General features: G+C 36.9%; 2 protein-coding genes across 2 annotated transcripts in view; both read left to right on the forward strand.

Annotated features, from left to right (window-relative positions):
- Positions 1-1,216: 1,216 nt before the first annotated feature.
- LOC142056024 (keratocan) lies at positions 1,217-38,619 on the forward strand. Its single transcript, XM_075090201.1, has 5 exons — positions 1,217-1,492; positions 4,545-5,441; positions 11,840-11,990; positions 26,486-27,378; positions 32,784-38,619. The coding sequence occupies exons 2-5, from the start codon at positions 4,565-4,567 to the stop codon at positions 32,954-32,956; spliced, it is 2,094 nt and encodes a 697-aa protein (XP_074946302.1). The 5' UTR covers positions 1,217-1,492; positions 4,545-4,564; the 3' UTR covers positions 32,957-38,619.
- Positions 38,620-57,095: 18,476 nt separating this feature from the next.
- Positions 57,096-72,089, forward strand: part of EPYC (epiphycan) — a 23,952-nt gene continuing 8,958 nt past the window's right edge. Inside the window, exons 1-2 of the mRNA XM_075104459.1 lie at positions 57,096-57,163; positions 59,210-59,390. Of these exons, the coding sequence (XP_074960560.1) occupies positions 59,223-59,390 (168 nt within the window). The 5' untranslated portion in view covers positions 57,096-57,163; positions 59,210-59,222. The remainder of the gene's footprint in view (positions 57,164-59,209; positions 59,391-72,089) is intronic.

Consider the following 72,089-nt stretch of genomic DNA (forward strand, 5'->3'; position numbering starts at 1 on the left):
GGGACAGGCCTGATGTTAGAACATCAGAAGATTAACATTTGCTCCCTATGGGCTGCACTGGCACTTGGCACTCTGTCTTGAGCAAATTTGTTTGCTAATTGCATTATTGCAGAAGCACAGAGGTCTGTAACCATTTGGCATCTTTCCTGTTCGTGGTGAAAGGCCTTTCTGTGCTCCCAGTAACCTGCACTGGCATGGAGGCCCAGATACATCAGCAGCAGACTTCGGGGGAAGCCCACATCCAGGCTCCTCTTCTTCAGGAAGCTGTTAGGGTTCGCCAGCCCAGCCACATCCTGTACCATGACTTTTCATAAAGATAGGCGGTTGATAACAGACAAGAAACTTGATCTGTACCCACAATAATTACAGTTAAATACACAAGACACTTTAAAAGAGCTTGTGCGTGCTTTCTATATGCACATTTCACATTTGTCCCCATCCTACTTTATAAGAAAGAGCTTGAGCCCCACAAAAAGGGAAGACATCCACCATTTACAGATAAGAGAAGGTTTTTATGAAAACATTAAGACCCACTTTAAACAGTTACTGTCTTAGTGCATTATTTTTTGGCATTGCCTGGTGAAAATAACATCTCATCCAAGCCTTAAGATGCATTCTTGAACTACATCCATGGAATAAGAAACAGACAACGTAAAGCTGAGTAGTTCCAGATTCTGAAAAGCAGGAGAAAGCTCTAAGTACAAAAATGAACAAATGAATAAAGTGAGTTTACAGTAACTGCTGAAAAAAAGTTCCTGGGATGTGTTTTTATTAAACAAACACGCATTCAATTACCAAAGTAAACCTCCAGATCAAGTAAATTCCAATACTTTGCAGAAGCAACTTTGAACTCAGTATTTAATGCTGTGGAAAAGGCTATAATTCAAAGATAATCCTGCATCTTTTGTTCTGATCCTCAGGCTAAAACTTTTACTAAGGATATTTTACTGTGGACATAAGATAGTTAAAGAAAAAGGCAGAAAAATGAATGAGTCATTTGGCTGAAGAAGCACAGCAGCATTGAGGTCTGAGCACTATTTGTTAGCTCATGGCTAGCACTATAAAATAAGTTGGAAAACAAAAGTCTGTTTGTAATTTGTTTTATAATCTGAAATGTTTTCCCTCTAAAATAGAAAAAATTTCTTGTATAAGGCTATCGTTAGTGGTCTAAACTTTCTCAGGTTTGTGAAACACTGATCATTCTCTCATCCCACAGGAATAACAGATGGGTTGTCCTTGCACAAAATATGGTATCCACCTGCACTTCATTAGAGAGCTGCATTTTTCTACATGCCACACCACAAGATCACCATGATGACATAGCAGCTTCAGAGAACAGCGTGACTAGGGCTTTTTTTTTTTCTTCCCTCTTGTAACACAGAGGATCTGGCAGGCTTTTACCTCCTGACACTGTTTACAGCATATATTGGTCGATACAGTCCCTTATTGCATCTGCTCTGGGAATTAAGGAAAGCAGCTTCAAGGCAGTAAGGTAAGTGCTGCTGCATGTTTTAACCGTAATGTTCAGCTATTTAAAAGTAGCTGTAATGGGAATGTGAAAACATGTGAGGATAGGTTTGCCAATTTGTAAATTGAACACAAATCAACAGTTGCTTAGTGGATTCACTTTCTCAGTTTCCTTAAAACAGCCTCACATATTTTGGGCATCAGTGTTGCACTTTTTTACAGCATGTTTTGTTCTACTTCAAAGGAAGAGTTGACGTACAGTACAAAGAAATTTGTAAGACTACTCATTGTTTACTTATTCATTCATAATCTATTAATAAGAGTTCCACAGACTCCATTTGTTAAAAAATTTTGCTTCATTTTACAAAAAGACAAGGTATCCTGATACTTAAAGAATTAATCAAGTAAACAATGAGAGGAAAATTATGGGCATTTTGAAATTTTTAGTTAATTTTAAAGCACATTTGTAATATAGTATTGAAACTTCTTAGAATTAAACCTTTTGCAAGCTGTGTAAGATGTTATGCTGCAGCATTAAGGTATATTTAGTTTAAGGCTGAGTGAATGATAAACTTATATTCATTTTGTTTCACAAGAACTTTAGAATTAAGGTAGTATAGACTAGCTCCAAAATAGTTTGAATAGTCTGTCTACTCTACTGTAGTAAACATTTTTCCAAAATTGTGGATTTGCCATTTAGTATGTTTTGGCAAATTGCCTGAGCAACTTCACAAATATTTTCACAGGTATTTTACAATATAACTGCTTAGAACATACACAGCCAATTAGTTCAAGCATGCTTATGTTAAGAATCCATTCTGATATTATCTTTTGGATTCATATAGTTCAGTGCAACAAACAAGCATGTGTACACAATCTATTTACCTTTTATGCTTCTGACAGAGAAACATTTAAATACATGAACAAGAAATCCATTAATAAAACAAATTAACTACACTACTTATGTACTTTACTGTGGTATTTGATGTCACACACATGCTCATATGTCCTTGGACTATGGAATTGTCACCTACATTTTAAAATGTTGGTAAAATAATTCAAAACTATCTAACTTTTTTAATTACTTCCAGGGTTCTGCAGAACAGTTAAACATTGTACACTATTTAAAAGAACTGTCAGGCTATGATGTCAATAATAAAATTTGATACTAGAAGAACAATAAAAATTGAATTTAAAATAGGATGTTTATGCTACTTTATCAGTAAGACTGTAAAATGATACAGATGTGTAAAAATGTCACTGCAAGGCCAAAGACTGTAGTCCAAGAAGTTCATTACACTCTGTCTTATACTTCAAATACAGAGGCAGTTAGTCCCCCATTCTTAATGTTTAGTACCTAAATAGGACCAAATTTTGAGCTGAATTTTGTCACTGTAGTGTCTTTGCTTTCAGAGAAGCTGTACTTATTTATACCAGCAGGGGACTGAAGGTTGAGTTTGCATGTTCTCATGTAGTAATGAAGAACAGTCAAAGGAAATTACACTGATAACTCATATTTCAATGATTGCTCTATCCTATGGTTTGTAATTAGATAAATGTGATGGGACCAACACCGTGGAAAAGATATGCCGTCGTCCTCCTTATTCAGGGGACAGCAGCTTAAAATCTGGCAGAGGGACTTTGTGGGTGATTGACTGTAGATAACATGAGAACATTTTTAAAAAAATCTTCATACTGTACTGCATGAGATCAATAGGCCCTGCTTAGAGGTACTTTAGTTGAGATTATTAGCTGACAGGAATGTGGTGTGGCTTTTATCAAGTCAATTAAAGCAAGAAAATTTAGAATTAGGGAAGACTTTCTAGCTATGGCCCTGCATTTTAACACTAGTCTGTGTAACATTAAACAATGCCAACAGCAAACTAACTTACTCTGCTGGAGGACTGCCCAAATATGAAATCAACATCTGGTGGTCTGTTTACAGGCTTCACATACTTTCTGAAATTACTTGAGGCCAAGAACGTTCTAAGGATTTTCTTAATTGTTCTACTCTCTGTACAGTAGTTGAGTACACTGAGCCTTGACTTTTGCTGGTGAAAATCAAAGTAAGCTCACTGACTTTAGTGATGCTAGACCCACTTTTCCAATACAACACCTATCTAGGTAGTAAGAAATAAAGCAAGATATTAATCTTCACATATTAGCATCTTGTGGAGTATCTGATGAGGAAGGTATGCCCTTAAAAAGTAAGGTGAGACCACTCATATTGGACACTGAATGTCCTTTTACTGTATGTGAACTAGAAGACCAGTTACTGAAGCCAGTGTTTTATTATTCTATTGTTTTAGAATGGTCATACAATGTAATCAACACAATTATTATCGTATATAAAATTTGCAAGAACATTTGCAGTACCTGAAATTCAGTCATTTCAGATCCACTGTAGATCCATATTAGACAGAGTATACTTGTGCACACATATGCAGTGCTGGTTGTTTGACATGTCCAGGAAAATATGCTATATATTTCTATTAGCTTGTTCTCTAGGTGAATATGAAAGTTAGTGGATCATGCTTTACTGGACATGATGCATGAGAAGAAGATATTTCAATCTACAGGCATCTTAACAACACACTATACAGCAGATCATTACCCTCAGTTTGTAACTTCCTTGGCTTTTTCAAACTTAAGTGAAATTGCCACATGTTACATATGTATGTGGCAATTGTTATGTATGTATAAGGCGATTGAGTATATTAGGAATGCTTGATAGAATTTAAATGGCAGAACTGCCTCTGAACATGGCCTTTGGACTTTATCATTGTTCTTGTGACATAATGAATGCATGCAGGAAGAGATAATGTTTTACTTACAACAGCAGAATGGCCTACAGTTTTGCATTACAAAGGCAGATTATAACAAGACAGGGACTGTAATTTTATAGTAGTAGCAATGTAATAATAACAAACTAATATATTTTTTCTTAATAAATATCTTTAAACAGGAAGACTAAATGAATTAGTTTTTAATTGTAATCTTTCTGTAGTATAATTTCAAATATTGTTGAAAGAGAAAAAATTAAAGTTATAACTTTTTTATTCCCTTTCACCATACAGGGACAAGACACATTGCAAAGATGACTTTAAACTCCCTACCTGTCTTTCTGTTACTGATTAGTGGCATTTTTTGCCAATATTATGAGGGTCTTGTAGATGATTACGGTTATGATCCTTTTGGGCCATCCTCAGCAGTCTGTGCCCCAGAATGTAATTGTCCCTTAAGCTACCCTACTGCCATGTATTGTGACAATCTTAAACTGAAAACCATTCCAATTGTACCAAGTGGAATAAAATACCTTTATCTTCGAAACAATATGATTGAGGGCATTGAAGAGAACACGTTTGATAATGTAACAGACCTACAGTGGCTCATCCTAGATCACAACCATTTGGAAAACTCAAAAATTAAGGGAAGAGTCTTCTCTAAACTAAAGAATCTGAAGAAACTTCACATTAACTACAACAATTTGACTGAAGCTGTTGGACCGCTCCCCAAAACTCTGGATGACCTGCAACTAAGTCACAACAAGATCACAAAAGTCAATCCTGGTGCGCTTGAGGGGCTGGTGAATCTGACTGTCATTCACCTCCAGAACAATCAGCTGAAAGCAGATTCTATTTCTGGGGCTTTTAAAGGCCTGAATTCACTTTTGTATCTTGACTTAAGCTTCAATCGTCTTACAAAGCTACCAACAGGACTGCCTCACTCTTTACTCATGCTGTATTTTGATAATAACCAGATCTCCAATGTTCCCGATGAGTACTTCCAAGGTTTTAAAACCCTGCAATATTTACGTTTATCCCACAATAAATTAACAGATTCTGGAATACCAGGCAATGTCTTCAATATCACATCACTAGTTGAGTTGGATCTCTCCTTCAATCAGCTGAAGAGCATTCCAACTGTCAGTGAGAACCTCGAAAACTTCTACCTCCAAGTCAACAAAATTAGCAGTGAGTTGAATTTGCCTATTTTCAATATTATTTACCACAGTCTGGACACTGATGGTCAATGCAAGTACCTGAAGGGGTAGATCAACCAGTCTTGAAAAATCGTACTGGTTAGACTGTTAGCAAACTGCCATTCCTCTGAGTGTTGTCCACATTAATGTTAAAAGACAAACATTTATCTGATAACTACTCAAGTTAACCTTAAAGACAGAAATTTATGCTTTCATACTAATGTGGGTATTATTGGCCAAATTCTCATCTCATGTAAGTTGGAGTAATTCCATAAAAGCCAATGGAATTGACTTATACAACTGAAAAAAACAGTGGGAAAATTTTAATCAGTGTAGAAGATGTTCAGAATTTGTAAGTCAGCAAATAGAGAGAGATATCAGCTGCTCTAACTCTGGTATGTGCAATCTTTCAGAAGGGTAGTAGCGAAAGTGCTGGAGGGAGGAGAGAGGGAGAATACAACCAATTCATAAGGTATTAGGCACAAGGCACAATGAAAAAGATACAACAAATTAACAGCATTTTTCTCTTTCCTCCCTTCTGTCATGCAATATCTTTCCAAACCCATCTTGACTTCAAAAGGACTGCCCCTGTTGTTTCTTCTTTTCATTCCCATTTCCCACACTGCATGATCAGGTGGCAAGCTCATTTCCATTCAAGTATGATTTGAAAAAATGTTCTTTCTGAAGTCAATAAATGTCACAGTTTGCATGAGATCATGGAGGTTTGTACTGGGGCAGGGCTTTTACGAGGCTTCTTAATCCTTGAGGGGGAAGGAGGTGTTGGAGAGCTGCAGAGGCCTCACCATCACATCAGAAGCTCTCCAGCTGCACCTCTGCCAGCGGTGGTCCCTGAGGGAGAGGCAGATCTGTCAAACATAACAGTGTTTCTTCAGGAGGACTTACATCTGTCTAGCTGGCATAAAATAAGCCACAAACCACTCTCTTCTGTTTGTTTGCTTGTATCCATCAGAGGTTTAGGTTATCAGTGTTAGCTATTCCATACACAGCTAACTCCATACAGACATAGCCAAATATTTTAGTGCTGATTTTACCAGACACAGGGCAAGACCTTTGGAAAAGTTTTGCACTTACTATGCTTCACATTTTCCTCAACATTATGATTTTTTTTCCTATTACATCTCAGTTCCTTGTTTTGATGAGGGAAAACAATGAGTTAATGCTTCCTACCTGAGGCACTACATACAGTGACCTGTAGAGCTCTATCAGATACTCTCCCTCTCCTAAAAGAGCTAACAGTGATGATGTTTAATTTCTCATGAGATATACAAGGCAATTTTCCCTGCTTAGAATGGTTGTTTTGAGCCTTCTGCAAGATACTCAGGTACCAAGTTTGCTTGCAATTCACATTTGCAAGAACTTCTGAGCAATATTGGCAACAATTTAATTTTGCAATGAAAGCTGTATTTCCAGAGTAATGGTCAGCAGCAGAGGGGGATGGTGTGAGGAGTGGGTGTCCGCCAGCTACTGCTGCACTGTCATTGCTACCCTATGGACTGGTGAAAGAGAACTCTGATTTACTGTTTTTTGCTTCACCATAAAATCTAGCAGGCTTCAATAACAAATTTTCATTACTATATAAATTCACAGGCATAATATTGTGTTTCCTAGGATGCTAACTGACAAAGTGGGACAAAATTTAGTCAGCAGTAAGCATTTCAGTTTAATGAACTATGAGATACAGGGTGATCAAAGCCTTTGCAGTTCACTGTTCATTACACCTGACCTACAGCTATGAGTGCTTAGTCTTTCTAAAAATTGAGTTGATTGACCTTTGAGTATTTCAGCCTCAAACAAATGACCAGTATCTTTTCATAATAGCTATTGTCATTTGCCAGACATTTGTGTAAGGATAACTGTAAACAAGGCAAGCTTCCCTTCCATACTGTGGTACACATATGCTGTGAGAGGAAAACCTCTGTAAAGATAATTTGTCCTAAAATGTGCAAAAGGTGTAATATTTCAGATTATGCTTACATAGCTTAAAGTTTTCACTTATACTTAAAACTAACATGAATATATTTCTCCAGAGCTCTTAATTTGCTACTGTCTCCCTTTGTCTCAAGTACCTTTAGTCTATCAAGTAACATTTATATTTGTCTAAGGAAGAATAGTCTGGTTCCAACCCTTTTGATATTACCACAGAGAAAGGAAATATTTCTCTAAATTATTGTCCATGAGTTTCGTCCTAGGCTTGCTACAGTTGTTATGCGTTGCCATACCTAAAAAATTACCTGTTTGGGAAATATCCTCGCTTGAGTGACTGAGCTTTTTGAACAAAAGTTGATGAATATACATAAAAAAATATTTGTAGCAGAATTGGCTTCACTTCAGTATGTTCTGCCTTCATCTGTGATGTGAAGAGTAGTGGGCAAAGTGGATAGCAAACTGCAATGAAGGCAAATCCAAAGTCCTCTGATCTCTACCTAATAAATTGAAGCACATCCATTATATTGAATATAAGTTAGGTATCAGCTGTATACTCCATCAACTGTACTTGATGCTAGTTGCATGTCCAAGCTGACATAGGACCATGGAAGGTTTAAAAAAGCTTTTGCTTTCTCCATACCTCAAACCTAAACTGTAAGTTCTAAACTAAAACTTATTTTAAAAATATTTTTATTAGTAGTAATTTAAGGGTAGAATTTTCTGTTTAATAGCAAGTGGTTTGCTACCATGCTTTAAGATGTCATTAGGATATATATACACAAACACACACACATATATTCTTGTTTAACAGACTCCTCAAGGCAAAAAGAAACTCTTCAGTATGGAAAAAAGTACAGGAATCAAAGAGGTTCAGTGATACAAAAAGAGTCCAAAAGCAGACTTCTCCATATTCGATTTATACTTGTAAATGATTAAGGAGAGAGTTGTTTCCATATGAAACCCCAGCAAGAAAATAACCATGTGAATGGAATACAACAAGGAGGAATTTGAAAATGTTCCAGGGGACAGTTAATGGGCTACATATTCGCTCCAGTCCATCAGTTGGATCAGTATCTGTACCGTAACTCTACTTATTCTAAACAGAGTTAGTTGTGGAGGTGCTTTATGGTCTTTTATCTAGCTCACTCAAACTATTCCCAGAGGATTTTTTGATAAAGGCTTGTGCAGAAACAACTCAGATATGATTACTGTGGGACCACAGACCAGCAACGATGACTATGGGACTTCAATTCCCATTAGGATTGCCAACTGTATTCATGCCCGAACAAGGAATCTTTGAACAGTGAATCTTCCTGTCAGCTAAAGGCTGTCTACACTCTTTACGTACAAGGGATATACTCTCACCTAGCATATAGTAAAACAATAACTCTGTCTAAAAAATTTGTGTTTCTATACTCCCATTTTGCTCTATAGGTATTGGAAAGGAGAGGCGAGGCGAGGCGAGGCGAGGCGAGGCGAGGCGAGGAGAGGAGAGGAGAGGAGATGCCTGTTCTTGACTTTTTTTTCTCCCCCAGATATTTCAAATATTCAGGTAGTTTGTTAGAATATCAGAGTTTCTATGTTGACAGACACTTTTAGTGAGAAAATACTTGTTCAGCTGAAAACTTAATTTTCATCCAATCCTTATTCTTTCAGTGTCTAGTTCATGCAGAAATTCTGTGTTGGAAAAATAAGAATGCCACATTAGCGGCAAAATTCCAAGTACCTGAATATCATAAATTCAGGAAGACTTTTTAACACCTGCAACACTAATAAGTGTAATAAAGAGGGAAGTAAGCTACTGACATATTTTATGCAACAGTGTTCTAGTATCACTGATTGCAGTTCCTATAGAGATCATATAGGTAACAGCACATCAAGTGCATTCAGAAGAACCACTTATCTTATTTTCTGCCACTGGAGACTGCAATTAGAAAACAAATATGTTTAATCTGCTTCTAAGAACTGGCAATTATATGAACTGTATAAAAAATGAATATCCAAATGCAAGCAGTGTGCACCAAATATTGGAGCTAAATCCCACTGAAGTCCATGACAGAGTTCCTTTGACTTCTGTGAGGACTAGATCTACATCCACTTCCAATGTGGTTTCAGCCTCATAAATAGTCAGCACAGCTGAGTATTTTGGTAACACAGATAAATTTTGTGGTTTACATGCATGAAGTTTACATCCTTTGAGTAGTTAAGCATCTACCCAACTTGTATAAGCATACCAGCTTTTGCAACCAAATGTTAGTATTTATTCTCAAAAGGAACAATAAAGAAGAAATGAAAAAGTAGATTTAGAAAGTTTTTAGAAGCCTGCCTTCCACAAAAATACACTTACCATGTCATTCCTGAATTATAAGAAAATGGAAAAAAAATCTATGTTAGAATTCATATTTATTTTAATCTTTACAAATTACACCCAAACTATCTGCAGAAAACTGGACCTAAATAGTTAATGGTATAGCCTGTAAGTCAAGCAAATCAGTTCAGTCTCAGGAACTTATGTTTTCATTTAGCAAAATTCGACACAGATCTAATCCTATAAACATCACTCAGATTTTAAGATCCTAACTCACAAGAATCATCAATTCACTTCAGCTGATACATTCTGAATCGGAGAAGTATCAGAATTGGTCTCCAAGCTTAAAATTATGCTATATTGCAATATGGACTGCCCAATAAATGTGCCATTAAGGATGCATTTTATCTCTCACCCTGCCAAAACAAGACTGTGCAATATACAAAATCTAGGAAACTGTTTTGATTTGCTTTAATCAAATCAGTGACCAAGATCTAAAATTTGAAATACATTTCCTTAATCCCTACTCAAAACAACTTATTTTGTGAAAGATACAAAATCTTCACCCATTCTTCAACTTTATAGCTCTGACTCCAAAAAAATTACCTAAGCTGTCATGCTTCAAAGAGATGCCTGAACAGATGTGTATACATTTATACTTAGTTTACACAGCCATGTTTCATCAATGATAGCAGATTAATGTAATGCCAGTTCTGAAAGAATCCAATTGAAGTTAAAGTGGAGATATGAAATATACTCCCTCCACTTCCTTTACTACTACAACATGATATAGGTTATCACATTTTCTTAGATGAGTTAAATAGTCATGCAGAAAAAAAATATAAGGTGGTGTTTTCAAAAGTCCATGAATGGCCTTTGACTGGCAGTTAAAATGGCATCTGGTTTTGAGAACAGTACCTTGATTTCTCAGAAATTTGAGAGCTAGTCATTTTCAACATAAAAGCAACTGAAGATATGAAATTTGTCTGCATACTGGTGAATGAGTTTGTTGAAAGAGTCCCTTTAAACCCTTCTTTGTGAATTCAATTGATGTCAATGGCCCAAAGAAGAACAAGCCTTTTGGACTACTTCTTTAGTAGTGATGGAGCTTTTCAGTTGACTCTGTCTGACTCAAAGGAAACATGGGTGAGAATGAAGGACTGTCTTGTAGAATTAATTACACAATGTAGTATGCAGGGGATATCAGGTTTATTCACGTACATTCTCTGTTGAGGATAGGACTTCTCTGCATTACAGAGGTGTATAATATGTATATGTGTGTGCTTATGTATAGTAAGCACATAATTTCTCTGCTTCATGTAATTACTAGCTTACAGTTAATACTACTTATAAGATACAAGGCATAGTTTTCCTTTCAAGACCTCTCTGATGTTATGTGAACCAAATAATACTTCAACTGAATAGAGTCTATATTCATATTATGGTACATAAATTACAATAAATAGAAATATTTTAATGAATGTTTTTTACGTTTATACTCACCTTCTAATCCTGCTGTTCTGGAAAGGTTCAACTATACAATTTAAATGTAAAACTCTTCCTCATCCACAGCCCCAAATTTCATTTTGAAACTAGTAAATCAAAACAACGTATCCAAAATAGCATTTGACACATACACCCATTCAACTGCCTGTTCTTAAGGGTAAGGCTGTATCATGGTTTCAGTTTCTCCAGAAACTTTTAACTTCCTTTGATATCTTATGTAGCACAGTTTTACCCTTCCATCATAATGTACCCAGCATGATTGATTCCTCCCTCTGCATCTCCAGATGTAGTGGAGATTCATTTTTCTCTTTTTTTCATAAATAGCAGATTAGACCTCTATATAAAATCTGGAGTCTTAAAAAAATCAAATACTGGGAGCACATAGCACTTGAAAAACTCAGTCTTTAAATCCTGAACCTCTCACAACTAATGGAAAGAACCTCTCCTGACACAAGCCCCTGTACACCTATGGGGAATTACATCAGTGGACAAGCAAAACATTGAAAAATAGTAGAATAAATGCAAGGTCACAATTTGCAAATAAAATTTTAAAAGCAGAAAAATAATGGTTTTGTCTTATTTATCCTAATTATTCATGCTTTCTCTTATTCATGTTTCCTTTGTTTTAGAGTTCCCATTGAGCAGCTTCTGTAAGGTTGTTGGGCCGATGACGTATTCCAAGATCACACATTTGCGCCTGGATGGAAACAATCTCACTCGAGCTGACCTGCCACAGGAGATGTACAACTGCCTCCGGGTGGCTGCTGAGATTTCACTGGAGTGAGATACCTGGGAGCATACGGTTCCCTTCTAGGGGCAGTAACTACAGGAATTACATCATGATAGCTCTTTAAAATTAAGATATGCCTTAAAAAAACTGTCAATCCGCATATTATCCATTCTGTTTGTTAATATTTAGCATGCACTTGGCAACCTTAAGGGAACGTGTGCATATTTATACAAATGGTTGTATTTAGAAGCACAAGAATGACCAAAAGCAGTGCAAAATGTGCCTTCATCTGGCTAGGTAAGTGGATGAAAAGCATTCAACTTCATAGAAGTCTATGTCAATGCATGCAATACATGCCCACAGGTACCAGACTTCCGTGTAAGTCAGGTGGGTTTCATCAGAGTGCTGAGCAGTATGGGCTAGCCTGTGTAAATACAAGATTCCTCTCCAACCAGTCCAACTTCCTTAGTTACTCATGCCTTTTTCATATGGTTATCAATTACAAAGGAAAAATGATTTAACGATCTAAGAACAATTTAAAATATATGAAAATATGTGTTCAGACCACATGATGTTATTAAATTAACGGAATATGTGAAAGATAACAGGGAAACAAACATTTTTCAGGTTAAAAATTTTTACTCTTCTTTTTGTCATACTTTCATTTAAACTTTCATGGTAAGATTTTTATCCATTGCTGGTATAATTTTTATTTCAAAATAAGACATGTATACAAGCATTTTTATTCAATTACTTGCATGCTACTTTTAACCAGATTGTAGAAAATAAAACATAGCAAATAGTATTTTTGTGTCCATATCATTGTCAACTATGTTTCAGTCTTTTATAAATTGAAAAAAAAATCAGGTTAAAACAAGATAATCTAAGCTATTCTATTATTTTTAAAATTTATTGTAAGGTTAAATAAACTGTTTTCTCTACTTTCAAGTTTCAATATGTTTGTAAACATATAGTTTACCATACTCCACTGTGCTTGTGTCGGCCATTAAGTTGATGCCTCATGGAGTCTGCAGTATGGGAGTCATAGCACTATGAAATAGTGCAAATTAATTTCTCAGCATTTTCAAAAGAACAATGAAAACTCTCAGAAGCCACAGACAATAAGTAAAATGCAGCTCTAGCTACTCATGATAGAGGGATGGTAGTATATTCTATCTGGGAATGAATAGTCCAAATATTGTCAGCATCCTGGAACACACAGTAAAATAAATAAGTTAGTGAATTAGAGGCATAAATGGCTTGGTTGGAAACACAGATCATCCCATGGGTACTATTTTCTTTTCAACTACTATACTATTAAACACTTAAACAGAAACTCTTCCAGTATCTATAGCAAAAGTTGAAACTATCATCGCTGAAAAAAAGAAAAACCACACCAAACCATTCAGTCAGTACATTGCCAATTCCAGATGTTCAGAATCAACACACAGTTCACAAAGATACCTGGGACCAAAACAAAAGGAGACATGCAGGAGACAATAGAAATATTTCCCTCCTAATTTTTGTCATTTTGGAATTCATTGGTGTTATTGCTTTTTTTATCCACATACATGACGGCTTGAAAGTAACCTTTGTTACAAGTAAGCTAGAATTTTCATAGAAGAATGAAGTCTAAAGCTGGGGCTTTCTGAATACATCAGAGTGGAAACCACTATGGTATAGCACCTAGGCATTATAAAACAAGAGAGGAAGAAATAAGTGCATGCAAAAAATCCCCAAAGAATGGAAGAAGATATGGAAACAGTATTCAACCTTTTCCACAGGGATTTTAACCCAGATGTCCCCTCCGCAGGAAAATACACTAAACCCTAAGACCTCTAGAGCACAAACTGATACTAAGACATGTCACCACATATCTGTGATCTAGCAAACAGGATAGAAATGTAAGAGAAAATGGCATTTGACAGTATGTTTTTATCTTGAATACTTCTTTCCTGTGGTTCAGAAATTCCCAGTTAGTTGGAGGGAGATAACATTGCACAGCTTGCTCTTCACACTATCTGAAAAAAACTACAATATTAGGTCCTTCTGCTAAAGAAGAAACGGGACACTGTATCTGTTTGCTTCCATACTGTGAGACACAGAAGCACAGGTATCTGCTTCTGCATTAATGAATTGGTCTAAATCATTATAAAGACTTTTTGAGTTCCCAATATTTACATATCTTGCAGAAACAGGCAACAATATACATGTATCTTAGGTCTCAGTTTATGAAAGCTACATGAATTTTCTAGGCACTAGGCAGAAATGTAGGTGTTTGGGAATACTTAACAGAGCTAGAGACTTGGAAACTGCTTCACTGTAACTTGCAATTTCATAGAATCATAGAATGGTTTAGGTTGGAAGGGACCTTTAGAGGTCATCTAGTCTGACCCCCCTGTAGTGAGCAGGGACATCTCCAACTAGATCAGGTTGCTCAGAGTCCTGTCCAACCTGACCTTGAATGTTTCTAGGGATGGGGCATCTACCACCTCTCTGGGCAACTTCTTCCAGTGTTTCACCACCTTCATTGTAAAAAAATTTTTCCTTATATGCAGTCTAATTCTATCCTCCTTTAGTTTAAAACCACTACCCCTTGTCCTGTCACAACAGGCCTTGCTAAAGAGGTTGCCCCCATCTTTCCTATAGTCCCCCTTCAAGTACTGGGAGGCTGCAATAAAGTCTCCCTGCAGCCTTCTCTTCTCCAGGCTGAACAACTCCAACTTTCTCAGCCTGACAATTTCTGCCCTTCCTGGAAGAGAAGGTAATGGATCTTGGCTTTAAAGCCCTCAGCATTCTGGATACTGAAAAATATGATGCATACACCCCTGTTCCCACCTAACCTGATGATAATATAAACTACATATGTGTACAGGTAAAACATGTTACTTAAAATTAGGCAGACATGAACAGATAATAACAGCTGCTGTAGCATGGAGAAAGCAGAGTCAGTATATTAGCCTGACCTAAATTCCTTTAAGGGTTACATAATATGGAGCCTATAGTATATCTATACAATTTACTTACGTGTCCCTCCTTTTTTCAGGTCAAAAAGGGTAAATTTGTCATGACACTTTCATATGAAGTTTCATATAGAAGAATTTTAAAATATCGAGATCTTTTGGAAAGACATGAATTTGAGCAGACATAAAAAGGAAAGTTTCCTACTAATGTCACAAAAAGCAGTATTGCGACAATATACAAAATCAGTAGACAAAAAGTTTACCCATGAAATTTCAGGAACTGGTCTGCAAGTATGATGCACAGCATGCACAAAGATAGAGTCACCTATATGTATAAAAGACATTTTTTAATATTAAATTAAATTACCGAAGTTCCCTATAAAGAACAGGCAGTGATTCACATGAATTTCTGGACATAACCCGGAAACATAAATCCTACATGCCTTCTACTGCTTTACAGAGTCCAACACAGTTAAATGGATCAAGAAAAGACTGAGCAGTGGTTGATTACAGCTGTTCTTCTAGTGCAAGGAACCTGGCAGGGTCCCATCCCTACTCAGAAACGTTCAGTTTTACTGAAAGGGAATAAATAGGTAGTTGCTTAGCATAAACTAAATTATTTTGAAAACTGGGAACAAGGTGGCAAGACATCATTAAGAAAGGCAGTCTGAATAGTTATAGACACATCTGCAACAAGCATAGACTGACGATGGTAGAGACTGTGAGGTTTTAAAGCAAAATGAAGTTCAGTAACGAGCCACTAAGATGGAAGGCTGCGAAGAGAACTTCCCTCAGCCTTCTCCTTTCCAGGCTGTGCCAAATCACTTCCCTTAGGCTCTCTGAATATTACATATGCCCCAGTCCCATGATTTATTGCAGTCTTCCACTGCCTAAAAGAGCAAGATAGAAAAAAGGGCCAGATTCAGAGGTGCACAATCAAGGGACAAGAAGGCAAAGGAGAAGTTCCAAAATGAGAAATTCAGGCTGGGCATACAAAGAAATCCTTCACAATGAGCGTGTAAAGCTCTGATGCAGATTGCCCAAGGAGGCTGTGGGCTCTCCATCCTTGGAGATTTTCAGAACTTGCATGGGCAGTGCCCTGAGGAACTGTTCTGGATTTGAAGTTAGCCTTATTTTTAGAAGGAGGTTGATCTAAACTACCTTCAGATGTTCCTTCAAACTTATTTATAATTTCTGTGAATCTGTGGTTCTAAGAATACTAGTAACCAATGGGGGACAATATAAATTTAAATAACCAGCTCTACAGCTGAAGAGTTTTGCATTAAATTCACGTGGAAAATTTATTGTTTCAGGTTCCAGTCCATAATTCAGACTCCCATGATACTCACAAAATCATAACTCAGCTAACATTTGGATATAGATTCCACAGGTAAGAACTGTGGAAACTTTCCTTCGATGCCCAGATGTCTGCAGCTGACTTGTGTAAATCTGCTCCCATTTTGACACTTGTGAGCTACTGAGTGCTGGCAGTCAAGTCAGAGATCCATCCCACCTAACTCTCCCATGTGGGTCAGCATTGGCAAACGTGCTTAGAAGTCTATGCAAAATAAGGGAAACAGTCTATGAGCTACCATCCCAGTGGACAGAGTGCTTATGGAATACATTTTTGTGCTGAACTTTTTTGCAGATTTAGATATTGGATAAAAGACCCTCAGTCTGTAAGAAAGTAACTTAATCGGTAGGCTATACATAGCTTTCATGGATAAATATCTCTTAAATCTTTTCTACTTAATGCGAACAGTTCAACATTAGCACAGGGAAAGAAAAGGAGTGCTAACTCTGTTCTTCAGAACACTCACCTTGAATGTAGGAATGTCAGGTTCAGGTGCCTGGGAAAATTATCACTTCATTATGCAAAACAAATCAGCCTTAAAAGAAGAGGCTGAAACACTTTTAATCACACTATACTCTGTGGCATCTGAGATAAAATTGTGGTTGTGGGCTAAAAAGGAAATAATTGTGCCCATATCTCCACATGCTGAACCACAAGAAGGATTCCACCAGTCCTTTCTGAGATGTGACCTGCCTGATGTGCCCATCTGGAACGAGTTCAGAGGTGAGACTGAATTGCTCAAGGTTGTGCTCACTGAATAACATAAACATTTTGCCCTGAAGATTTCAGTTAGGATACTTTAAGTTGTCTTCAGTTTGATAGCTTTTGTGGACTCCTAAGGTTTTAGCTAGGTTTTTTTTTCTGTTTGTGGGTGTGGTTTTGTGATTTTGGTTTTTTTTTTGGTCAGCATCTATATTCCTCCATCAATGTATAGGAAGGTAAAGGCATATAATCAGGAGCTGAGGATTTCATTGGGTAGCAGCATATCTGAAAAATTACATATTGTTACTCTTTGGTGTTATAAACCATGATTCTCTGTGGATGTAACCCCATCTACATGGTTTTTTTTCAGGGGAGTTATCCTTCTTTTCAGAATTTGAACTCTTAATCTGCAGATCAGAAAACACAGAATTTATAACAAGTCTTGAATACCTGAATAATTTTTATTTAAGTATAATCCCCCTTATGTACTACCTCTGCGGTACAACATACCTTTTAATTCTGAAATTGTTAGAGAAAAGCAAAATTTAAAGGGTCTTAATTAGAAGGCAGTGAAGAAATGAGGCAAATACATGAAAGGAGAAATGTTAGTTATAGTCCAGATGACAGTGTGGAAGCACAGGGATTTGGTGAAATGCACCTGACTTCTGAACAAGAGGAAAGCTTTATTTTGGAAAAAGTACTACTGTTCTGGCAGAAGCAGACAAACCAAATCCACCTCATAAGGAAATATATAAAGGATCATGGAGCTTTTTATTCTCTCCAAGAAAGCAATCTTCAGTGACATTTTGAACAACAGTGTCTGAATCCATTGTTATGAGATGTTTAAAGATATTTTTAAATGTTCATGAAAAAAATCCCACATTATTTTAAGTGGTGTATAAGTGCTGCCTACACCTTCTGTCAGATCTGGTTGAAACAATTAAACCACCATAAGATCATACTGATTAGCTTATAGGCCATGTTTTCATAGTTGCAGACAGATCTCTATTATAGTATCTCAGCAGCAGAGGTGGGAAAAATCATCCAAATATTTTCTCAGAATCAGACCCTGCAAGTGGGTTTTTTTGTTTCCCAAGGGACCAGCATGAATGTCGGTGAGAGAAAGCAAATCAGGTGTGGGATACCAATATGAATTGTAGCACATTTCTTTTCCAGAAAAAATAATAATATAAAATTTGCTGACTTTAGGCTTCTGTCCTTCATCAGACATGCAAAGTCTCACACATCTCATATGTCTTGAGAAACTGCTTGCTAGGTCCACCTCTGGACATAGCTGCACTGCCTGCAAGGCTGGTAATATGGATTTTCTTGACAGACAGATGGAATCCTTGCTGAGGTTGATGCACCAGCACTCAGCAGAGAAAGATACTGTTATAACACTGACCTGGAGAGCTTCCATGCCAGGAGTTCCATGCTAGTATGGAGGTTGCTGCCCTGTTATCTTTTTTACTGCAGTTCAATCAGTTCTTGTATTGCTCATTTAGCACAAGGGTTTACAGCTATGGAAGTAACTGAGTTATGCAGCCTTTGCACCCGCAAAGAGAATCGGTGAGATTTAACTATATAGGTAGCTACACTGTGTAAAAGAACATTTTTGTCTTTACCCCTTGTCTCCTAGCGTGGGGTAAAGGTGCAAGACAGCAAGTCTGGTCAACCTGACTAGAGCAGATATTCCAAAAATTACAAAGACACTTTGGAATATATTGAATAATATATGTAAAAATATATTTCTGCTGAAGATAATGCTGTTATTGATATATGCATAAGATTTCAAAGAGAAGTACTGGGAATTTTTAGGGACTCTGTACCTTGTAAACCAATTTAATAATGAGCTGTCTTCAAGCTAAACAAGGCCAAGTACTGCCTTTCAAAATTCCTGTTTTCATGAGCTTTCCAGTATCTCATTGTGTGCATCTGCAATCCATCTAGTTCTGTAGACTGGTTTCCAAACTAGATAAGCAAATGTTTCCTGAACTTCACATTTAGACTTTGTCATTATGACCCTTTTACTGCCAAAAAAAAAAAAGAGTAAGACTAATAAATTCTCAAAATTATGTGTACCATCACATTGATTCCACGAAGAATTTGGGATTCTGTGTGTAAAAATGAGATGTTTTTATTCAGGTTCTTAAGTTTGGAAGAAACTAAGAAAAGTCATCCCCCTGCAGTATTTTCATTCCTACCCTAGATTAAAAATTACACGTATGTTGTTCTTAATGAAAACCACAGCCCTGATATGAGGTGTATATTATACACAGACTGCAGAAAAGAACTAGACCTTTACCTCTGGGAGTCCCAGCAGCCACTGTGATGAGCAGGGAATCACCTAAGTTAAGAGTAGGCAATGCTGGAGGACAGCCCTGACTGTTAAGGGCCTCTGGAGTGCTGCACAGTGCTTGAATAGGGATGAATTCTCTCTGGAGCTGGGTTCCAGAGCTGTCTTCAGAGAAAAAGGTAGTGTCAGTTGGCACCGAAGTGCTGGGTGTTGAGGATTTTCATCTGCAGTATAAAGACTCAGTTTCAACATGTTGCATCTGAAAGGATAATTAGTGACGGGAGTACTTGTGGTGAGGGAGACACTAGCATCAAGGCAGGAAGCACCTTAGTGCTTTGGAAAACGCCAGTTCTAGAAAATTATGACCAACATGAAAGTTTAAGAAAAAACCCCACATATTCTAATGTTTAAGTTCAGTATTTCCCAAGAGTATCTGCATTAAAAATTAGACAAAAAAACCAAACCTACAATTAATGGAAAATAAAAGAAGTGCTGGGTTTTCATATAGCTTATGTCATTTGGCTTTTCTTTTTAAATAATAAAAAAAGCACCCGAACCTTGAATTTCTCATCTGGCAGAACCACTATAGCAAAGCTTTATTATACGGGGACTAAATATTTTTTTAAATTAAAATGTGGGAGTGCTCTTTTATTAAACTCTTGTCATTTATTTTAGGGGACAGATCTTTCTATAAGTCTAAGCTTCTTGGAATTCATCATCCTATTGTGGGAATCTAAAGTGAAGAAAAATTCAAATATTTTTGGACTTCTTTAACAACAGAACAAAATAAGAGAACAAAAGTAACACTAACACCTCACAGTCTGTTTTTACTATCTTAATGGTGTCTTAGAATATTTAATGCATGATGGTTTACTTTTGAAAAATGCACATATACAGAATGGCCATCAGGTGACTAATTCATGTTTTAATTTACTATTTGTTGCCTGGAAAATATAAATCATCTAAATAGCCACATGCAGGCCCAGAACCTAAGGTATGTGTGTAATTGATAAATGCACATTAGATATTTAAAGTACATTTATCATATATATTGGTACATCTAGCATTTTAAAAATTGGGTCCTTGGGTAGGATAGATTTGTTTCAGTGTTGGAATAGTTGAAAGCAAGAAAACAAATTAAGGTAACAAACTGACAGCCACATTTACATAGTAGGTAAACTAAACCTAGCTAGCCAAGATAAATACCAGATCTTGGCACTGTGTCGTGGAACCTTTGGGGTGTCACTGCAGTATAGAGCCCAAAACAGAGAGGGAAAGGGAACAGACAGCCAAAAATTTTCTTAATGAAGCATACTCAGGAGAGCACTATATTTCCCATAAAACTGAGCCCTTTTGCATAGTTATTCTCTTCTGAAATGTGTTGCTCTGCAAGGATCTCCTTAAGCTGAGCTACTCATTTCTCACTGTGGTTTTTAGAAGGGAGTGAAAGTGTGCAGAAAGTAAACTGCTAGAATTTTGTTTCTGGGTTTTTAGAACAGGAGCCCATCCTCCCAAATCTTATATAAACAAGGTGTCAGCTGACATTTACATTTCACAAATTAAGCTGGCCCAACCATTTTCCAGGATTCCCTTACAGAATATCTCCTAATCTAATCTGAAAACTCCCCAGGTAAACTCCCTATACTTTAGCTGCCTGCGTATGAACAGAAATGTCTATTTAAACGAGATGCAACTTCTCCCGCTGAGATATCTAGGCAGGCAATCTGAGGCTTCTTAGGAGAGGTGCAGAGTTCCTGCTCCTGTCTGTTTTGGTTTTACTTTTTCACCAGGAATTATGTGGAGTAAAAGGCATCTGTAGGAGCAGAGGATCTGGAACATCTGTGCTGGCCCCTTTGATCTGTCTGCACTGTCCCTTGTGCTAGCCTGAAGGGTTCACTCATCTGCTTTATTTTGGACTCTTTGGTCTTGCCGAACTTTTGTGGCTCCTTTTTAAAAGGAGTAGCAGATATTAATTGGGATATATCCCTGTCCGGTGATCAGGGAACTGTTGGGAAATAGGTTTGTCTTTCTGACTCCAAGTAAAACTCAGAGCTTCCTACTCTCTATTTCAAGCAGCAACGCAAAAAAAGAGAGAGAATCACCACTACATGCCAATCTTCAGAACTTAAAGAGGCAGACTGAACCCTGAGTAAATGTAAACACCTGCCTTAAGTGGTCTGCATGGCTGCCTGAGCTACCAGTAGAGTATATAGAGAAGGGTACATAAACTAGAGTTACTCTTTTCTATAGGTTTTGAAGCATCACCTTTCTCTAGTCATCATGAACAGAATTTAAGAGGGTGTTTCAGAAAAACTGCCCTTTGGAGCAAGACATCTTGTATTTTAGTAAAGCAGTACTCAAATTAGGCACACTGGATTGCAGCCTTTGTTAAATGGAGCAATCCACAGGGCTGGTGAGTTAGCTCTGCTTGCAGTATACTCCTGGGTTTGCTGGTGATGAACTATACACATGCTTGATGTTTAACAGACCTTGCTTCGTATTAAATCTGAGACATATGGCAGCCATTACTGAAAGAAAGTGATTCATTTTTTTCACCGTCAGCAACTTCGATGCTGAAACATAAAAACAGCTCTTACAGCACACCCAGTTGTCCATATCTCCTCCCAATGGGTCTTTCTAGTCTATGTTTTTAGCCCTTCTAGTCTTTCTTAAGCTTGTGGACTGTTCTAGTCTCAAGTATGTACATCACTCTGCTCAAGGAGATGTTACCACCCTCTGCAGTTGTTGGTTCTCCTCACTTTTTGATTTTTTTTAATACAGATTCTCTTATTACATTGATTAACAATGTGGTTTGCCAGGAGACATATGGAGCAAAAATCCTGTAATAACTTGAGACATCTTCCTCAAACTAGAATACTCCCAACAGTATCTTTTAAAAGGTTTCCAAAATTCAGGGAGTGGGCATTCACAGTATTTTTACTGTAATAACTTTTCCACTTCCTTTTATTGTCATGCAAATACCTTGCGTACTGTTACGTTTTGGTAGATTGTTTGTGTTTCATTAATATTTGCCTCTGATTGCTCAGCTTCACGAGTTAAAAATTGCCTCATTAACACAAAATTCTGAGCCCGCTCTTACTGAAAATAAGGCTCTGGAAAGTGTCTCAGGTTGGATACTCAAAACAAAAAGCCTCCCAAACCATTAGTCATTTTTTAAAATCTTGGCTGTGGTCTTTTATTAGTCTGTAAAACTTTATCACCATATATTGCACCCTTTAAATAATAAATAGTAACACCAGATGATGGAATACTGAACAAAACAAACGTATGACAGAGAATATGTGTGTAATCTTGAAGGTTTCATGGAAAGCAGGCCTTTCTGCAAAGTCTGCTTGGGCACCCAAGCCATCACTGCAAAGATCTTTGCAAAATTTTGAGTGCACGTGAGAATATATATTACAGTTATCACACCTGTTCTTCCAGATTTTGATGACATTTTCTGTCATTTTTTTCTGTTCTTTGTTTGCATCAGAAGAAATGAAAATTCACGTTATTGAGAAAGTCTTAGCAAATGTTTTTGGTGTTTTCTTGTCCTAGTGGAGAACTGCTTCTTTGAATGGGATGGCAGTGTATGTGTTTGATAAGGATCAAATACTTGGCCTCCAAAGCCACAAAGGGCAGACTGTGACATGCTTCTCCCTTGCTGAACAGTAGTTCATACTGCCTGTCACAAGGTAACCAGCAAGTCCTTCTGCCAGTGCCTTCTATGATAACATAATGAACATCTGTACATGATTAGCAGGTTAAAGGGTAAATTCAGACCCCTGTAAAGCACGCGATAAATCAATCTTCCTTTTTTTTTTTTTTGTTAAATGTGCAACTTCCGGCAATTTGCATTTAAGTGTGTCACAACAGATATCTGCCACCAGGACTCCCTATTTTAAACCCTCAGTATAACAGTCTTTAATGGTGAACAGACCTCAGTGCCTCCACATTCCATCTACACACTCTGCAGAGATTTAGCACAAATGCAAACCAGTTTTAAGTTGCACTGCCTGGATTTTACAAGAATCATAGATGCACTTTTAATGGTGATGCCTCTTTAAATTACTCACAACTGAACACACAACCTTCATACAGTGGTGCCTTTGTCTCTCCCCAGCTCTCTTCCATGGACTCCAGCTGACAAGCCTCCTCATCATTAATGTGTGGTACCTCATCTGCTGCAGGAGTTCAAAGGAAAAATTTTAAGGCCTAGGTGTTTAAAGTGACACTCATAAAGAAAAGTTTAAGACATTACATCTAATTTTTGTGCTTATAAATAGTGCATCTGTTTAAAGATAGGAGCTTTATTTTTAGGTATAGATGTAAATTTTTTTTAATTAACTTTTGAAATATTCAGCTTAGTATGCATGAGGGAATATATTTTTTACCTGGCTTATAAGAAAGCCCTAATAATCTCTAAAAGATATTGAAGGGTCTGGAGTTCTAGCAGAGAGAAACACTTAGGCATTTGTTTTGTTTTTAAGCACATACTTAAGCCATATAAAAATTACTGGTAGTAAGGATGTATTTTTTCCTAAACAAAAACCAAAGTAGTACAAACATATGAAAAAATTTTATGACGTGTTTAAAATTATTCTTGCTGAAGTCACTGGAAGCTGCCTGTGTACTTAGGGGTTGCTTTCCTTTTCTTTTTTTTTGATTACTTATCTTTTTGTCTGTTCTACTTCTAAACTTCTTTTGAGACATTCTTAGTTTAGGAAGCGAAGTATTAAAGTTTATGAAATAAATTTGTAGAGGATTTATTGTTAAAATAAACAAGATGATATTGAATTAAAATAATTATATAAATAAGTTTCAAAACTAATAAAAACTCCTAAAAGGTACCAGGATATATTTATGTTTCCTTAAAATACTTATGTCATTGTTCTGGCTTTGAACGTGGGTAGTTTTCCTGATATTAAGTTGTTACTTTAAGTTTGGACGGAAAAAGAAAACAAAAATCCTCCAAAATATTTAATGTGAGAAATATGTGTCTATGTCTTGGATAGCAAATTGGCTGGAAAGAGTTTACTTGAGATCAATAATAAAACAAGATAATTAATTGGTGCCTTGATAATTAAAACCAGACCTCTCTACAGTAGGCACTGGAAAGTATGATAACTGTAGAAATATATGCAAATATCTCTCTGAACAAAAAGGAAAATGTATGATTTAATCTTTAAAGGAATGAAAATGTTATTAAAAAATTCTTAGCAAAAGCTTTTGCTATCTTCTTCTCCTAATCAAGAATTTTGTCTTTAAATAGCATGGCAGCATCTGCATTTAATAAAAATCAAATAAAATATTTCCATGGAAACAGATGGCACTGTTTTTAATTCTTTGTGGCCAGTTCAGGTATTATGAAGATGAATTATGATGTAAGCGAGCTTTTCGTGTAAAGTATCTTCTGACAAAAATTTTGAATAAAGGTACATTTTGTGTTACCTGTTTCATCTAGACCAGTTCATCTCATCTGTTAAAATGTAAAAATCAAATGCGTTCAGCTCACTGGCTGTTTGATATTAAAGTCAGGATTTCCTGTCTTTTCCCGCCTAGGTGCTGAGGTGCCTTAGTTATTTTAGGGGTTAAAAGCTGTAGCCACTGATGCGTATATATTAGGCTGTATTCATAGAACACGGCTTGTAGCCTGACTCAAGCTATTACAGTCTAACAACAGTGACCAATAGAAAGAGAAGAAGATCCAAGAAAGCTGAGGTAAGCCTAAACTCTGAAGCAATGTCAAATTAGAAACAATAGCTAATAAGGTGTGTATGGTAATACATCTGGGAATACTAGCATGTACTTCAAGTTTTATATGCTATTAATTCTTAGGAGGACAGGAAGCAAACACAGTGGTTAGGAGCCAAAGGCTGTGAATTTAAAGTGATTTCTAACTGGCTTCAGATAGCTCCAGGAACTTGACTAACAAGGTAAATTACTTTATATTTCTTTTTTAAAATGTTATTAAGGTTACGAATATTTACACAGTAAGAAGGTACCATTTCACTGTGTAAATTAGAGATGTTATTCTTTAAAAAGATTTTATTTGTCCTTTCTTGGAATGCTTCCAGATAGCAGTTTATGAGGCTGGAAGATCTGTAGGATACTGCACTTGTTACTGGTAACAACAATGTTGAAAACTATTAAATGACTACTTATATGCAGCAACTTAACTGAGTTCTTAACTTTACTGGTGCATTAACCCTATGAGAGAGTTTACTTTTTATTTAAATATTATTTTTGCCAAAACTAACCTCCTAATTTTGAACAGACGTTTCAGCTGTCAGTCTCTTGCCTCTGCACTGCAAAATGCTTGCTAATCTTCATCAGGAAGCAAGCAAGATAACAGAGGTTGTGAAGCACTGGTTTTGTGCTACATGAATATTTCATTTTGGAGTAAATTATCATTTATAATTTTGTTCCTTGTTTAATGGTGGAAGAGGCTAAACAAAGCAAATAAGTAAGTAAAACAGAGACAAGATGCATGAGTGTAGATGATATAATTTGCTTAAGACTTACTTTTTGTGTCATTTAGATCAGGCACTTGCTTTAGCTGTTTGCTTTAGAGAAGGAAATTTATAATTTTGGACATGAGAGAGTGAATGAGGGAGGGAAATGGATTACTCAACCATATTCCCTCCAAGCTTTTTAAGAACATGCCCAACAAACAGCTGTTAAAACACTCTTTGATCTTCCACTTTTCTGTGATGAGAAAAGACCCTGGAAAATCTGATCCAGATGCCATTATAATTTAAGAGAGAGGAAAACAGAAAAGAGGGTATGATTAATTTTAAAAGGAGGAACACTGTGTTCAATAGTATTTATATCATCATGGTATTGATAGTTTTAGTGAAGATGGTACATATATAAAGTAGTTTGTAGCTCTGTATAGGAAAACCTGTTTTTATAAGTTTATAAGAAGCACTGATTTAATGTCAGAAAAATGATCCATGTTTTCAGGTTCTTTAAAATGACACTTGTATGAACATCAGTTAAACTGGTAGCCAATGTGGAGTTTAACTGAATCAGGAAAATGTTCTTCAAAGCACTGACTTGTTTGTAACTCTTATATTACTGTTCAGTTTTTCCTTAACGTGCCACAGAGGACAGAATTTGGCTGCAATAAAGGAAATTCTGTTTTCTATGTAATACTGCTTTGTTAATCTAATATGCTGTTAGAGTGTTCTGTTGAGAGACAGCTAATTGTTTTTCTCCCCTTCCAAGGCAAACCATGACTCTAAAAGTCTATACAAGCCTTTTGCTCTTATTCTTGGTCAATTCCGTGTGGACTCGAACTGTGAGACAAGTTTATGATGAGCTGGATCCTGAGCATTGGTCTCACTACACTTTTGAGTGTCCACAAGAGTGCTTTTGTCCTCCTAGTTTCCCCAATGCATTATACTGTGATAACAAAGGACTTAAAGAAATACCTGCAATCCCAGCAAGAATTTGGTACCTCTATCTTCAAAATAATCTAATTGAAACTGTTTCTGAGAAGCCTTTTGTGAATGCCACTCATCTGAGATGGATAAACCTGAACAAGAATAAGATCACCAACCGTGGAATTGAGAGTGGTGTGCTGAGCAAGCTGAAAAGGCTGCTTTACTTATTTCTTGAAGATAACGAATTGGAAGAGGTGCCTGCCCCATTACCAGTGGGCCTGGAACAGCTAAGACTGGCTAGAAACAAAATCTCCAGAATCCCAGAAGGGGTATTCAGCAACTTGGAAAACCTTACTATGTTAGATCTGCACCAGAACAGTTTGTTGGACAGCGCTCTTCAAAGTGACACCTTCCAAGGACTCAACAATCTTATGCAACTCAATATAGCAAAAAACTCACTCAAGAAAATGCCTTTAAGCATTCCAGCTAACACACTGCAGCTGTTTTTGGACAACAACTCCATTGAAGTGATACCAGAGAACTACTTCAGTGCAATACCCAAAGTGACTTTCCTCAGGCTGAACTACAATAAATTATCTGATGATGGTATTCCCCCAAATGGGTTTAATGTTTCATCTATTCTAGATCTACAGCTGTCTCACAACCAGCTCACTAAAATTCCACCGATCAATGCTCATCTCGAGCACCTTCACCTTGATCACAACAGAATCAAAAGTAAGTGTGTATTGTCAGTGTGGGATCCTACCGAGACATAATTATTTTAAAATGTGTAATTAATTACAAAAAATGCTCTTTGAAATAAAGAGATTAAAAATGTGCTGTAGATTATAGGGCAATGAACAAGAGGACCTCCCACAGGCGAGTTTTCAAGCCAGGTCTAAAATATGACAACCAAATATGTGCATGGAAGTAATACCACATGTGAAAAATGTTCATATGCATACAGAGAAACCACTTTGCAAGCAGATCAGAAATATGAGTGGATTAAGGAGGATTTGTGCATTCATGTTTTGCTATATACATGCCAGCAACCATTTTGTGGGAACAAATTAAGTTTCCCACAAAAAGGCTAGGAGTAAATAAGCAAGAAACAACAATAAAAAAGTGGGTGCAACAAGTTAGGTTATTCAATCCACATCTGTGTGACTCCTAGATTTTCAAAGTTCCTGAGCATCCTAGGGACTCGACTAAACTAATAGAATTGTTCTATGCTCAGTTCTTCTGAGTATGTCTCTGCCCACCTAAATTATGTAGTAGGAGCTTAAGGTGAGGCACCCTTAAAACAGAATAAAATATTGGCTGTACTGAATACAATCTATTTCAAATATGATTAAATAGAATGTGGATATTGAACATTTGAAGCTTGAATAACCTTACCATCTCTTGTTTACTATGCACAAAATGCTGACACTCTGGTTTAGTCTTCATGAAAAATCTTTTCACTGACTTTACAGCTTTGTCCTACTAAAGTTTATCTCCTCAAATGTCTTCTAACATTGTCGCTTTGCATAAATGAGACAAACTTTTGTAACCAAGGCACCAGAAGCCTGTTGTCATATCATAGCTCTGCTTCTAGCACTGCTTCCAGATTCATCCAGGTACAGTGGGGAATGTGGTGGTTAGGGACACTGGGTAAAGTATCTGCTCAGTAAGTCCTACAGACCTTAAATCCTTTGATTCATACCAAAAGCCAAAATCAAAGTGATGACTTTCTATTTATCTCCACACAGAAGGTAACCAAGTCTTTACATTTGTCTTCCAGTCATGGTGATTTAATTGAATAAATAGTTCCTCGCTCCTGTTATATGTCCCTGTAGTTCACAAATATACTAAAAATAATGGTTTGGCTTCTGTATGAAACAAGGACATACCAAAGGTAGATACGTATTAAAGTTAATTTGCTCAATTTTGCAAAACAAATGCATGACACCTTGTAAAGAAAAATCAACCTTGTACAACTGGCACATATTTAAGTGACCTGCAAGGAGTCTAACAGTTAAGTAGAGGTAGGGCTTATGACATATGTTGTTACTGAACATATTTCATTGCCCTCTGGTTACAAAATTTTAATTGCTTCACTGCAGGGCCTTAGGTGCAGACTTTATCTCCTGTCACCTTAACTGGACACTAAATTGAAATCAATGGAATGTAAACTGTCCAGTTTAAGAAGTGTTTTGTGTCTAGGTAGTATTTAAAGAGCTGCCAAATTGTTTTCCTTTCCTAAATAAGTTTAAAAAAGGTTAAAACCATGAAAATCAACCTGTATAATATGTGTAAACACAAATGCCATTTTCCAGTCACACATGGGTACCCATGAGCCTAAAACACAATAGTTTTCCACAGGCCCTATATTTCTTAATGCCTTTACCACTTTTCAAAATTCATTACTAATTTAATCACAAGACAGCTCTTAATCTAAAAAAAAATTTTTATTCTGAGTAACTACATATTAAATAGTCAAAAAATATTTAAGAAGGCAACCTGACACTTTAAATGAAAGGCAGGTATTATGTAAGGCACATCCTACCACACAGCATAATTGTTCAAGATGTAGGGGATAAGGACATAGTCTAGACAATATCTCAAAAGGCTTTTAGGATCACAAACAAGGAATATAATTCCATCAAGCAGGAGTAATAAGATATGGCATTAATTCTGCAGATTGTTTTTCTCTTCTTAAACCAGGAAGTTAATGACCAGTCATTACTTTAAGATAACCAATACAAAAGATTTGAAAAATAAAAAAAGTAATTCTAACAGCCTGGATCTGGTTTCTCCACAAAAGTGTCCTCCTGAAGGTTTACTTTACGTGTGCAGTACAAGCCCTTTTTATAATATTAATTCTCAGATAGCCCTGCGCACCTGCCAATTGCTGCTTCATTTCTCTTGGTGGTTCATAGTTACACTGCTGGCCTTGCAGACATCAAAACTTCTACATATATACCATTTGCCTACATTCTATTGTATGTTATTTTATAACACTAGTTCTTCATATAAGTCCAAGGCCTTATTTCTCCAGAGACCATTTATGAAGATAAAAGACAATATCCTGAAGCCCAGCGAAGTCAATGATAACCTCAACATTGGTCTCAGAGAAACCAGGATTTCACCTGTGGTCCTTTCCCCAAGGACCTCAAGATACAGAGGAAAAAAAGTACTTGAAAATTGGAAGCAAAATCAACATAAAACCAAAATTAATTATGGTGACATCAGATACACACACTTGCTCCATGGCATTTTAAAACACACTTGTTTAAATATTTATTTATGAGAGACACATGCAAGGCTCTGGGGAGATGTCAAATGATGGAAAATGGAGTTTTAGAGGAAGCAATAAGAGGAGGAGCACAAAACGGTGATGTAGTGAGTGAGCAAGGGAAAGCAGGTGGTATTACAGTGTTATCAAAGGAGCAATAAAAGGGAGTAAATGGTAAGTTCCCCTAGAGAAACACCAGGAGTTTGGGATAACTCGTCTGAGCTAATATTCTGCATGTAGAGAAAGGTAGAAGTCCTTGGGCCAAGTAGCAATGCCAGTCTAATAGAATCTATTATATGTTATTTGGAAAGGAATGGTTGAAGTTACAGGTCCAGTCTTATTGTCAGACCCCTGCGCTATAGCTGGCATGGCCTTCTTTGCTGGAAGAGCCCAGGAAGGTACAGATTTCCAGACTGATCCATGGCTGCTGCAGTTACATATTCTATGAATAAGAGAAAGGGAGTCCAACTGTTTGAGCTGGACTACAGTGAGTGCAGCTAGAGGTTACAAGAATACAACAGAAATACCCTCACACTCATATATGTCAGAACACATCTATCTTCTAGATCAGCTTACTTTCTGGATGCTTCTAAATGATGATTTTTACTGGAAAACAAACAAGATCATCTGCAGTTCTTTAACAACAGCCATACAGGATTAGTCATTAATGAGAACCTCTTCTGCAGTTTCCCCTGACAGCAGCTCCAGAGTATCATTCTTAAATATTACACCTTTTAACAGTACTGCTGACAACAAGTGGAATTCATTTTATTTGGATTAACCATCCTAGATTTTTGCATCTAGTTTGGATTAGTCATACAGACCACCTACTCAGTTAATGCAAAGATACACAAAACTGCAGAGGGAAAATCATCCCATTTTAAGGAGCTGTGAATCACCTTTTGGAAATGTTCATCTCCTTCCAGAGTTTATAAAAAGAGTCTAAATATTTTACATAGACTGACACACCCTCTACATGGATCAGTTTAGGTAGGGTGAATTGGACCTCTGTAGATGGATTGCCCTGCCCCTCCTGCTTAAAAAAATTCAGCAATATACCCATGAATAGGATTGCAAGAGAAAAGGAGAGAGAGAGGCTTTTACTCCTCTGGTAGTTTGGGTAGGATTTACTGTTCATGAGAAGAGAACAATAAAAACCAAAAACACTTCATACCGCACATCATCAGGAAATAACTTCTTCATAGGTGGCCTGTGGTTAGTTAACTGCTGCCTCAATTTGAGGTTAGAGTAATTAACCCAGTGAAAACTAGCGCAGTGAGACAATTCTGTGTCAGAGAACACAGAGATTTAGAACACACTTCCAGCTGTTTTGTCTCCTAAAGACAGTAGTGTTGACCCAAAAAGGCAGATATTTTCTGCTACATAATGTTGATTTACTTCTACAACTTTTAATAAATGCTTTCATACTGAAACCTCACTCTTATACTTCCTGCTTTGTAGCTTCACACATAAAAATAAGTTGTAGCTCGTTTTTTCCAAGTATATCAAATACTTGACAAACATTAATCAAATTTCACAACATGGGCAAAGACATTTTGATATCATGGATATGATAAAAGTTTTAGGCATTGGCCAACTGAATGTATTTATGTAGTTTCCACGACAAAGATAACATCCGTTTCCAAGATATTGCAAACAGCTGGGCAGTTTTTCAGAACAGAATGTTTTTTTTTTCTTTTGGGGAAAAAAAAAAGATCATGTTTTGTTTTTTCATTGTAACTTTCAATCAGTTTAGGAGATTGTAATCAAAAGATGTGTGCATATTATCATTGCTAAATATAAGGGGAGAAAAAATTTGGTAGAAAGCTTTTCCTATTTCTGGGCTGCTTAATATCTGCTAAAAAAAAATCTGTTACCCACATATTCTCCATTCAACCACTTTTTGAAGATGGTCTGGGGCCAACAAGATCCTCAAGCAGTCAAACCAATCATTAAATAACATAATTTGGCCAAAGGAATTGACATCTTTGATTAAAAAACACATCTTCAGTGTTTTCTAGAGTAAGGCCATCTTGAGGATTAAACCGGGCAGCGAAGCCTCACTATTCAACAACTGAAGACAAAATATGAAAAGCAGTTTAGCCAAGTAACAGTGCAGAGGTAACTTAGGGGAAACAATGTAAAGAACCCAATCTATTTCACTCTTACAAAAATGGGTAAAAATTCAAGTCATAGTTTCAAGTTTTGTCTGAACTTAAACAAGCTATGTGTGATTTGTAAAGAATTTTAAGGACTTGTTGGCTTTCATATTAGGGAGAAAAATATCCCATTGCACAATTTATATTCTTGCAATTAAAACCAACTGTACTGAAGAATTTGAGATAACACGAAAGTACAGATGTTAGAAGTTACAGACACATACAGAAAACTCCTCTGATTCAATACTGTTATCATTTGAAATGCAGGATCTTCATTGTGGACTATTATCAGCTAAAACTAATGCACTGTCAGTGCAGTAAGATGTTCAAAATCCCACAGCATTAACCTTGTTCTACTCTCTCTCTGAGGGCAGAATGTTATCTCTCAATGAATAGTTACCCGGTAGTTGTCTAAATAGTTTCCTCTCTGTCCAAGGTAAAATTATGCAACTAGTGACCTTTATTCATAACTGCAGCACATTAAATATGTGATTGACTGATCTAGATTACGGTATGTTAAGATGTGGTTTTGCTTGATCAAAAAAGCAGTTAATTGTTAATTTGGCGTTTTCCAGTTCTGATAGGAGCAAGTGTCTCTCATACAAATATCAGTGGAAGCCTGTTTTATTTGTCTTCTAAATGAATTTTATCTTCATGAACCTTTCCCATGGAAATTACCTAACATGTTGATCTACATTTTTCAGGTGTCAATGGTACTCAGATATGCCCAGTCTCAATTGCTGTAGCAGAAGACTATGGTTTTTATGGCAACACGCCTCGCCTCCGATACCTTCGCCTGGATGGAAACGAAATTCAACCTCCAATCCCGTTAGACATCATGATATGTTTCCGACTACTCCAAGCTGTTGTCATATAAAGATATTGCAGTGTCACTCTTGTGCTGTGAGAGTGTTAAGATACAAGTTTTGCTGGAATGAAACTTGTTCTAACTCATAAATCAAGAAGTAACAGCTTTATTTTTACTTTGATTTTTTTTTCTTTGCTTGCATCTTTTCTACAGCTGAAAAGATTGTTCTTCTTTCAGAAGAGATTTTGGATGGACATAAAACATGTGCTTAACACTTTGTCTAAGAATTCCTAACACTAATATGTTGAAAATCATCTGTGTAAGAACCCAAATATTCCTAAGCAAATTCTTGTCTACTCCGTCTTTCTTGTCAAATGCTACAATGTCTATCCTGTTAACATCATTGCTACAGACAAATTACATTTCCTTATTTTTTTTTTTACATAGTAGCTAACACAATGAATTTGGGTACACTTGGGTAAATATATATGCTAGAAAAATCATGGGTTGCATGACTACTAGTTATCAGAACCACCTCTGTCTTTTTTAAGATAGTGACTAATGGTGAACAACCACTTAACGTATAAATAACTCATAAATTGCTGTCATCCTTTGAAGACTGATACTTTTAAGGCATGAACTATATAAGGCCTAGAGTCCAAAGCAATATGCTGAATATATATAGTTGGATGGATTAATTCAGTGTATGATTTTAGAACTGGAATACACCAATCCAAATCAAATCCAGGGACAAGGCAACATGAGATGAAATCTTGGTCTATAAAAGTACCAATTTTCTGCTGTTACATTCTTCAGTATTCCGTTTCTAGTTTTGACACTCTTTCTTTCTGTAGCTTTGGGATAGTCATTGAATATTTGGTTTATTTTAGTTTCTGAAAAGGTAAAACCAATTACAATAATGATTACAATATCTCATAGACCAGGTACTTCACAAAAAATGGAATGGCTAGTTATTATAATGGTGAAAAAGAGAAAATTAAGAAATTAAGGGATACATCCCCTCCCAATTATATACTGAACTAGCCAAATATTTGCATAGGAATTGTATCAGTTCAAGCAAATACAATCAACTCAGAGCAGTATTTAGCTATCTGCTGGCTCATATACATGCATGTAATAGCACTGGATTTTAGAGAAGTCCAGGTATTTAGAAAGGACCATTCACAATTCACGAACAAGCGAGATATCAGTGGGCATCTTATGAAATCTGGCTGGGTTTTTTTTCTATTTTTATGAATTATATTGGGATTTCAATACACAACTTGACTATTACAGTCAACTCTTCATTGGGAATGTATGACATTTTTATTTCTGATAGCCAGCACAACAGACTATCCAGCAGTCATATTATTTTAGTCTTCTTGTATTTGTAGATAGAAGCAATTAGTTGCTCTTTGATAGCTTGCATCTATTTCTAACATTTTAAGTCTGGCCTCAGTAACAAGCATTTAAAGACTATGCATGTGGTATAATTTTTTCTTTGAAGATGAAGCATTTCCCTGAAAGTAGATTTTTAAAATGGTTGAGGACTTCATTTTCTAACATTCAATCTTTTCTATCTGACAATCAGGCCTTATTCTGCTCCAGTGCACTTGTGGAAATAACCTAGTCTAGAAATGCAGCATAGAAATAACCCATGCAGAAACCCTATCACAAAAACATTTATTTTTGCAGTTCTTTTTATTTGATTGCTGAGAAACTCCTGCCCTTCTAGCAAAATATTTTCTGTACCTCTGTGTTCACCCTATATGAAGAAATACAAATTTAAAAAGTCTCTACAATATGTATGCATGATTACCTATGTTCTTTACTCAATAGTAGCATAGTAATTTATTTTTTTGAAAAAAAAAGAATTATGTGACAATACTACTAATTAAATTATAACAATAATGATGTGCTTGTACTTGGAAATTAATTTCTATTTTAAACAAAGAACAAATATACATACTCCAAAGTGAATATTCACAGGCATATTTGCATATTATTAACATTATTTACAGTTTGAACTAATCATACAACAAAGTTTCAGCCAAAAAATATGACCCTTTTAGGCACTATATACATATTAAAATAAAAAAAGACTAACCCTTCCCCAAACAGATGCCAAGCTTATATGTGGGAAGGGATGATAGATAAAATCACATAGGGACACTGAATCATCAAGGTACTCAATTTTCTGACGGGGCATTATGTGATGAAATCAGGGCCATGTAATCTGCTGAAATCTCTTTCAGCAGTTATTTTCCACCAGCCGGCCTGATATTAATGGATTTTTCCAATGCACAGTAGGGTGGAAAGCCTTATAAATTAGTTCTTCAAAGGTCAGTAGTATCTTATGGAACAATCTTTGGACACAGGCAGATTAATGCTCAAGACTTGTCCCTGTCAAATCCCAATTAATCTGAGTGAAGAAAAAAAACATGCCACATCCTTGAACAAACTTTCACTGGGCTGAAGAGCAGATGCTGCTGCCCAGTGCTCTGTGTTGTACACCTTTGATGCAACCTGCTGACTCCACATCTGGCAACTTTTTAATAAAGAGAAAATCCTAAGTATCCTCATCTAGGCTAATTTGTCCCATCTTGATTCCCTCTCCCAGAACGAGCAGTATGAAGTAGAATGAAAAATAGTTACGTTGCTGCAGTGACCTTCACAAGATACATTAACCCTGTCTGGGGTTTGAGCTGCTTTACTGCATGCATGTCTCTATTTGAAACAGTCCTAATGTTTTTAAACATTCTGGGAAATTTGGTGAGATTTCCCCTCAGATTACCATAGCAGGCCTAAATTGCTTTATTTTGAGGAACTAAACAATGTAGGCTTTCAGCCACACCTCATTAAATCCATTTGTTTTGCCAGAAGACTATAAAGGAAAATGTAAAACACAATGCCCTTTTCCCTATGAAGAGGGTCCCTAAAACAATGTAAAAAGCATGACTGTGCTTGAAGGTCTGATGTTAACTCTTCCTAATCCGACATTGGTCTAAGACTCCCCATTGATATTTCCTGGTTCAGAAAAAATTGCAGTCTCTTCCACTGCAAGGAGGGAGGAACAGACTTAGCTGTTCTGTCTGAACCCACAGCTGCCTTCATAAAGCCAACATTTGTTTCACTTAATTGTCAGAGCACATCACAGTTTTGAATGGAATATCATGTACATAAACAAAGACATCTGCAAGTATGAGAAGTTGAGAACAAAGCAGGTCACCTTAGGCACACTGCAGTTGTGGTCAATCACTAACCAAACCACAAACACCTAGTGCTTTGCCAGAAATGCGTATTACATATGAGTTAATTTTGAAATTATAGTGGTTAACACAGATGTGCTATCACCTCAGCCCAGGGTACAGACAGTTCCTTTGTAAAGAAAGGCGTTAAAGCGAAGTGAGAGGCTCAAGAACTGAGAAATACCCGGACATTTCTGACATGCCTGCCAGCTTGACTGGAGGCTGGATGCTGGATCTATCAAAACACTGTGTGCTTTTATGACACAGCTGGCTCTGCAGGAAGAAAAGTACTTTATAGATGCTGCCAGCATAGTCAGAAATTCAGCCATATGCATGAATCTCCCCGCTCCATACTCTGCTCTGGCATTTTCTGTTTCTTTCTGAATATTCTAAACAGTTTGCAACCACTTTCTTGTTCAACATTTTTAACGAAAAACACCACCACAACAATCATCTGCAGAGATATCAGTGACCACAGCAACTTCTATGACACCTGAAGAAAGAAACACAAACACTAAGATGTAGAAGTTTGGAAGATAACTAGAAAGCCAATTTGCATGTTGTAACTACTAACTCCAACACATATCCTATGTCACTGAAGGGATTTTCATTCACCCTTGCTGCACCCAATGGTTTCCAATGTTTACCACAAATACTTGCTGGCATTTTTTCCAGCGTAGAAAAATTATTTGCTGATATTGTATTGCAGCTAGTTTTGTTATCTATCTGGAATCAGATTACTCTAACACCTAAATCACTGTGTTGGTTGTTGAACAGCTAATATTCCACTTCTGCCATATGTGGCAGAGAATCTTTGGCATTGTTGAAGTCAGCAAGTAAACATCCTCCTCTTGACTGAAAGTGTCCTCCATATTGTATTTTTTTCCCCAGAATTGCTTACCCAGTTAAACATAAAGGGTAGCTTTACAAGGCACCACACCATTTAATGATACTCCGTAGTACTAACCACTTCAGGTCAAGCACATGAAACAATATATGTCATTTGCATTGTGTTCTGCCTTAGCTAATTTACTTCTCCCTGAGTAGAGGTAACATTGCTTCTGAGTCTTGTGCTTGCTCTGTCAGTGCTCAGTTCAAACAAATCTATACCGTAATGAATTTGAAACCTTTCCTTTCCCAATACAGTTGTTTCTTACATCCTCTGCAATGTTGCCGACAGCCTGGGTATTCTTACTGTTTTTGTCTTGGTTTCTGTAGCATATGCCTTTGACCAACCTATCTGCCTATCTGCTTGATTTAGTTTTGTTTCTTCAGTGGTTTTTAGCTTAAGCATGTTTATGCGTGCTGTGCTAATGGATGTTCTGATTTCATTTCCTGGCAGTTCAGCTGCATCTGGGTTTCTCTAGGGGAAGCACGCTCACGTACCGCAGCAGAACAGCATGGCCTGCTGCTCACAGCATTCACACCTCCTCCTACACACGTGCATGACACTGGCTGATGTTGTCATGTAGATAGGCTATGTCTGGAAATCTCTTTTGTAGGAAAATTAGTGAAGAAACTGTAATCACATCTTCTACAAACAAAAGATTTCTTAATTAGGGGCTGGGGCAATGAAAGCTACATGTGGAATCAGCTGCTCTCGGTGAAGCTGGGCTTTTTCAATAAATCATTTATTCATTAAAATGCTCTATCACAGGTTTTCTGAATTACTAGTAAATTCAGTAAAACAATATGCAAATAGTTTCAGCCACAGGAAACAACAAATAAAATTTAAAACAGTATTCATGCTTCTTATTTAATAATTTTGTTGCTAAGACATCCATGTAGCATGATATGCCCTTCTCCAGGCAATGAAACACTGGAATTTGTCTGAAATTGTATTCCTACTACTAGGAAGGCTATTTCAAGGAGGGTAATCTCCTTGTGATGCTCTGCTTTGTTTCAGGTCTTAAAATAATCCACTGATTCTCTGCACTGGCAGTGAGGATAGGATATTATAGGATCTAGGCTCAAATCCTTGTCTGAATCAGAAGCAGAGTGAATTGGAGTGTAGATTTCTTTTCTCCAAGGAGGCTGTTTTGAGCACCAGACTACAGGTTCACTCTGTTTTGTGAATCCTAAAATTTGTTACTTTTAATTACTGGAACTGCTTCAGACAAAAACGACTGATAGCAACCCTTCCCACACTGCTTAGCAGCCGAATAGGCAGGAGCTACTCTGCTGAAGCGACACTTAAAATGCCTTCTCTGAGAAAGCTGCCAGCACAGGGCCCCTAGATTCCCTGCCTCTGAATTACTGCCCAAATAGAGAAATGAAAGCTGTTGGTGCAGGTTTTCTCTGAAGGTCATGGTGTTTTGGATCTTTTAAGAAGTTAGTCATCTATGTGTTTGTTTGGGCTTGATGTAAGTTCTTTAACATTGAATTAAGAATACAACATAAAAACATGGTGTGAGGTTTATTTTCCATTTCAATAAGGAAAGATGAAAATATTTGTTTCTTTGTCAAATAAACGTAAATATTTTACAGTGGTCTGAACATCAAACAAACAAACAGAAAAGCCGATTTTCTGTTCTCGAGCCAAGATTTCTATGCTTTCCTTTTTTCCTCTATTGTTCTTTTTTTTACATTTGCATTCTGTCTGCGATGATGTAACAGACTTATCAGGTAGTGACAAACATTGAGGATGATTTCAGCTACAATAATATGCATGCTTCTTATTCTTCTCGAAGTCTTATTAAGACTTGTGCCTGTACTTTCCTACTTTTGCAAGCTTTGCATACAGGCCCCCTTTTTTGTGCTATTTCAACCACAAATGTCAATGTTTCTGCAAGATGCCTGTGCAGGAAATACAGCGCTCTCAGGAATTCAAAGCTTTGTATGGCCCCTGCTTTCTGCATATTTAGACATCCACTGCCTACCTCCTGAAGCTCTTGTGGGACTTATTCCTGGTGGTTTAATACTACCTTGATACTGAGATTTTTCCCAGTGTTGGTACTGTGTTGCTGCTGGGCTGCTTTTAACACTGGTCATCTGGGCTGATGGAAGAATGACAGCCTGTGGCCCTTGTGTCTGAGGAGCTGATGCAGGTAACCAGCAGCTCAGGGTTATGAAGAGGTTGAATTGAGTGGGAGGAGTCAAGGCAAGAAGGGTTCAACAGCTAAATGCTGTCTGTTTTATGACAAACATGCAGAGCAGAAAATTAGCCATCTAAGACAGACAGAGATGAAGATGTAATTGGGGCAAATTTTCAGACTTACAAGTACATGCAATTACTTGTATAGGCAAGAAACACGGAAAGAGGCATCAATTAGCTCTGTCTGGCTGAGGATCAAGGACAATTAAATAATAAAAACCAATAGTTTTTTATTTTGTTTCAAGGTCTAGCAGCTTGGAGGATCCTAATACTGACTGAAGTCCAAAATCCCACCTGATGCATTCAGCTTGGCACATTAGACCCCTATAATTCTTCTATCAAAATAAAGGAAAAAAAAATAATTCCTAAATCTTTGGTATATAAGCCATGCTTTTTGTCAGCAGTTATATAGAACTGCTCCCTGAAATACATTTTCTTTTATGGTAGACCTTAACCTTAAATGTATCAAGTAGAAGAAATTAAGAAACAAGTGCACAACCTCATCTATAGAAATGTCAGAAAACAGTCCCCTTTGCGTGGGAGCTGCTTGAACTCTGAAGGACAAATATACTTCTGAAGTAATTGCCTCACTACTTTTCATGTTCCCTTCACACAGCCATTCATACAGAATTGAACTATCTGAATGTCCATGAACTACATGGAGAAAAGACACCCCAGTTCTTGCTCTTCCATTCCCACAAGGGATTCTGGAGGCTCAGTGAGGGCCAAGGGAAGAAAGGATCCTTGTCTGGCTGGAGAAATTTCCATGGCAGTCCCTGATGAACGGAGACATGAGCCAGGACTCTCAGATCAGGATTTCTAAACAAAAGGTTAAAAAAAAAAAAGCAACATAAAAATAAGGAATTCTTCTTAATTGCCATTTGGATTTTAAGCATTCATACAGTTTATAAAACCATGTTTTATCCCTGTGTAACAGGACAAAAAGTTTCACTGTTTTTTAACAAAAGCTGAAATTCTCTATGATCAGTGACTTGAGGAACAGAACTTTTAACATCGTCACTACCTCAGCCTCACCTGGTTCAGTGCCATTTGCCACAGAGTCCGCTTAATGATCTCCTGCAACCTCCTCTTGAGTCATGCCAGTAGTGCAGATAGGAGAAATATCTTTGAAAACCTATGCATGAAGCTTGGGCAGTTCACTGCTGAGGCACAAAATCAGAGGAACTTCAAGAAGAAGAAACAGTAGAAAGCTGTGAATGCAGATATGGACACTTGCTTTTATATTGCATTGACTGATTTGATTTTTGAAGGGTTTTCTGATAATGTGTAATGATTTGTCCTTTATTGTTTATGTTTTCAGAGGTAAACAGTAGGCTGGTGACACGAATCAGTTTGTGGCACTGATTTTTTTCATATTGACCATTGTGATTGGGTCTAAACAGTCATCAGTCAACTCTTCCAAGTCCCCAGAAAGGATTTAAACATAACATAACATAGCATAACATAACAGTTCAAGCACAGCCCAGCAGTTAAAAGTGCTGCTGAAAGCTCATGTAAACATATCCTTTGCTTAAAAAAAAAAAAGAGAAAAAAGAAAAAAAAAAGGTGCTTCTCCTTTGAAAGCTGTTACTGTTTTCAGGGAAAATATGTCAAATACGCCTACAGTTTCCACTACCTTTTTCATTATTTCAGAAAACATTTCCATAACAGTTCTGATGAATTTGTGCACCTTATTTAAATGAAAATAAACTTTGAACAAGCATATCCTGTCATTAGCAGACAATTTAAACTGTTTTAGATAAATCTTTCCACGTTGATCTGCTAGAAGCCACATTTCGTACTGAATATTTACATCCTCTTAAGATGAAAGCATCTATAATTTCTAAATTGTCCCTGCTTTGTGTGTGTGTAGAGACACATATTTCAATTTTAAGAGTCTTTTGAATTCAGCAAAATGCCTGAAGAACTGGAAATCACCTGAGCTGGGGACTGCTGTCTACTTGTTTGCTGGGAATGAAATTCCTGTTCTTTCAAGAGAATAAGCCCTCAGACCAAAACCTCTTAACTCATCTAAAGGTGAGTGGGATATGCTGAAGTCCTGTGCTTTCTACAGCTAAAAAAAGTTGAAAGCCCTGCAAGTTACTTAGCTCATAGAGCCCTTGACCAGGTGGTGCTTCCCCCTCTGCATCACAAGATCATGGAGTTATGTTGTTAGCTGCCGCTGAACTGTGAGCAGATACCAACAGCGTGGAAAGGGAACTGGTGTTATAAAGCCCATTTATATGTGATATGATCATACAGACAAATGGGACACAGGTCAATATATTACAGCCAAAATGGTTGTGGATGGTATTCTTTACTTAGAAAGGTATATTAACCTTTGCCATATTGATGTTCTTTGCCACTTGAAAAAAATAAAAAAACAAAGCCCTTTTACAGTATTTTAATTGTGGGGAAAACTGCCTGCTTAGGGAGAATTCTTAAAGATCTCAAAAACCTGTGCAGGATCTTCAGCTGTAGTTGTTATCAGTTTTATGCAGTACCGTCAGGTATACGAAAAGGCTTTTGTTGCGGCCATTATTTGGCCAAGTAACAAAACAACTGTATTTGTCATTTGTCGTGTCACCAATATAACCAACCACAATTTGATAAGGAAAGAGGCAAAGGAAGTAAAATACTAGAAGGGAGGGGATGAGAGATGCAAAAAAGAAGACTAGGGAGGGAAAAGAAGAGAAGGAGTTTGGGATGGGGCTATAAAAGAAGACGAAGGAAAATAAGACTAATTTGGAAAAGAAGGAAGCTTGAGAGATGTCTTTTTGGGCATCCCTTTGCATGAGAGTAAAAGGAGGGGGAAGGAAACACAAATTGCTCAGATGTTTTGCTCAGATTGCTCTCAGAAAAATGAGAGCTTGGAAACTACCAGTCCACAATATTTCTTGTAACACTGCTGTGGTCTTTCCTAAAACTGAGACTTATAACACCTCAGCTTAGTCTAGCATTACTTCTTTGGGGAACTGGCAGGACAGCAACAACTAATAGTAAGTGCTTAATATTTGTAATGCTGTCTGAAGTGCTGTGATTAATATATAATCCAACATTTGATCCCCATCCAAACACAAAAACACTGTGCCGATGTGAAAATAACACCCATGGGCTTTCTTCAGATCATGCATTACTATATTTTGTGCACTGTTTCATGCTGATGTGGAGTTGTGTTTGAGAATGAATTCCAGAAGGAATATGGTAATATGCCTCAACCATGAATTTCGTTAAAGATTTGTTGGAAACCACATGAAGAGACAATGTCAGCTGGCAAATCAACTCTGCAGTGTTCTTGGGCTTAACCTTTATCCTGTAAACCATCTGCTTCTCCACATGCTTAGTTTTATCAGCTAATGTTTCAGGCACTGTCTGATCTAATATCCATTGTCTACTAATTTTCAGTGGTCCTCTAACTTGCTGGGCTTTTCAGAAGTGCTATGGCCCCTTAAATACTTTCAGGTGCTGAATCATGGCTCACAAGTTCAAAAGCAAAGTTTTGCTTCTAGCTAGCCTCCACTTCACATCATGCAATGAGAAAGTCCTTATTGTTTCTTGGAACACCAGAAAAAAAGATGGTGCATGCTGAAGGAGAAAAGTCAACATTAAATGGTTACAGACACAATGTTTAAAGATGTTCTAAATACAGTCCCAACACTGGTTAATCATAAAATCTTTGACATCTCTACTCTAGTTAATGGGGTGGCTTTGTAAGTTCATCTTATTCATGACAGGTAGACAACTGGATACTTAATGTTGGTGAATATTAAACAAATTAAAATTTAAATTCAGATTGCAGAACAACAGAAATCGGACTCACAGAATTTTTTCACTGGAGAACAGGTTACCTTTCCAGATAAACATTTTTCAGGCTTTTTTTTTTTTTTTTAAATGACAGATAAAGATCTGATCTTACATCCGTTGCAGTTCCAGGAATTTAAGAGTGAATCGCTTACATGGATATATTGGGTTACTTTGGTCCCAGACGGATTCTGGTCAACAAATGGACAGTTAAAACAGCAGCACTGTTTTGAAACAGCCATGACAGCAATAGCAACAAAATTCAGCTGTTCCCTCACCCTGGACTATGAAGTCAGTGAAGGAGTCGTTCCCAGACACTGAGAGTGACCTTATGGGCTCCTATTAAAAAATGAAGGGAAAAGAATGGGGTAAAGGGAAAATTGCGTGAATTTCCCTAAGTCCTTTTCTACTTTAGCAATATCTAGACCAGCGCAAAAAGAGATGAACTTTGAGGGCTGAACTTCAGTGACAAACAGGGGGAAAAGATGAGAAGCAAGGACTTAATAACTCTTGTATCAAACCCCTCTACCCACAGTATTACTTTTTGGATCTTTTTTTGGAGCATTTTTATTTCAATACATAATCTAGTTAAGGAAAAAAGAAATATCGTTCTGGATCGTGCATTCCCTCTCCACATCTACACATTTCCTTGCCAGAATCCCACTGTGGTAGGGTTGTTCTTTGTGTCAATAGCACATGATTGAGTGATACATATACTAATTTCAGTATGTTGTTTTCCAATTAAATGTATTTGTAGCACACAAAAGAAACATACTGCATACACAGAAGACACAGAATAGAGGCAGAGGCACAAGGCTGAATAAAAGGTATTATTAAATGAAGACTTTCATGAAACTGGTTTTACTTAAAGGAAAATGAAGTTTTTAACCATAATCAATGCTTCCAGCTATTCCGGAAATAATCCAAAAGAAATGAAATGAGATGAGGTACATGAAAGCTTCTGGGTTTGTAATAGTAACAGCTGTGTCTAGAGAATCTAGGCAAGGGGGTTTGTTATTAAAATATGTCTGTTTTAAATAGCATTTTCAATTCAAGCATACACCTCTGTTCAGAAAAAAAATTTAAAAACAAAAATCCAGGCTAAGCAGACAGAACAAACACCATATGACCTTCAATAAACAGCCTTATAATCAAACACCATGTAATTAGTGCAAGAAGTGAATGCCAAAAATATGTTGTGATTCCATGAAATGTACCCTTCAGGATTTGTGAAAAAGAATAGATATTCTAGGACCTGTGCCCATTTATCCTGTTCTGTTCCACATGAAAGAAATTATATTAAATCAACTGAATATCTGGAAAGAATTAAATCATCATCTCTCATTGGCAAGCCTAAAGGAAAAATTCACAAGAAAGCACAGTTTTATATAATAAAAGTTCTCATGTTTCATGGAGTAAAAGGGAAAAAAATAACTGCCAAAGGGAAAGTTTTTGTTGCCTTTGGTTATGCTGCTTCTTAGAAAAAATACTAGGGAGTTTTTTCCTGCTCCCTTTTATTCTCTTTAGTCAATGATCTAAAGTTGCAGACATAGTACCCAGAGTTATTTAAACGAAATAATTTCAAACTCTATCGCAGAAAGTCCTACAGGAACAAACTTTTCTCTCTAGCAGCTGATACAGTGACAGTCATTGGCACTATACAGTAGCAACCAAAACAGACTGGTGCCCTCAGCAGGATTCTTTTTAATGATAGGAATGTCTGACTTTTTTCCTGCCCTCGAGTTCTGTTTAAAGTAGCATGTGGGCCAAAATCCGCCTTTGTTAATGGTGTTTCAGAAGTGTAAATTAAAGCAAGGACTTTCTCCAGCAGACCAAGCTCACCATGGGCTCCAAATGATTTACCTCAGAGATGGCTTTAGTTCAGTAATGGAGTTTTACAAGTCAGGCTGCACTGTTCTTTAATTTATATTTAGTTTTGCCACATCATACTTGTGTATTAGTTGTCATTAAACCATCATAAAATGTTCAGGACTCATCTTTAATTTAATCTGCACTCTGATGTGAAAATATGATGATTTTCACCAGCTGAGGCTGTGTCCCTCAGGCTTTACTAAGGGGAAGACATAATCTATGAATACTAACGGTTACATAAGAGGCACACTTACATGTCTGCATAAGAGTTAAACTGAGATTTCTATTTCCCTTCCAGAAAAGGATTGTGTGATCAACTGGTCGTTCAGCATCTTCTTTATGGGTTTAGAAGCAACATGGGTTCCTGGGTGTCCTCTTACACCTCAGGCCATTCTTCAGTAGGTCTTAGTCCTTCCCTTGCTCTCTTCCATGCCTTGCTGTTCTGCCATTGCTCATTTTCCTTAGACAAGTCCATTTATTCACGCTACTCGATCTTCAACTTCTCTGGTGAGGATTCACCAATCTTCTGCTGAAGGCTATCTTAAAGAAACTAGAATTTGGAATGGGAAAACATGGAGATTACTCTTTTTCTTCTGTAATTCTCCCCATTGCTATCTATGTGTCTTCCTTACTGCTATTAATTTCTCCCTGACTCTTCTTTTGGACCCCTCCTTTTTCCTGCTGTGGTTTGAATTTTGTCACTACATGCTATACTATTTCCTATGCCTGAATTATTATTCCCATGCATGGCATTTGTCATTATTTTTATACAGCTCAGTTATTAGAATCTCTTACTTCTGTCCTCTGGTACAGCAGTTCTTACTCCCTTTCCCCAGCTGATGAAATTCAAGCTCCGATCTTCCTGTAGGACTTGTGCATTTGGAGCAAAAATCTCAGTTATTTGCTACCACATAATCCAATTCATACATTTCTGTGATTTTACAATAAAACTACCAAATGCTTTTCATAGTTGCTGGACAGTTGCTCCAGAATCTATTGCTCTTACAGTTAGAAAACTTTTAAGTTTCCACCTGAAATATGTGGCTGACATAGGTCCTTTTACTGTGGCGCCAGCAGATTTTTTTCTTGCAGAGAACCAACTGACTAACAAAAGGAATCAGCAAAATAACTGTGGGCCTCTGGGCAAACAGAACTGTAATCACCACATTGCTCATTAAAGGACAGAAACAGAAAGAAAGCACCATTTATACACTGAAATTTAACACTGTTCCCTTGTGCTTGGATGGAGAATTTTCATCTGCACCAGAGCTGGAGTAATTCCCTCAGTCTAAAGCAGGACACATCTGGATTAATCTGGGTTTTCTGGCTTCAGGAAACTTGCACAAGCTCAAACCTCTCCATGAATGAGTCCTTCACACATTCATCGGCACAGTTTTGTGTGAAAACAGGACATTAGCAATCTTGAAATAACACTGAGACATACTACATCTGCAGTTACTTGAACCCTAAAACTTTCCTTTTCGATTCCACGTCTCATCCAGTGCTTCTGTATTTTCCCAGCACTTGCTTAGATCTGGTGCTTAAATATTCGTTTGTCTCTTCTGGACAATATACAGTAGAGAAATTCCACTCAACAAAGAATTTTACCTGTATTTTAGCTATATTGACTGTGTTAGATGAAAGGTCTTTCATGAGCTGTCTCTGATCCTGTTTCTGTTAATGGCAACACAGAGATGACAGAGCTCACAGAATGGAGACCACATGGTAACTTGTTGCAGATGGTGAGCTGAGCAAATGCTGATTGCAGTTTAATTTTAAGCAGTAAGAGTCGATGACACGTTGTACAGGCAGTGAAGCAAAGAAAACAAACAAAAACCCTTGAAAGACAATCCTGCAAATCAGTTTTAAGGCCATTTGATTACACTGTCTTGAGGTTTTGTGAAGCTACCAGGATCTGTCTGTGTGAGCCTGTATGTGTATGTGCATAAATTAGAAAAACACTTTTGGAAAATGCTTCGTACATTTCAAACAGAAACGGAAAAGCAAAGTTTTAATACTTCAGTTCAACCCAAACCAATCACAAAGTATTAATTTAGGTATTTTTCTTGGAGATATGCCTTTAAATACATAACTAATATCTGACCTTTAAAATGGTAGAGAAATTCATATGGTGCTCTTCAGCCAATTATATTTTCCTTTATTGTCATGCTAATAGCAATCTGCACTTTTGCTGAACTGCTATCTGGACTGGTATTTTCTGCAAGCTGGGGTTTTTTTAAAGATGTTTTCCAAATTTTTAACTGATAGAAATGGAGGTCAGGCTAACATTGTACTTCATTATTGTTTACTGCCACATTATTTTATAGATAATTGATAAATCACCATAATAATTCTAACAGCTAAAGAAAATTAATATTTTTCCTTAAAGCCTATGAGAAAAATCTAGATTCTCACATTCTTTGTGCATTAGTGTCTCAAAGGACATGTTCCCAAGTCTACTCAGAAATTAAATAGTTTAAAGCAGAAATTCAAAACAAATAAACAGAAATATTGGCTGAAGGGTGGTGTGTCTCTTATTTACAGTGCCAGAGGTCCTGGAGTCAGGCTGTGGTTAGCCGTGGCACAGACCAGCTGTCTGTCTCACTCTGTGCAACTGGCTCAAGCACTTCTGCTGACCACTGTGTTCCTGACCACAGTATCCACCTCCTACTCTCTCCACTAAGCACCACGGTTCCTCCTGTACCTCTCAACTGTGCCAGTCGAAGCCGGGTAGCTGATGTCAGCTGGAACCAGGCACCCAAAAGCTGGAGTGAGCTTGAAATGCTGTGCTATAGTCAGGGTTAGATCATCTAACAGGACCCACACTGTCTCAGAAGCTCTACTGGGAAATACATCTTTGGTTTTAGCCTGGTTGGTCCCACACCAGATGACCTAGTGCTGGTGTGGGTATAGCCATTGTATCACTCAAGCCATGTGCATGCATCTGTGAAGCAGGATAGTCTTTCCCCTGTCACATGAACTAACCTGTGAATGCTGTCTTTTGCTAGATGGAGCAGTAAGGAGGGCTACTAAAGCTGGTGTACCTTCTCCCTTCCACATTTTCCCACTTCCTGGCACCATGAGTGAAGCTGCTCCACTCCTCTACAGCTTGTCTAAAACTCTTGGAGCTATTCCTGCTACTGCAGAGCAATGCTGGGCCATGGCGTGGCTTTTTTTCTAATCAAATATTTCAAAGTCAGAAACTGCTAGCTAACAGAAAACGTCACATAAAGTGGAGACTGTTATGGAAAAAAAAAAACTTTTGCTAAAAAACCCACAACAACTTTCTCTATGAAAACATACGTAATTTCAAAATAGAATTTCCATGTTATTAGAGTAATGGGAGAAAAATTGTAGACAGTCAGTTGGGCTGGCAATAGCAATCCAGCTGAAGCTTACCTCAGCTGTGGATATAGTGACAGATCTATTTTGCTACAAGCACTTTCAACTATCACCCGCAGCTCTTTTTTACAATGTATATACTTCAATTAAATTAATTAGGAAAAAAAAATATCTGCCTTGCAGGCCAGCATATCTTAAAGACCCTACAAGTAGGGTTACATTTTTAACAGTTTATAAGACCATACAAAATATATTCCAATACTATATACATTTTATTCCTGGCTTTTGGTATGTAATAAAAATAATTTAAAAATAATGTTAAAATAACTTTTAAGATGAAAATCCGTTATTTTTGTTTGAAAAAAGGTCTGTAAAGACGGATGGTGGAGGAAAAAGGGAACTAGCTGTTTTATTGTTTGTATCCCAGCTTTATAATAAGCAGTTTTTCCAGTTTTCTTCTTCCAGGGTTAGACATTCTTATATTCAAACCTTGGTTCCATAAAAATTTAAAAGAATTAATATATTTCCCATATATCAGATGAGAGCAATGTAGGTTACTGTCAGTAGAGCTTCCCTTGAGACCAATGCCCTCAGAGCCCCTAACCTGTCTACTGCCAGAAGAAACAATCAGAAGGAGACAACACATAAATACCATTGAAGGATGCAACTGATTTTATGATAACATGAATGCCAACTGCATGTCTGATACACTCATGCCTGAGCAAAGTATGGTAATGACCAGTTTATACACTACGCTAATAATTTCCAGATTATGTTGGGCAGGCTGAAGTAACTATGACTTCTTTGGATTGCTGTCGGTGAGAATTACTTGCTAGTAAGTTGTACTAACATTGTAAAATTTATGGTACTGCAAGCAATTAATATTAATGCATTTTGTAACAAATTCAGTGAAAGCAGAGATCATTTTTATGTTATAACTGTAGGATTACATGAAGGCATTCAAATGCAAACAATTGTGTTATCCTCTTTACAAGCATTTTTTGAACATTTTAGAAGCACATGTAGAAGGTATAAAATGCTGCAATATATGCAGTACAAAATGCAAACCTATGAACACCTGTACCATTTCATATTCAAACATCATAAGAAACTGGGTAAAATTTACCCTAATGAGAAAAACAACTCTAATTCATGTTCTCAATTTCAAATTTACTCAGGATATTGAGGACATTGTGACCCTCATTATGCTACATAAGATCTTTCACAATCTCTATCCATGAAATAAGTATAGTACAATAATTTTTGCTGCTTCTTTTGACTAAATGAGTAGGTCAACATACAATATACAATACAAAGCCTGTGCTCTAGTGAATTCCAAATCCTTGTCTTATTGAACCTTGTTTCTAGTTTATTTTTCCATCCCAAGCAAAACATCATACATCTTTTAGTGATAAATATGATAACCCAGCTCTGAACTGTACTTGTTTAGCTAAGCAAAAACACTCTGAAGTTTTCCATCTCTGGGGCCAGGAACTGTGTTTTCCTGAAAGGGTCTAACACCAACCAGTCCACAGGCTGGGCTGGAACAGCAGACAATGCCTCTGGATGTTAATAAAAACCATTCTGCCACACCACATGCTTGCATACTCAGCAGTGTTATCTTATGTTCAGCTATGATTAAAGGAAGAACAGAGATTCCTTTCCCAACTCCTCAAAACTGATGCAAATTATACCTCTTAAACAGCAAACTGTAAATTTGGTTTTAGAAGAATGGCAGTCTGTCTAATGTGAGTGGAATATAACCCAAGTATGTGAGTCTGAAGCTCTGACTCCCAGCTTTGACCTCAGTGGGAATTCCTGAGATGGCCTTCATTAATGAGCTACAGTATAACCTGCATATATCTCTGTGCATACACATAACTGATAGACCAATGAAACACAAAACACACATTTGCTTTCACCCACTTAATTTAAAAAATATGAAAGGGTTAGTAACAAGGTAGAAAAAACCTGACCCCTTATGATTTCTTCAGCAAATATTCAGAAAGTACATATCTCCATCTCTCCTCTGCACGTTTACATGGAACAAGGGAAAATGCTCTCTTATGCACCAACCTCTGTTTAGATTATATTTCAGTATTACCTGCCAGTTGTGTCCAAACCAAAATGACTAAATAACCTGAGAAAAGTATATTCTCTTGACACTTCTTTATCAAATAAAAAGAAATGGTGCAAGGAATATAATTTAATATAAAGGTTATTTCAGACCTGTTTTAGCAGGGTTTGAATAATCAGAGTTCTCTGATTTTCTAAATGCTTTTCTAAGCTAACCATATGGTTTATTTGTATAAAATATATAGTAATAATCTGATAAGCTTTTCATCTGCTTGAAAATTTATAGCATACAGAAAGAGTGAACAGCATGCTGTGAAGGATTTAAGTCATGGGCTGATTATACAAGCAAATGTTAGAGAGGTAAAACTGGAAATGTATTTAAGGAGGATGTTTGAATTTTACAGGACAGTCATGCCAGCAAGCCTGGATAAAGATGATTAAAAGTAATAGATTTTGGATGACGCTTACAGTTTGCAACAAAGTTTAATAACGTCAGAAGCAAATATTGCAGGTTCTTAATCATCCTTTCCAAAAGAAATTTGGAAGCCATCCATTCCTGTCATTGTAACTCTGGATTTGTTGTTTGATTTTACTATAAATGTGCATGGTCCCTGTTAAAGGTAATACTTTACTCTTAACAACTAAGAAATTCCATGCATACTGAACGCAATGATGAACCAGAGTCTAAATAATTATGGGCTTTACATATGCTGGAAAACAATATTCTGGGTGCTCATTTAGAACAGCATCATAGTTTAGTAGACAAGACTGCATGAAAATATTCTGAGATGTCACTGTTACTAATCAATATTAACCAGATCCAGCATACACCTGACAAATTTTAAATAGTCGTTATTCTTTTTTCTGGAAGATTAAAAATAAAAAGGCAGCTGGACAGGCAGTACAGAAGAGCAACAATTGATATTTGAATGACAGGAAAAAAGTCTTATACTACAAGATCTGACACTTTAATCTGTTTACATCAACCATGGAAGTAAGCGGTGACAATAAAAATAACTTTGAAGGAAAATATTAATATCATCTAAGGATATGTGAATGGAAAGGGAATACACCATCAAGAGCTAAAAATCAGGCAAACTGAGGTGAGAGATAAGTCACTTGAGTTGATCCATACACAATGGATTTTTAGTTATTTCTGCGACTCATTGAAAAGCTTTTTCTTTCTTGCATTCACTGTTTATGTGGAAATAGTTAAACCTAAACAAGACTTTACTAGTAAAAACAATTGTAGCTATCTCACATTTTCTGTTTAACTCTCTTTTTCCTCCTGTTTATGGTGACTTGCACAAGGGATGGAACAGTTGGAGCACTCTAAATCCTTCTTTTGTACTTTGTTTAACTTTGATGAGCAAAATGGAAATGCTAATCCCTTCTGCAGACACATGATTTCCTTCCTTTCTTCTTCTCTCTGACATTTGTTTTTCTGTTCTCTGGCCTTTGTTCCCTAGTACCAGTGAGGTTCATACGATGCACTCCTTTTCCCAGGGTCCTAGGGTGAACCCGCAGTCCAACAATTCATGAAATGCAATTGATACTGAGAGAGTCAAAGGATGTATCAAAGGAGCTTCCTACCTCTCTGTCCTCTCACCATGCCTTTAGAACAAACAAACAAACAAACAAACAAGCAAACAAAAAGAAGACTCAGGGTGTTCCGTATCTCAGAAGGAAACACTCTCAAATACTTGCTTGAATTTTAGGCCTGAATCAGATTGTAGCTAACTTCAATGATTACAGGATTTCACATCGTGGTTTCTCTTTGTTCAATATAATTCTGAACACAAATTTAAAATTTGGAAAATAAATAATAAATAATGATACAGCAAATAATAACATCACACACCAAGAACAAGCTGAGAAAAACATTTGTTTGGACATGAAGCAGACTCTCTGGTACAGTATATAACATTCGTGAACATGTTGGAGGATCTTAGCGCTAAAGGCCTGCAGAAGTAGGATGTCAAAGAAGATGGATCCAGGTGCAAAAAGGAAAGCTCTTTGCTATGTGCCTTAGTAAAGATCTTAATGAACATTCAGTGGGCATAGTTTGTGATAAACACTACTTTTATTTAGAAAACTAAAAATTATCCAGTTGGATTAGGTTGCGTTACCTATATACAGGTTAGGGGGTATCGGTTGAAAAATCATATTTTAAATCTAAAAAAAATTTTTACAAGTTCACAATAATAGATGTCTTTCCAAACAGTCTGTAGAAGGCGTTACATCTACTTTGTGGTCTTCTTTACAGTAATGTCAAAGAAAACAAGCATTCTTTGTAGGTATTTTATTAATAAAGGGTACATGTGTGCCACCAAATAATCTGAAACCTGACCGAAGTAGTTAACAGTTTATAGTTATTTAAACAGAAGCAAAAATTTTAAAAATTAAGTAGTATATATAAATCAGTAACCAAAGTGACACAATGTATGACATTTTATTACTTCAACTATGAATTCTCTCCTAGTTTATGAAAAATAAACTGCATATTATACAGCGCTTTTAGGGAAACAACAAAAACTTTATTTTTCTAGAAATAATCCTTGCATAATTTTAAATATATAAGGAATCTTCCAAAAATATAAAATTTGAAGTTTAAGACCAATGTTTTCTATGCTTACTGAGGTGACACTCTCATAACTCTATTCAGAACAGATGGCTCTTGACCCTCCTTGATGAGCCTACCCTATAGTCTTTGGCTTACACCCAGTGCTTTATACCAATTCCACCTGACTATTTTTTGCTGCCTTCTTTTGTAAGTGCCCCACATTCACTTTCTCATACTAACATTAATGTTAACATGCTAATGCTAACATTAACATGCATGTGTTACCTGCATTTTGGACACGACACATAGTATATCTTGAGAAATGAATACTTATGGACCTCCCACATATGACCAAGTCACAATTGTCCCCACTGCATAATGGAAGTGAGCTCTTTTTATTCATATGTTGGATACACTTCTGGTCACAGAATGTGGAAAAGAGTTGGAGGAAACCCATTGTGTCTTTTTAAGAGCCTGTGTAGCCCAAGCAGCTGAACTTACTGTCACCAATACTGGAACACTCATGTATTTCCTCTCCCTTATGCAGGCCGGTCCCCAGACGAGGAGAAGGTGATCATTCATTTTGTTACTATTGTTTTATATGAAAATACATCAACATCTTCATTTATTGCTCTTACTCTACATTTTCAGAACAGGAGCACCCTTTAGCCAGGTGCCAAGTAGAAACAACCAAATGAATTACTCATTTTGGGACTCCCCAAAACTGGATTCCTTCCAAAGCTGGATATTATCTTGCCCTCCTTCTTGAAAATCAGCACTAGAACTTTCCAGAGCTGATGCAGCAGACTAAAGACCTGTAATTCTTTTCAGGCTGGCAGACAGAAAAAGTGCTGAGAAGAAAACTTGGTACTATACACAAACTCTTTCTGAAGGTCAGACGATTTTTCATTATATGGCAAAGCTAGTATTTTCCCCACACATTCTTTCTTATCACAAGTTCCTGGGGATGAATCTGTGAGGCCCAAAAGAAAACAAAGCACAGAAAAAATTATATTTATATCAAGTGGATGCTGACAGTCTGAATCAAAGGCTCAGTGCTTTATAATCGAGGTTTTGGAAAAACAAGAATAGGACAACCCTGAGGCTTTGGCACTGAGTTCAAGAACACAGTTAGAAGTCATTGCACCTCCAAGAACTGGGAGAACCAAAATGGAAACAAAGCCCTCTCTAAAAACAAGGGAATAAATTAATTCATTTAGCACTGCCAGCAATTATACAATGGGAATGCATTTTAACTAGGAACGTGTTAGGCAATGACCACAGCTGGATATGCTTCCAGCTGAAGTCATGCTCCAAAAACCACTGAATTTGATGGAACTCTCCATTAACTTTAGTGAGCTTTTAATCAAGCACAAGTTAGTAGGTCAGACAGCAAGATTCAGAGACAGCTGGAGAAGTTTGCAAGACAGTAACTTAAACTGCACAAGGCCAGAGGATCTGGAAAAAACCCAAGAGTCAGTGAAGGGACTAATTAGAGGACATGAAAAGCTCACTCCCAAATGTCCTTTAGTCAGACTCAGGAATTTCATTATCTTCTGTGATAACAGGATTCAGAAAACACTAGGCAGTGATCTGAATCAGTTGCTAGCTCAATCACAGATTTTTTGTAAGCTTATTTAAATGCTTGTCTTTCTGCTCAGCAACATCACAAGGGCTATAAGTAGCCTTCCTTTTCCTTTGTTTTTAATGGCCTACTATTGTTAACTGCTTAAATGTTGGGTCTTTTGGGTTTCGTGCTGTTCTAGGGTTGTTAACATCAGGACTTCTAACATCCAAAGTTAAACAAAATGCCAGACATTAATTCCAACATCAACTAAGGTGTGTCCTCTACAGATATACCACTTGATCTCCAAGGTCTGGTTCTTCAAAACATAAATTGAGACAAACAAAAATGCTTCCTTTGTTTGACTCTTATTGGCAAAATTTGTGTGCCATATGAAACATCATTGTCATAAGGTTGTAAAATGTTTTGTATAAATTATATCCTTTTTTCAAATAAGTTCCCATAGCTCTAACAAAAAATAAAAGCAATATCAATGTTTTTAAGTTAACATTTGTCTTCAATTAATTTAACTTGCTCAGTGTTTTTGGAAAACAAGACCAGCAAAGCATATTGTAGTGTGACAGGAATACAGTAAGCCACTAAAATCAAGGTTAAGGTAAGATCCAAAGCCGAAGTGGTTTGAGCTTCATTGGTCTTAATAAAACAAAAAAAGTAAATCTACAGACCAAAAGATACAAAAGTTTCAGACCCTAGATCACAGTATGTCTATTTTGACTTAGTTGTGTAAGAATGAAGGAAAAAACATTAATATAGGTAGAATTTGTTGTAGATAAGACTTTTTCTTCAGTAAAGAATAAAAGATAGGAGTCTTTTGTACAAGTGAAATCAATGCGCACTGGGCCTGTCTAGAGAATATGTTTTGTAAATGAAGAAGAGATACTGGGAGTGTGGATTTAGAAGAGTAAATCTTGAATGACCAAGCGCAACAGCAAATAAAATACTTAAAAGTGAAATAATGTTAATTACTTCAGCACATGAAGCAGTGTAAGAATTACGTGTAGCAGTAAGAAGGTGAAATGATGTGTTTTGCTGCAGAAGATATAGCTATTTTCTTTGTTGCCAGGAAGGAGCATACGTAGGCATTGAAAGAAACTAGATCACTAACTTAAGGGGTAAACTAAGGCCAAAGCTACTAACCTGAAGAAAAAAGAATAGCAACAGGACACAGCAGTGCAGTACTTGCACTGTACTTATTGCCCTCATTCTTCATGGAAGAAGCTGCTTTTACATGGGAAGGGACTATGAATAAGGAAATTAAAAATACCTGAATTAATGATTCAAGGCCCCCATTTTCATTGAAGCAAATCATGATGAACCTACCTTAGGAAGAAGTCTGTCATCCATGAGCCTTTGTAAGGCTAGTTCTAGAAATTACCACAGCTAGTAAGGCACTGCAGGCTCCACTCAATTGCCAAAACAGCACATGATACCTAATGCCATTTGATATGTCCTATAATATCCTATCCTCTACCTATCTTCTAACAGAGCTGTTGCTCTTCTACACTTTGACCTATCTATCTGCCAAACCCTTTCAGATGTCTTGGATTTCCTAGGCTAGCACTAGCATTTGATGTTGGACAATCAAATTGTTGAGAGCTGGCTTAAAATTCTTCACATGCTTTAGTGTCTCATACAAATTTGGCCTTGGAGGATGGCTTTCTTATTGGCAAAAATTTGTTGGGGAAGTTATATAAAGCAAAGGAAATCAGGTTTGTTTAGCACATTGGAATCTTCAGCTTGAATCCAATATTCCTCCATGGATAAGGAATAGGTTCTGCTTTTTCCTGTTAATATAGGACATTGACAGTGTTAGGAGGTGTATTTCACTGAAGAGTTGGAAGAATGACAAAAAAGTTCAGACGAACGGTTGTATCTTGTAAAAAATACTCGTAATATGAAAGTAAGCACAGAATTAAGTAGGAAGTGATAATAATAGTAAAAAACATTAATAAGGAAAAGAGCTTGACTTTTAAGAACATTGTAAAACCTCTTTCTGGCATAATAAGGTGCATGCTACTACAGTGTATGCCTATCATTTGCAGCATACTATAGCAGTTCATATTTACTAAGGAAGTGGTATTTCCCCTTCAGAAGGAAAACATACTGGATAGAGTAGATCCTGAGTATTGCCTCATAAGTACTTACAGAAAAATAAAGGGAAAAAAAGTACCTCTAAAGACGTACCAGACAATACCAGAGACAATACCCAGAGCAGATGGAAATTTGTTAAACATCATCACATACAATAAGACCCAAAACAGAAATGTTACATATAGGAAAAAATATTCATATATAATCCAATTTGCTTAAGCCTTTATTTTGGATGTGGAAAATACGCATTTCTAGGTTATCAGGACACCCAAAGAATGTTTCCGGAATGCAGCTGGGAGTGTTATTGGTATATTGGTAGGTGTAGTAAGATAATTGAGGGGAAAGAGTAAGAAGCTGTGACATGAAATAAATGCCATTTGCTTACAATAAACCTTTGTTTGACCTTGCTAAAATTCGATTCAGCAAAATCAAATATAAAGGTGTTTGAAGTCTGAGAAACTCCCTGGGCTGAGGTCTCCTGTTGAGGGTGGAAGCAGTACCACCTCCCACAGCCCCAGAATGCCACTGCCATTGGTCAGGGTCTAATACCACTGGCTCTGCATTCTGAGTAACTCCATCCCATTTGAGACATTGGAAGCTAAAGGTAAGTTTTGGTACTTCTCTCTTAGAACAGTTAATTGGATTTTTAATGCTGGAAATATTTTTATAGTATTTGTTTTATTTTATCATGCATAATAATGATTCAAAGGCTGCATATTGAGGACACTATTTATTTTTCCCTGGATATGCCTTAGTTCCTTCCTGTGAGAGGAGCACATAATCTTCATCAAAATATTTGATCTTACAGCTACTGCAGATGCCAATATCATTACAGTATGTTCCAATATATTACACATAAGGAAAGTACAGAGACATGCAAACTCTGCAAGTTAGTGCAGATACTATAGTCATAGGTAAATAATTTTTTTTTCACAGAGATTGTCATTATATTTGCTGGTTTTACCTATATATATACAAAAGTAAATACTTATCAAGCCCTATACTCTTTAAAACCCTTTTATTTCTAAGGAATGTGAAATGAAAATAGTTTTGAATAATGAGTATTTTTTTATTTAAGAATTGTTTATTCAAAGGAAATATTACACCAGCTATGTTAGTATTACATTTGGAGTTAGCAGATAATATCCTTTATAGCTGAATCATTTGGGATAAATGACATGTAAAAGAAAAGACCAAAACCAGTCCTGTCAAAAACAGGCAGCAGAAAATATAATGACAGAAAAATACCAAACTCCAGTACACTTCAGTTTATTTTAGAGATTGGTTGCATTTTTTAAAATTTTATTTCTTTTTTTTTTTTGTACTGAAGCAGAATACCTTTAGTAATATTGGAAGCTAATACTGAAAGGTGCAATTCAACTAAGTCGTCTCAAAGACAAGCCCAAGTGGCTCAAGCTTCTCCCAGTAGCAGCTGAAAAGTCTTTTTGAATAAAGCAAATGAGGGAAAAATGAACGCCTTGTGTTGCTGACCATCCCCAGAGGAATTTCATATCCTCGTGCCTAAACCAGCTTCATAAAGTCCTCTTTTCATGAAGCTAAAATTCAGCCTGTTGCTCAGCACACACATTCAAAAAAATGTCTCATGCATTTCTTATACTTAACCTATTTTAAGAAGCTACAGTTTAAAAATGAAATATTTTCGTGTGTGTATTATGGCATCACAGGGGAGTACAATTTATTAGACTTATGCACTGCTCATTATCACTGTGCTTTTGGTGAAATTAATGGGACCTGTAGCTAAATCAAGGTGAAAGTAAAGAATGAATAGAGCTTTGTGTCAGGCATCTTAAATGATAATTGAATACATCACTTAGAAGAAATAGGGAATGCATAAGCACTAATATTCAAGCCTAGCGTGGAACTTTTAAAAGGGTGATAATTCAATTTTACAATTCTATTCTCCAAGGAGAACAAGTGACTGTACCATGCTACCATTTCTCACTAAGTTAAAAATGGTGTTGATTGAATAATGAACGAATGCAGAGTACTGTCACTTACAGGGCTATGGAGGAAACAGACTACTTTTTATTTTGCTCCCCAGACTTATGCAGAAGTGATAGTCTAAATATGCCACACCATTCAACCAATTAGAACTATATTCAGCAAAACAACTACTGGGTGAAAAGTGTTTTGATTATGCTCATCCAGGGACAACAAAGAAAGAGGTCCTTATGTTTCCTAATATTTTTTTTTATGGTGGAGGAGAAAGACAAAATTACATTGTACATTTAGCCTTTGACTAGTTTCTCAGAAGTTCTTTTCTAATGGTGTAGTGGAAATATGTGAAGTTAGAAGAAAGGGGGAAAAGATTAATATATATCTTTCTTTCACCTTTTCAGGTACTTTCTCACTGAGGCCAGTTTATTTCTATATCCATAAAACTCAGTAGGTCTTTCCTAAATTATCTAAATGTTTGTATGGCCAAAGCAGTCTGCAGAAATTCTCAGATCCAGAGACTCTTCATGAAGGAAAACAGAATAAACCATTGAGTCATCATGAAGAAATGAGAGTTATCCATCAGAAATATTGTTGCATACTTATAAGTACTGTATTTGTGAGTTTAAGTTTTCATAGAGTCCTTGCAAATAGCAGATTGCCCATATTTTGTCAATTTTTTTTTCCCTTTCAGAGAAGAAAACAGAATGCAGACCTTTGTAAATATTTTTCTGGGATTTTTTATCTTCGATTCTGTTGGAGCTGTGCCTATCACTGATACCGTAATTTATGATTCTGAGTTCTATGACATTCCACTTGGAGAGCTGCCTCATCCATTTGTTTATGATGAAAACAATCAGTCTGATCAATTCAAGGTAATCAGAACTTCATTTATTTTATCTTTCCAAAGTGCACAAATGCAGTGACTACTGATGAGTTTTTGTTGGCCGTAAAAATATTTATCAGAAAAATCTACTCGTGGTTGCTATTGCTTTTGGTTGATCAAAAGTTTTCTGTGCTAATAACACACCATAGTTCATTCACATTTCCCATCATCTACAAATGTGGCCAAAATATTTCCTGGTGGGGTTTTTTTGGTGGTAATCTTTGAGAGCGGGTGAAAACTACCATGGTTCCTCAGGTCTCGTTGCATTGCCACAAATTCTGTTGGAGATTGTCCTCATGATTTATCTGTCTGGATGAAGCATGGAGGCAACTGAGGTAGGACGTCCAGCGTTCCCCATTAAATGAGGTTGTAAAATGCTGTTTACTGAGGCTATTTCCTATAGTAATAGATAAGTTCAATACAAGTATTTTAGGCTATAAATGCTAGTAGTTTCTATTTCTGTTAGGAAAGCGGGCAGGAGGAAGTAAAAAGAAAAGGGAAAGCACTTGAACTGAAAAACAGGAAAGTAAGAAAGATTACTGAAGAAAAACTGTTGAAATTCTGTTATAGTATGAGATAGTCAGAATTGTTGCCGGTACAAGCAAGGGACTCCATTTGTTGACTTAAATGCCTCCTTCCCCTCCTAGACTCCTGTATTTCATTACATTACTAAAAGTCTACATTAATTTTAATCTCACCCTGCTGCTTAGACATGAGTACAACTTCCCTGAAGGCAATATATGCACTGTATGATTCAGGATTGAATGTAATAGAAGGTGAGTGAAAAATATAACTTTTAAATAATAATACAGTTGTATCACTATTACACATAATATTTTAGCACTTTTTCACGTAACTGTACATAATTCAAGAAAATATGTTCCTTTGAGTGATTCATGATTGCAGCAGGAGGGAGAGGAACTAGTCTTTCATCAAGGTGAGATCAAAATTGGATAGCAGTCTTGAAATCAAAGGACAGAGACAATTTAAGAATAAATATATCCTGGAGAACTGAGGAGACAAAAATAATCTCAAAGTTTGCACTAGGACCAGAACCTTATAGTTTGGAGGAAATAAATTTTCTCATCTAAGAATGACTGAGAAGAACTTTGCTCTAAAAGAATTACTTTGCCTTTGGCCTGCTTCCCTGTGCCGCGCAGAACCAAAGTGCTTTACATACCCATGTGCTTGAGCTTTCTTCCCTGATAAAGCCACCCCCACTTTTAGTCACTGGATACTTGTGCTCTCTTTATTTCACATTGCCTAAGTCACAATTCCTGTCTTTGCTCTTAAAAGTGAAGCTTCTATCAGGCCTACAGAAACAGCTTCTTTCCCAGAAATGAAAGCAGCTATTTTTTACATGCCTCACCACAGAGATTTACTCATTCAAACAATATATTTCTTAGTAACACATTGAATGGTATGTGGGACTCTCCTGTGCTGTGCTTTCTCTGTGAGATCCTATGACACTGAAGTATGGGGTGGCCCCTTTCCAGGTTTCTGAGTGAAGGATAGAGACAAAGCAAGACTCCTGTGGTTCTTTTCCAGATGAAAGGAAATTCAGGATGATCAGTATTGCACCCAACAAGAAAAGATACAACAGGTCCTACCACAGGTTGCCCTCTTTAGGGAAGCATGGAATAGGCAGAGTCCAAAAAGCCTTTTCATTTTGTCTTGCAAACTTCTTTTCCAGAGCAGGATTGTCTCCCATTACTAAGCTCTTCAGACAGCCTTCTTAAAATTCATCAAGTGAAGGTCATCCATCATAGCAGTTGGAAGGAATGTTACTTTGCATATGGATGGACCTCCCTGTGAGAGCCCTTTTTTCCTAGATATTTAGCCAAAAATATGTTTTGCTTACATTCCTCTTACCATGTGCTACCCAAAAGAAACCTAAGCATTCACTATTCCCCTAAACCCAGGAGAGCTCAGAGTGGTCAGTGCTGTAGAAATCAAGCAGCTTTTGTAGACATGCATGTCAGTCTTACAATTTATCTTTTAGACACGGAGTATTATTGACACCACTCAAATGTTAAACAGAATATATTTGATTTCTTGAGTGGGGTTACAAGTTTCCTCCTTATGATCCTGTGATCATAAAGATATGAACTACACAAGTGGCTCTATGTGTAAAACCCAGTATTTTTTGCAAGGTCACAGGTTAGCTTTTATTATGCATAGCTTAAAAGATGAGCAATACCACAGAGACCCAGACAAACAGCAGGCCTTCATTAGATCCAGCCTGTGTAACTCCTTAGGGCCTGATTTAAGGCCTGCATTTCCTTTTACAGAACTCTGATTCATGTCTTTAGCCTTCTGAAATAGCGGAGAAAAAAAGAAATAGCATTTTCTGTTGTTCCTGTATTCAATTTAAGATTTTAAATTCAGTTATGGGCAAATATAAATCACTCTGTTTAACACTTTTTAGACTCATTCGAGAAATGCAAACTTTTCCAAGGTTGTGTGTCCAACTGATTTTCAGCAGGTCCAGGAGACTGACTGGTTCTAGGACTTCAGATGTGTTCAGTGTGTTGCTTCTGTTGATTTCAATAGCGAATAGGCACCTGATCATCTTAAGGAATTAAACTAAAGCACCTATGTTGGTATGTCCTTTCCAGAATGCTACCCATTGGGTATTGTAATCACTCATTCAATATGTAACCACCAAAATGAGGAAAGACCTAGAGGTAATTAGGGAGGGATTCCACCTGCTTATTTTATCTGGCTAAAATTAGGTGCTGCATCTCAAGACCATCCTCCAAGAGAAGTATGAATCATTCTCTTGGGATATCTATTGTTGTGGGTTGACCTTGGCTGGCTGCCATGTGCCCATCAAGCATCTTTCTCACTCGTCCTCCTCAGAGGGGCAAGAGGAGAAATTAAGATTAAAAACTCATGAATCAAGATAAAGGCAGTGTAAAGAAGAACAGCAAAGGTTGCGCACAGAAGAAAAGAAGAAAAGGTTGACAGTTACAACAGTATAAACATGAGCTGCTGTATTGCCCCTTTTCTTCATAGTAATTTATTATTTTCAATGAATATTTAAATCATTATAGGGTCCAGAAGTCCCAGTCAAGACTGGGTCTTTATTGTCCCAGCTGCTCTGCAAACATATACAAAGACAGATTTCCTTCTTTAAAATGGATATAATCAAGCCAGACTGTCAAAGGCATTCTTATGTAAGCTTCTTGCTGGTAAAACAGAAGACTCAGAGTTTTTCCTTCTTTGAAACTAGAACACTTTTTGGATAGTGTGTGAGAAAAAAAAATTGTGGAGAGGGATTCCCATGTACATTAGCTACTAACGTCTAATAAAATCATATTGCAAACTTCTGATTACAGTGCTTGTGAAACATAACCAGTCCATTTTCCTGCAGGTAGGAGAAGGTAAGTTAGAAAAATAAGAAGTGAAAATAGAGGGGTAGCAGAAAAATATTTTCATCAGCAAATTAGGCTGTGAGGCTGAGAAGCAAGGGAGCTATCCTAGCACTGAATAAGAAGCAAAATAAGGGAGTTGAATATAGGTTACCCTGGCTCTATGTAGACAGAACAGGTGAGCTGGAAAGTACAATCCACACACACACACAAAAAAATCTGAAACAAGCACTGTGAAAGCCTAATATTTGATCCTGCATTAGCTTGTTGAATTTGTAGCAAACTGATAATAGGATATTCAGGTGCCTGCACAAAGTTCAGAATTTGAGTCATACACACGCATTCACTTACATATATGTGTGTATACATGCAAAGCATCTCTGCTGTTACCATAACATACACGAAGATGGACCTTATTTTTGCAAGAACTCCTCCTTGCCATTATGCAGACTTAATAAAGGCTTACACTGCTGTTTCTATCTTTGTGGCAGGTATCTGATTAAATAAGACTTCAAGGTAGATATGCAATGACTTTTCAGAACATGTTGTATACACTGTTTAAAAACTTATGAGTTGGTACAAGTAATGTAGAAGTCAGATAACTACATACTTGAAAAGAGGATTTAATTTACTGTTTGAAGCTTTTCCCCAAATAAGAAATTTTCTACTTTTTCAGAAGCGCTTGGACTACAGCTCTTACATTCACTTGACTGTTCATAACTGATTTCATATGCTTCTGTACAGATGTCTTCACAAAAGGTGAACTTTTCCATAGAATAAAAAATAGTCATGAAATACCTGAGTGATGTTTCAACTATTTTGTCATATAGCAAAAGCAAATAGCAGAAATACCACAAAATGAAAAGGAAGGATTTGAAATAGCATGGTAGCCCCTGAGTTCTAGTACAAAAATTCAAGAAGAGCTCAACTTGCCCACTTACCTACCTGAAATGCTATAGAGGCTAAGTGAACTGGCTAAGACATTCTTAAGCACCTAAAACTCTGATACTGGTCTTGCCATTATCTACCACTACCTTAGCTGAACAGACTAACTGCATCCTTCTTGCCTCAGACTGGGTAAGATTCTCAAAGCAGTTGTCCTGGTCTGAAAACACATAGATTGGTCCAGTTAGGGCTTTTTGCTTAAGAGTAACTATCACAGTGTTTGACCTTCCTGTGAGAGAGGTGACTTCCCCCCCTACCTCATCCCCCAGACTTCCAGTTTTGTGGCTTCTTCCAGAAAGAAGTAATGTGCATCGTCCCTACTGATGTGGGGTATGAAACAAGGTTACAGCTATTTTAGAAAATCACCCCAAATTCCTAAAGTGCACTCATGGCTATATATTTCTTCTGAACACTGTTAAACTAAATAACGTGCATTTTTATCCCACTTAAAAGTAATTTAAGATAAGAATCATTTTAGAGCCAATCAAAACAGAATCCAGAGTGTGGTTTCGTACACAGCTCAGAGGGGGGAGTGTTGTGGTTCTGCTTTGAGTAATTTCTAACTTTGTTCTTTTTTAGTGACTGTCAAATGCATGGGACACTAACAATCCTTTGAAAGGGTCCCAGGTCTCAGTTCCTTTCATTTTAGGCTACATAATAATGTTTCCTTTGGCTTGTTCTCCTTCTCTTGCCATCAAGTTTTGCCTCTTTGGATGTATTCTGGCTTTGTTTCAACATCTAATCCAAACTTGCCTCTGGCCCCCATTTGGTGGTTAGGATGACTTCTGGAACAGAGTTTTTTTGGGGTGCCAGCCTCCTCTGGCTAGCAACTTATATCTCAGCTCTCTTGCTTCTTGGATGAATGGAGAACCAGCACCTTTTTCTTCATCTGAAATGAAATGGAGTAAAACAGGTGTGTAAATTTAAGCAGATGGGTTCTTCGAATTACTTAGGTGCAGGAATGCTTCATTCCCTACAGAAATAGCCTTACGTGTGAGACAGATAGTTCAATAAATTCTTCAGAACATGCACAACTGTAAAACCCTAATGAAATTTCTGCCTGAATTCTTAGCTGCACGATGTGTATCAGGCACCTGAGTTAGCCAAGTAGAACTTCTCTGAATTTCTTTCCCTAGATTCCTCGGTGCAACCTAGTATCCTGTTAGATGCTTAAAGAAGTGGTGGACTATCCACTAGTATCAGCATAGTTATTGCTTTTAATGACTTGTACCATTTTTATTTTGTTTTGTTTAAAGAAAAAATAGTATAGAAATGGTACTGCAGTAACTGTATATATTTCATAGCAGCACAATCCCTATTGTGACATCACAGAATTCTGGGGATTGAAAATTTACTTTGAATGTTATTTCTAAAGAGTGGTTTTGGCTCTGGCTTTCTTTACAGGAGATTTAGCCTGAACCAGCTTCCAATTTCTGCTTTTTCAACTTCCACTCCCGACTTAGTTCTTATTAATAGAAGGGGATATAGTAGCTGTGGATAAAATAGCTGCAGCTATCAATCCTGGACATAGAGTTCAGACATGTTCAAGAAAACGTAGGAAATACAAAAATAATTGATGTGCAGAAAAAATGTTCTCTCATTATTATTCTTTATTTGATATTGATGTTCCTCATTTTTAGGGTTGTGTAGCAATACCTATTTTTATGATACAGAATGTCCCTCCCAGTGGCAGTGAATGCAGCACACCCACGCCCCTCTCCTCAGGACTTTCTTCCTTGCCCCATATTCATATACTGGACCTGTCATTAAATGTTAATTGACTTTACACTGACAGGACATTTCTATATAGCATAAAAGTCCACTCTGTGAAGATAGACCTAAACTATTAGAAATTTCTCTAGTTCTGGAAATATAGCAGGTTGTGAGCCCTACATCTGTTATCACTGCAGGCTACATGCATGTACTGGGTTGGATCAAATCAGATTAAAATTCTTTGTATTATGAGCTGTAGAATAAGAGGAAGAGCAGATCTGACACCAGACTTTGGCCTTGATGTCTGGTAAAAAATATGGTTGCCTTTATATGGTCTCCTTTACAGCCAAAGGAAGATAGTCAGGCACCTCAGGAAGTTGATTCAAAACATACGTGTGCTGAACCACCCTCAGGAAGTGCTCTTCCTCCACTCTCTGCACTGGGAGTGTAAGGAGACTAAGCTACTAAATAGGACTCTTAAATTCAATGTCTGAAGTTAAGTGAAGTGAATCTGGTCCTTTTTGTTCATGGTTCTAACACTGGTTGTAGTTCAGATTCAAAGCAATCACAGTGCATTTAGGAAAAGCCAGGCTGGTGAACTGGGCAAAAGCATTTCAGGTCCAGCAGTGCCCAGTCTGCCTGGACTGCATGAGGAAATATGCCTGAGACCCTGAGACCTCCTTTAAAGCGAGCTCTGGAAGTCCAGCTGAGGCAGCTCCTTACCACAGGTCTGAGGATTGACAAAATTCCTGGTGGATATTCTACCAGAATATCTCTGGTCATCTGAGTGATCTCCAGCTTTGTTTGTCTGGCTGTGTATGTCTACTTTGTGGCTTGGACCAGCAGGAGCTTCTGTGGAAATCTTCATTAAATAGCTGGGACTAGCTTTCAGTCCTTTTGTGCTTTATAATCGTGCACAGATCCCTGTTCTGATTTCTAAAACTGGCATATTTCTCTTTGAAATTTAATGTCTTGCAAAACTTCAGCACTGTTCCAGAGAAAAGCGTCTGCTGTAGGCTAACTCAGATATTACAGAGCCCTCAAAGCAGAACATTAGAAATAAAATCTATAATTTCAAATGTAGTACTGGAATGAGACTGACTTCATTTGCACTCATGGAAATCCAGATTAGCTCCATTTATACAGACTTTTCATTCTCAGACAACAGAACTAGTAAGTAAAATCTCTGTAGCGATGCTGTGCAGCATAAATGTTTTTACTCAGCTAAAATCAGACATGACATAGAAACAATTGATTTTGAGACAAGAAACTTTAGGATATTCTGTGGTGAAGGTGCTGAAAAGACCAATTCTGTTTCTAAGACTAATTGTAAGAACATGAGTCTACCTATACTTTCCAAGGCAGAAGCCATAGACATAAATTTCTGGGGAACTGGGCTACAACTCTAGAGCTCTGTAACTTAAACATTAAGGTTGGTCTGACTAAAGTATGAATGGAAATTTATGCATGCATGCATGTCTAAAACCCAGCAGAAACAACAAAATAACTTAAAAAAATTAGAAGGCTTAAAGGGTTAAAAGAATGGCCTGCATTGATAACGAAGGATGCTGGACCCGACTGTACCACTTCCAGAACACTCTTCCCAGCAGCAAAACTTATGCCAAAATCAAAGGTCCTGCACCCTGATAACGTCACAGCACAGATAACTTCTCGGTGAAGACCTTTCATCCTACCACCAGCAGACAGGAAATAAGGTTGAAGAATATAATATATACCATTCCTTTCCATGTTAGACATCATGAAATCACATTCCCAATGAGGAAAAGGAGGCAATGGGCAGCAACCTGGCGTAAGATTCATGGATGCTGGAGTATCCAAGGCTCTGAGGAACAAGACTGTCCCATAACAGCCAGTGAATCTTAATGGAGATAAAAACCTGTCCAATGGTTGGTTTTCAATGCTTGTCAAGAAGAACCCCAAAGGCACTGAAAGGACTCAGTAGCTTCTGTCCCTTGTCTTGTGTTGGACACAGCTGATCCTGGCCAGACAACTCAGGCATATGCATTTAGGTATCTGGGAGAATACAGGTGTAAACATACAAGTGATTAAAATCTCAGAGAATGAGTGCAAGTAGGCAAAATCAGTTTACTTCGAAATTTTGTAAACAAATATCACCCTCCCCAAAATCTCACTGAGTTTTATTACACTAATTTCTCCACATAACTTATTTATGTAGCTCTGTGCAAGAATATGTCAATTTCTCTAAGCCTTATAATTTGTAGTCTAAGTAGTTATTGCATTAACATGCAATGCCTCACAGATTTATTTTTAAGATAGAACAATAGGAGAAAAGGAGACCTTAAATGCAAAATGCAAGAAGAAACAAGTGTGAGACACTTTTGGAAAGGAAAACAAACCAAAAACCTCTACCATAATTAGACATTTTCTTGTAAGCCTTTGGTAGTTTCAGAACAGCTATGGGGGAAACTGGATCCTTTTGATGGGTCAGTGTGTGGTACAACTGTCCCTTCAAGTTTATAATATCGCTTTTTAAGTTCTGAATCTTTTTAAGCATGTTTTTTATAGTAAAAGAAGCTCTGAAACAGTACACACTTCAGATTCTCCTGTAGATTTAAACTTATTACAGTAAATATATCAACTTTGATCCCAAAAGATGTAGATATAAAACAAAAAAAAAATCTGCCACTGGAATCACACCACCTCAGAAGAAAAATGTGGCAACTCGTGGCTTCCAGTCTTGCCGTTTACCTCTTTAAATCTCTTTATTTTCTGAATTTTATTACTTTGCATAGGTTACGTGAGTCCATAGTCCAAGTTACTTTCATCTACATTCTTATTCTGTCCCACCCCTGCTGACTCCTAGCCCACAGATACTCCTTTGTCTTACTTTTTTTTCCACAGCTCAGCCTCCTGAGCTGTTTCTAATCTTAAAAACCTTTTCATTTCTCTCCCCTCCTTTTCAGCCAATGGTAAGAGATACCTAAAGAGCTGATCCTAAAAGAAGCATCTGTGGTCAGGGGCTGGAAGTGCTTTTCAGAAGTTTCGTCTTGCACTCTGCTGACTGAGAAAGATGCTAGCATAGACTAAATGGCTAACCTATGGGTGACTGAAGTTACAAGCTGACTTTTACCAATTGTATTTTATCACTCATTGATATGTTCAGATTTCTGTGCTCTTGATCTTGTAACTTTCTGGTCTGAAAGTGTCTCTAAATTGTCCATCCACATTAGGCAGTTTCATTTGTAAATATAGTCACATTGATGAATAAAGGAGGGGGAAAAAGAGATACTCCATGCAATCTTAGGAAAGATATCATATCACTCTCCTTCAGCATGCTCTGTGGCTACTATTCTGCACTACTATTCTCTAAATCTCTTGAATCATTCCAAAGACAGAGTAGGGTAACTATTAACCACATAGTTAGATGGCTAAAGGTAGGTGATGTGATTCTCTTTCAGTGTTTTCTTATGCCAGGTATTAAATCTGGCTTGGAAGGCTGATTATGATTTGAAGACTTGCAACTATTGGCAAAGAAAAACATGCTTTATTTTATTTCTCCACATTATTCTTCCTGCTTTGTGATTTTTCATAAAAAATGTTAGAGTAGGAAAGGAAATACAACCCCGCTCCCACACCCCAAAAAAACCCCTATGGATAATAATACCATTAAGTAATATAGAATCATTTCTGTTTCAATTTTAGTAAAGTGCATGTTGCCAAATATAAACAAACATCTGGAAGATGAAGGATCATTCTGTTCAGTATATAGTCCAAGAAACATCTTTGTCTTGTTACAGTCTTGCATGATTTATCAAATATGTAAAAGATAGAAAGCTGCATGGATCAGATGACCAATAATGGGAAACAGACTTTTACCTTTAGGTTACTGGTTCAGGTCCAATCTATGTACAGCAAGGAAATACTGCTCGTGCTCTGGGTCTGGTATGTAATAAGCACGTATCAGTGAACTCCTACTCTGTTACCAGTGTAAAAATGGCAACATCATTAAATTCACTCTAATAACTGGCATTTTTTATGACAGTCACAACTGGTGCAGGAGACTGAATAGATAGTGCTAACTACTTGGAACAGTTTCTCAAGAACCCAGATTTAGCACATTGGCAAGGACACTATGGGGAGGCTTTCAACAGTGCATCTCCAAAACTAGATAACATCCTGTAATAAAAGAAAGATACCAGTCTAGAAACAGAATTACTGGAAGTTAATACCTTTGCTTTGGTACCCAACAGCTACAGTGATTATTCAGCTAAGAACACCTGAGAAAGCATAAAACAAATAATAAATCCCAAGATAGTAAGTTCCATAAAAGATGCCCTCAAATATTCAGAGAAGTGGCAGTCAGTGTAGATGACCCAAATCCCATGACAAGTGAAAGGAACATTATCTTAGGTCTGAAGCCAATTTACAAACCATATCTTGAAAATATTCTTCTTTGAATATTCTCTGAATATTATTTTCAGTAGAACTGCAACAAAAGATGCATACAGAACCATTAATAGGTCTCAAAATCTCTGGATTTTGTTCCAAAGTTCAGGACACGGACTCTTATCTGATTTCCACAAAACTGGTGAAGAAGTAGACAGCATGTGAAAGCACTTTAGTGCGGTACTACCCTGGGTCAATAAAAGTCTGGAATGCATCTCTCCCTCTAGGCTTCCTCCATTTGGAGAACATCTGTCCCATTTCCTTTGTTCCCAAAGTCTTCTTTTGATTTGTCCCCAAGTCCATTCTTGGTTAAGCTGTCTTACTGTCAGTGCTGCAGATGGGAACATTGTGTATTTGTCTGCAGAAAGCAACAAGGTACATCCTTACTCTTACTTTCACCAACAGGTTACTCTCTCATAGTTCAACTGAAGTTCATTTTGCTCACTTGATCACCCTGCATTTTGCGAAGTTATGATCCTAGTAACTGCACCAGAACATTTTTATCTGTAAACCCTAGTGTAGTGAGAGTATCTATGGTTTATTGGAATTCAGCTAAAGAATATACAGAGAACCTGAAGTGCGCTCAGTCAAAATCTGAGTCTGTGAGGTTCAGAGCACTGTCTGGTTTTTCATTGCTTCCATATTCTCTGTCTTCAGTGAAACTAATTGATGCAAAATATTTGAACCTATGGCCATGATAGAATTTAAAGCAAAAAAAAGTAGATTTTAGATGGTTATTTAGATGTTCTCAGGCAGTCCAGGATCAAAATCTTTAGTACTGCTAGTAATGATATATAGCTACACTGCAAGATCCACAGTCTATTATGAAATGTAAAGTGTTTTCTTCCAAAATTGTGGTAGAGATATGTACACTTATGAATGTATATAAATATTTCACATAAATATATTTAAAATCTATCCTATCCAGGAATAATAAGATAAAAATAGCTCTACTTGCTGAATATTATATAGTTAAGCTAAGAGATTCAAATAGGGATTGGAATATAGCAGAAGCTTTGCTCTTGCTTGGGACCCAGATCTCAGGTGTGTTGGTTCCTTTAACTTGTAGAGTGTACATAGAAAGCCTAATTTAAAAATTCTTAACCACTTGTCCAGTCCAGATGCAATCTACTTTTACCTGTCTTTCACAACTAGAATTTATGAGCACTAGTATGAGTGATTTCCACAACTGGCTCTCCATGGAGACAGCAAAGCCAGCAGTAGCTGGGGAACGATCTCAGAAAAGGAGACGTTTGGTCAGGTGAAAAACTCAGGATTCAACAGTTTTATGGTGCTGTTGTGCTAGAAGGCTGCATTGGAGGAAAATCTTTATTAATGCGTAATTTTAGGCTTCAGTGCCTTTGCACTTGGAATAAAGATGCTGAGACAAAATTCCTAATTTTGGTCATGCCTTACATATAGTCTAAGGAGTGTTAACTGCAGCATAGGGGTACAGCACCCACAGCAGTGGATGTATACCTAATTTTTAAACAGTACTTCTGACATGCAAAGCCATATAAGGACACTAATTCATTGTCTGAGATTTAAAAAATAAAAAGTGCATTTTCAAAAAAGGCCCATGAATGGTCAAACAACATTATTACACATGGGGAAATCAAGGTACAGTGGTAAAGTAACTTGCAAAGGTCACACAGCTAGGGTGGATTCTCACTGTCTGGGTGATTGAAGTAAACCACTCTGCCTCTTTGCAAACACAGGCTTTTCTGCAACAAGCTTGGCAAGTTTGCAATATTCTTTTTATGACGGGTGATATGATGCAAGAAAACTGCTATACCTTCAGTTTTATCCTGAAGTTGTCATACGGCAAAATACAGCATCTTTAGAGTTAAAGTTAACACTATAAAATTTACTGGTTTGATGAATTACGTTGAGTGGAGAAGAAAAAGTAAGGTTTCTGGTTCCATGCATGAAAGGATCTGCCAAATTTTACAGGGTTTTTCTAAATCAAGATTTTATCTAATTTTTAATATATATTATTAATTTTTCATACTACATAATGCAGCCACTGATGAATGAGGCTAACCAGAGCCTTCTGTTATTCAGATTTAGAAAAAAAAATTTGACAAAACCACTGCCAACATATTAGCAAGTAGTATGTGAACTTAGACCTCAGAATTCTTGGGTAATAAGATTTTTAAAGCATGTTAGTGTTCTTAAAACAGAGCCTGCACAGCTACATTAGATGTGGATTTATGCTGGTACATTTT

Source organism: Phalacrocorax aristotelis, chromosome 1, assembly GCF_949628215.1.
Source record: "Phalacrocorax aristotelis chromosome 1, bGulAri2.1, whole genome shotgun sequence".
Classification (NCBI taxonomy): Eukaryota; Metazoa; Chordata; class Aves; order Suliformes; family Phalacrocoracidae; genus Phalacrocorax; species Phalacrocorax aristotelis.

Coding starts and splice junctions, on each gene's coding strand:
- LOC142056024 (XM_075090201.1), top strand. CDS start 4,565: ATGACTTTAAACTCCCTACCTGTCTTTCTGTTACTGATTAGTGGCATT. Junction 11,991..26,485: donor GCTGCTGAGATTTCACTGGA/GTGAGATACCTG, acceptor TCCCCTTCCAAG/GCAAACCATGACTCTAAAAG. Junction 27,379..32,783: donor TGATCACAACAGAATCAAAA/GTAAGTGTGTAT, acceptor TACATTTTTCAG/GTGTCAATGGTACTCAGATA.